The sequence below is a fragment of the Papaver somniferum genome, chromosome 7 (genome assembly GCF_003573695.1).
Source record: "Papaver somniferum cultivar HN1 chromosome 7, ASM357369v1, whole genome shotgun sequence".
Classification (NCBI taxonomy): Eukaryota; Viridiplantae; Streptophyta; class Magnoliopsida; order Ranunculales; family Papaveraceae; genus Papaver; species Papaver somniferum.
Genome location: NC_039364.1, coordinates 152,202,588 through 152,274,676, shown reverse-complemented (window position 1 = coordinate 152,274,676; position 72,089 = coordinate 152,202,588). Strand labels below are relative to the sequence as shown.

The 72,089-nt window shown below is 37.9% G+C and overlaps 1 protein-coding gene and 1 long non-coding RNA gene across 2 annotated transcripts; both read left to right on the top strand.

The window, feature by feature from the left end:
- Positions 1-46,669: 46,669 nt before the first annotated feature.
- Positions 46,670-49,895, top strand: LOC113293086. The gene is made up of 10 exons (XR_003332038.1): positions 46,670-46,732; positions 46,972-47,039; positions 47,169-47,272; positions 48,096-48,124; positions 48,214-48,265; positions 48,589-48,734; positions 48,830-48,853; positions 48,950-49,082; positions 49,176-49,229; positions 49,564-49,895. It is a non-coding gene; the product is annotated as an uncharacterized LOC113293086 (long non-coding RNA).
- Positions 49,896-53,669: 3,774 nt separating this feature from the next.
- On the top strand, positions 53,670-60,722 carry LOC113298779 (GABA transporter 1-like). Its single transcript, XM_026547605.1, has 7 exons — positions 53,670-54,111; positions 54,226-54,456; positions 58,843-58,940; positions 59,148-59,337; positions 59,521-59,651; positions 59,859-60,095; positions 60,204-60,722. Exons 1-7 carry the CDS (start codon positions 53,958-53,960, stop codon positions 60,582-60,584), a joined length of 1,422 nt encoding a protein of 473 aa, XP_026403390.1. The 5' UTR covers positions 53,670-53,957; the 3' UTR covers positions 60,585-60,722.
- The last annotated feature ends 11,367 nt before the right edge of the window (positions 60,723-72,089 follow it).

Below are 72,089 nucleotides of genomic sequence, written 5' to 3'. Positions count from 1 at the left end.
ATTTTGAGGAATTGAACGATCCCATAATCAATGGGTTTTTCAATAATGAGAAGGAATTCTCAGTAGATGCTATGAGAAAGCTCTACGATGTCTAGGAAACTTCTTATGAGAATTTATTCTTGTGTTTTAAGAAGGATAACTAGGGTTTGGAATAGTCATTATTGTGACTACACATAGCTATTTCCAACGATTTTCATCTTGCAATGTTTTTAGATTTATTTATTTAAAATCTAAAGTTTATTTGGAATATGATCTTGCAGTATTAATATTTCTAGTTTCATATATTACAACTTGTTATGGGATATGTGTGTTTGCGTCCGTGAACCTTGATAGTCCCATATATGTCAAAAGTTAAGTCTTTCATATGCCATTATGCAAATATTGATAAAAAGATTGAATGAACTTTTGACAAACAAAGTTAAGCCTATTATGTCATTATGCAAATATTGATGGAAGATAGGATGAACTTTTGTTTACAAAGATTAAGTTTATTATATGTCTCTATGCAAACAGTGATGAAAGATAAAATGAATCTTTGTTTATTCCGCAATTTTGGTCTTCCCTGATCCACATCTTTGTGTAAATACTATACGGCTCCGTAAGTTCTCCTATGTGAGCATTTTCGATTAAATTAATCATGGGTTCTCTTGCGGTTAAAGTACTTTGGATACAAATTCATGTTTCACGTGATTTTTTAATGTCCAAAGAAATTCTTATTTTCTTGTGAAAGTAAGGTCGCTCTTGTTGTTCTTTTGGGAATGACATTTTATGGAGGAGAGTTCTTATTTGAACTTGTGCTTAATTGCCATATCTTTGTGGGGAGTGCGTTGTGGAATATTATAGGGGTTATCTTGTATCTTTATAAACTCTTTGATGAATGAATTTAGCTTCGGCTATATGATTTCATCTAAACAAAGTTGATATGTGGTTCTCTTTTGGTCATGAAGTATCTCTATGGAAATTTCATTAGGATCCCACTAGTCTTCGTACCTTTGCCAATTTATATTGAAAAAAAGGGGGAGAAATGATGTTTAGTTCACACTACAAATACATATGGTTTACGGATCATTATGTAAGGGGGGGTGGTTTTCATGTGACATGAAGTATTGACTAAGGGGGAGTGATACATATAACCATAGTATTGTTATAAAAGTTGCGATACAATTGAACTTTGATGTTGTGTAATAATACTATGACATTGTATAACAATGATTGAGAGCAATTGTTTTCTCATTGTTATAGATATGTATCTTCAACAACTATGATGCTGAGTTGAACACATTTAGAATCATTGGAGTACTTGGAAGTGACGAAGACTTCGAGTAATGTTGAAGAACCAAGGAGATCAAGCATTTGGATGAGAAGTTACAAAGTTTATTTATTTTGTAATCCATATGTATTGATAGTTTTGTCGCTAAAATTGACAAAGGGGGAGATTGTTAGAGCACTGGTCGTACGAACTCGCAAGCGTTACTATCTCAAGCTTGTTTGTCAAGTTTAGTTGCCGAAACTATAAGTCTTGATTTCTAGTCTACTTATAGCTAAGTCTCGGATTAGGATAGTAAATGTAGTTGAGCTTTAGACTTCACGATGTTCATCGAATGAAGACGAAAAACTACTCAAGGGAACTTGTGGAACTTCGTCAACAAAAGGTATCTGGAGACTTGAACTCATCTATCACTCAAAAGTATATCTACTCTATGTCCTATTTGAGACAAAAATTCGTATTTCTATATAGACTTCGACTATACACATTCGATATTTCGAGCTGAGTTTAACTCGCTTACATATTTTTCGAAATATGTGTTGGTAAGATTTCGCTTTAACCAAGTTCATCTTTTATTCTTGACGATAATAAAAAGATGATCATGTGAAAATCTCCTTGTAACATCTTACATGATTTGTGTGAGACAGTCATTTGATGTAGACTCGGAATGTTTCGTATTGATCATTCGATCACTTGAAAATTGCTTTGAAGCTAATATTTTGTGTGAGACATCTATTGTCTTCTTCCAAGAATGTTTCAATGATTGAAATGAGGGCTTAGAACATGTAACCATGATTGGATATAAACATAGTGTGTAAAGTCCAAAACCGGGAACCATGGTATGCGTACTCGTACGCGTACTGGTTGGTTGTTGGAAGTCCAGAAACTAGGTATGCGTACTCGTATGCGTACTGGCATAACCAAACTCAGTCTGGCTACTTTGGTATGCATACCCGTTTGTTACTTAAGTATTATGTTCTAAAATCATTTTTTTCATGAACTAATACATTTGTATAATAAGGAATGCAATCTTTTGCAAATTGTGGCTATAATGTTCATGAAATGATTCGAGTGCATCAAAATCGATTTTGCTTCAATTGTGTCCTGTATACTTCTATGAGAATATAAACAATTGAACAACTCTCTAACTAGTTTCATTTGAGTCATTTGAACTAGTTATGATAAAGATGAATAAGGTTTATACGAAAGTGCTCATATGGATAACCATTGGTTAACTATTGTTGAACAAACTAAGTGTACACGTTTAGGTACAGTTACATGTTCTAAATGATGGTACATTTCATGTGTGTATAAAAAGCTAAGTTCGATCTAACGGTTGAAAGATATTAGCTTGAATCTAATCAGGTTCTCATCTAACAGTGAATATTGAATGTTTTGTTACCAAGGTAACATTGATTGCAAACCCTGATTTGAAGACTATATAAAGGAGAACTCTAGCAACTGGGAAACCTTATACCCACACCTCATGTGTGATACTAGTTGCGACTAGAGTCGATTCTCCTTTAACTTTAGGTTTTTCACGAAACTCTGTAGGTTAACGGCTTAAATACTTCATTGGGATTGTGAAGCCAGACCCAAATATTTTCTCTGTAGTTTCATGTTCCCATCTTGTTGTTTTTTATCGTGATTGAGTACTATCTTCTTTAATATTTGCTCGAGATTTTTTCTCCGATAGGCAAGATTGAAAAGTAGTCACAAACATCTTAGTCTCGTCGTTTGTGATTCCACAATATATTGTTTCGTTAATCGATTAAGATTATTGTGAGGTGATTGATAATACTAAGCTGTTCTTCGGGAATATAAGTACGGTTTATCAATTGGTTCCTGTTCACCTTGATTTATCCAAAAGACGGAACAAAAATCATAGGTGTATATGTGGGAGACAGATTTATCTATAGATTTTCTGTGTGATACATATTTTTTATCAAGTCTTCGACTTTGGGTCGTAGCAATTCTTATTGTGGGTGAGATCAGCTAAGGGAATCAAGTGCACAGAATCCTGCGTGGTTCAAGAGGCGTAAGGAACACAACTGTACCTTGATCAGTGTGAGATTGGTTAGGGATCAACTACATTCCAGACCAAAGTTAACTTGGAGTAGGCTAGTGTATGTAGCGGCTTAATACAGTGTGGTGTTCAAATCTGGACTAGGTACCGAGGTTTTTATGCATTTGCGGTTTCCTCGTTAACAAAATTTCTGGTGTCTGTGTTATTTCTTTTCCACATAGAAATATCACAGGTTGTGCATTAAGTTTAATCAGTTCATGAATCCATCCTTTGGGTTGTTGATTGAATTGATTGACACTTGGATATTGGTTTGTGGTATCGTCCAAGTTATTTCTCATATTCAATCGGGCTCGCAAATTCCTATTTGTTTGATTGTTGATTGAATTGAGAAATCAAGATACAAAATCTTGGATATATTTCCATTGATTGAGTCTGACTGTCTAGTTGATTCTCTTGGAATTATATTGGAGTTTGTTCATACATATTGCTAAGCGAAATATTGGGTGTGGTTGTTAGACCCCCGTTTTTTCACTTTGGCATTGGTCTTTGGTACCGTCCAAGTTATTTCTCATATCAATCAGGCTCGCAGATTACTATATGTTTGATTTGCTGATTGTGTTGATAAAGAGATAATAAACTCTTTGATATAATTCTTGATTGAGTCTCGCTTTTAAGTTGTGCTCTCTGAATTAAATTGGAGTTTAGTCCATACAGATTTCCGAACGAATTATTGCGTGTGGTTGTTATACTCCCGCTTTTTCAAGTGATATCTGATATTCGACTACATTCTCTAATCTTAGTCCTAGAATTGAATTTAATAGACTAGACATCAAGATATAGTTTTGTACATCGAACATTACAAGAAGCTTGGGATAACAAAACTTGCGAGTTCGACCGAGCGATGCTTTAACATACATGCATAGAAAGAGGAAGAATATTTGTGGAATACATTACCCAAAGCTCGGTAATGTGAAGAGGAATCGCGTGATGGACAAGAATGAGAAACAAAGTACGATGTGTCGCTAGATAGAAATGTGTGATACAAGGATAAAATTCATGTGGTTGTGTTGATTCTTGGGATATCATGGAAATTATGCAAAACTTGGGGACTTAAAAACATATAATAATGAGGACTCCAGGTAATATGACTGTTGGATAGCCTAACAAGTAACCGGGTGTGTGTGTGTGTGTGTGGGGGGGGGGGGGGGGGGGGGGGATAATGTAGATATCACAATATCATAATAAGGGAAAAATAGAAAATTTACCTTTGAAGTAAGCAAAGAACCAGGAAGATGATAATGAAAACAAAAAGAATAGAAAGTGAAGAAGTGTCATTTCGCGCGACCAATCCACGAGGGAAAGACGAAGGAAAGACGAAGAGGTGGATTATACACAAGGGGGATATGAAGGCCATACGAAGAGGTGTAACATGCACGAATAGGAGATGAAGGATAAACGAAGTGGTGGAACATAAACAAGGTGGAGATGGAGGGTAGACGAAATGGTGGGAAGTATTATCGCGCTTGACCAAGCATGAAGTGGGAAGAACAGGAAAAGAAGAAGGAGGTGGTGATGGAGCACAACACATGGAGATGAGTTATGCAGGGAGACGATGTACAACGAAAAAAAATACAAGGAGGAAGCATGAAAGGAATACACGCCAAAAAGGAGGGTCCCAGATAAGGCTACTCAATATCCGTTAAATGGGTGCTCAAAAGAATGATGTGTCATCAAGGACACATGTACGGATTTGACGAACGAGAATACGAGATCGAGAGAAAAATCAGGAAAGTTCACGTGAACGACATCTATAAGTTTATGAATGTTATCTTAGACAACTTAGACAAGATAAAAAGCAGCCAAGATTCATTTTTGGCAAAGCTAAATTCATGCCTCAGTTTGTTCGCATCATTAATGAATCATTAATTTCTTATAACAAATATTTTATTAATTTCTTATCATGAATGTCTTATAATTATCTTAATAAATATATTTTCATTAAATAAGTAATAAATTTGTTAATAAAGAATCATAATAACTTTTAAAATTCTTTTCAACCCATTACATTTTTTTAAATATATTTTTATTAAATATTCTTATAATTATCTTAATAAATATATTTAATTAGATAAATAATAATTTTTTAGTAAAGAATCATAATAACTTTTAAAATTCTTTTCAAACCATTACATTTTTCTAACTATAATTTTATTAAATACATAATAAATTTATTAATAATCACATACATAGAAATTAGGAATGACCCAGGTGGTGTTTAAGATTGGAGATGCATGGAGCCGGTGACGATAGTGATGGTGGTGGAAAAGGTAGTGGTAATTAGTGGTAGGTTTCCATTTGAAATAGCTGACATTTAGAAAATCAATGTCGTAGACTGTCTGAGAGTTTTCAAGAATTGGAGATATATCTTTTCTGGGTCGAATGGGTTTCCATCTGAAATGTCTCAACGTTTTATGATATAGTGGCTTAGATAAATGAATTAGTATTTATTTGTGTTATTCAAATATAAGAACATACGATGTAATATGTACCGTAGAGTCCATAGAGTTTTAATCTTTTTGGACCATTTTAGAATGGGACAAAATAAACAAGGATTTTGAGCTTATGGGACACAATTATTTATAGGAAGAATGAGTTTGAATGATGTAATTTTGTTTTATTCTACATAGTTCGATGTTTTGGTTTTCCGCGGTCACTAAAATAAGGGAGATGTAGAAGGCAAATACTATTTCAAATGGTCGATAATATGTTTTTGTCTTTGCAAACTATAAAACATAACAAATATCGTTGGTTTTGTTGTGAAAGAGTATAAGAATAAACATTATTTGGGAGAATGTCAAAATATCAAACATACCGGAAAGGAATCATATATGAGCACATGATAAAAGATTTGTGGACTGAAGAGTAAAATATATATTGATTTGTCTTCATTTTGTAATGATAAGGAGAGTAAACTCGATAATTAACAAATATTAAATTTAATATCCAGATAAAAATTATGCCTATGCCGTTTCAGCACGGGTTAAGCGCTAGATAAATCTACCCCGAACTAAAGGCTATGTAAGTAGTGGCCAAAATTTGTCTAGGAAGAAGATAAATCCACGTTCTTGGTTTGCTCAACCAAACTATTATAAGTGTTTTATTAAATAGTATCTCATTAGTTTCTCATAATAAATTATTGATTAATTTTTCATCATAAATGTCCCCTTAATTGATATAATAAATATACACTGGATCATTTAGATAAAACCCGATCAGACAAATCATGACTTTTAGTGTTAAATAAAATTGATTACAATATAAAAGAGAATTAAATAAAAACAAACCAATGGAATAAAAAGATAGTGGAATAAATTAATTGACGACTTAAGTTTGTTCAATATAAACTTTTCTCGTGACGTCTGTGATTAAAAATTAAAAAGCACGTCCAGTGGTTGGGGGTGGAAGCAACGGTGATGTGGAGGAAAGAAGTGGTATCAAGTAATTTTTTGGATGTGGTGGGTGTTGGTGAAAGTAATATATTTTGTTGATAAGGTTTCACCACAAATTGGTTAACCTTATAAAAAAATATAAAATATGGTTGATCGTCTTAATGATAACATAAACTCGGTAAAAATACATGACAATTAAAATAATAACTGCAAACGAACGGTACGAATCAAAATCAATACACAATAAATTAACTTGTTACTAAGTCGCACGGTTATGACACGAGTTATATCATAGCTAGGTGATATTTTTTTTCATGTTTCTTTGTTATGTATTGTAAAACAAAGTTTAACTAAGTTAGTTAACATAAAGAGAGATTTTGATTTTCCCTCCCTGTTGATAAATCCACGTTTGTGATCGATCCCGTGAAAACGCTTTAGTTGGGAAATAATGCATTACATATTCTCTTTTTCCCATCCCAAAAATCAAAAGCAAAGTGGAGAAATTTGACAGACTAAAAATAACAAACCTACATTCCCATAAAACTAAACAATTGATTCTCTCACTAACATCCAGAAGGAGGAGTGGACTTAAAAACTTTAGTTCCCCACTTTTGAGCAAACCTAAATCAGAAATAAATTTGAGAAATAGAGATAGACTAAAGAGACAAAAGAAATTAAATCCAAGAACATGATTTCGCTTAACCTTATTTCCTTGATGATTTGGTATCATCCTCGAAATCTTTAGTGCCTTAGTTTATCAATTGTTTTTAGTATCATCCTTAATACTTTTTTAGGGAGAAGATAAATCGATGGTTGTTTAAGTAAGTGTTTATAAGTGACGTCTATGATTGAAAGTTAGAAATTCATATCTAACGGTCTTAATATGTGCACATCATTATTATCTCATTAATTTCTCATAATAAATATTTTATTAATCTCTCATGATAACTGTCTTATTAATTATTTAAATGAATATATACTCACACTCTATAGATAACAACTATGTTAATAATTATATCAATAGATATTATGGGTAATCAGGGTGATAGTTGTGAGTGGCGGTGCATGGAGCCCGTGGCGGCAATGCTGGTGGTGAAAAAGGTAGTTGTAATGGGTGGTTCTCGTGGTCGTATCACAATTAGTCAATATAGTAGTGTGCAATGTTTATTCGGTATCATTATGACACAAATAACATTATATTTTACAAGTTGTGATTGATTTTTTAGGTGTTAAAATAAGATCGGTCAAATACAAAAGAAAAAATAATAATCAAAATGCATGAAGAACAATTGTCACTTTAAATAGTAACAACAAATGAATAACATCGGTCAAAATAATTATTTTTACTTATTTTCGTGGTCGTGCCGTAACAGTTCTAGTATCTGCATAAGATTGGGAATTTAGAGATTTTAGTAGAATTTTCTGTTTTCTACTTTCCGAAGCAAAGTATATACCACTTTCATATTAATAGTATTTTCAATCATCAAGATATAATAAACAAAATAAAAATGCGTTGAAGGTTCGCTAGAGTGAGAAGTTTTTGTTGGGTGCAATAATAAAAAAATAATGAAAAATTAAATAAGCAAAAGTTATTGATACTTAGCTCCTTTATACTGGAGGTGATCGATTTGACGAAAAGGACGAGCTTCCCATATTTCCACAACAACAACAAGGCAAAATTTTGAAAAAACAAAGTGAGTCACGTGTTCAACACGCTTTCCTTAAAACGCTAGCGCCCGACTACACTCAAGAGTGATGCTATCGCCCTCACAGGACGGATATCTCCAGGATAAAACACCCTAATACACCTACTACTAGCATATGTAGTAGATGCTCAACTTGAGCTTGGCAACTCCGAAAAACCCTTAAGGAAAATCGCGAACGGTAAAGAAAATAATATAAAATATCATCCCTTGGGTCTCTCTCTAAATTATAGAGAAACCCCTTTCCCGTAGATTTTACAAAAGTAGAGAATTTGTTTATATAATGAAATAATATAACTTAAAAAGAGGAACTCCCCGATGTAGGACTAAAAAGTTTCATTCACAAAAGAAAACAATAAGTTAATGTTTTTCTTAAAAATTTTAAAAATCAATTTTCTATTGATTTTTTTTCCAACAATCCCCCACATGAATGAAAACCTCAGTAAAACATGAAAAACACAGATAGATCTTGGTAAATCAACAACTCAACCTCACGACCCTGCCTGACCGAACAAACATACAGACCGTCTGTGTGTGGAAATCATACTAGTCATTTCTACGTCCTCTCCCTCACACAAAAGTGTGTTGACCCCAAGGTCATACTATGGATTGCATAAATCATAATAGTGTAGAGAGCTTTCATCTTTAGTTTCTCACAGGTGAGACTAAAGGTTTCTTTCACCAAAGTGAAAAAGCACGAACTAGTGAACTCTTAGCGACCCTTAGGTCCTAAGTTCCAGTAATACCAAAACCATCAAAATGAAAATCATATAAAAACGCAGGAAATACCATTTTAATTAGGCATAGGTGTCCATGAGGTCTTGAACCTTTGCTTAGTGAGATATTACCGGAACTACTTGCTAGAGACAATAAACGCGATATCTTGAACTGCTAGCGTTTGTTGTAATTCGCGATAACAACCACAGATGATATCTCCAAGGTTGCTTCCAAGCTCGTGCCGTTTTGTTCAATTTGGCCCTGGACATATTATGTTTCCCATAATTCTCTAGAGAATCAAAGCTCATATTCTCAAAGGAAGTGGCCCCACTTTCTTATTCAGATAGGTGAGTTTCCGTAAAGAGTGTTACTGCTACACCCCACTTCAATCTTAAATTGAAACTATACAACTTATTAAGAATTCTTAAAAGTCATCCTTCACATGCAGTCACTCTATCACGTCTACACCATAGGGAAGGGACAGAGAATGAAATTCTCTGATAGTGTTTACCTTTACCCATCACAAATTAGTTGTCTCATTCGAAACCTTGATCTTGGGATCTCCAGTCAGCAAGGTTGAGTATCCTTCATGTCAAGTTTAATTTATGAGCTTACACCCCATCCCCCTCGATGAATTTTTAATTATCTATTTGTACAAACCTTTCGTCAAAGCTTGTGCGATATTCTCCTTGGACTTTATCCAATCAATGGAAATAACGTCGATTGAGATTAGTTACTTTTACCTTTAGATATTATAGCTTGGATAACAAAATGTATAGATATAGCTGGCACATGCCTATGCCAGAGAGGGATGTCTTCTAAAAAGCATCTTAGGCACTCGGCCCCCTCTCGTGCTTTATCTAACGAAATACTCTCATATTCCATAATGAATTGAGCAATATATGTATGTTTGGAAATCTTCCAAAAATAAACCCTCCTGCTAGAGTGAAAACATATCCACTCGTAGACTTAGACTCCTCTGAGTCAACTATCCAGTTTGCATCACAAAGTCTCGCAAGGACAACAAGATACCTTTCATAAATCAAACAAAAGGTAATAGAGTATTTTAGATACCATAATACTCGACTAAGTGCATCCCAATGCTCTTGCTCTGGAATACAAGTATATCTACTTAACTTACTCACAATATAGGCAATGTCTGGACTCTTACAGTTCATTAAATTCATCAGACATCCTATGACTCTTGAGTATTCAAGTTAAGATACTCCATTACTCTTATTTTTTTCAAGTCTACAAGAAGAATCGTATGGAGTACACACAGGATTATAATCATGCTGATTGTATCTAATAAGCACAAATTCAACATAATGAGAATGACTAAGACTATAAATGTTTGATTATCTTCTAATCCTCATCCCTAAGATTACATCAAAAGGGCCTAAGTTTTCAAGTCAACGTTCTCATTCAGTGCATGTTTTTAGTGGAATTGATCACATATATATTTGTATTAAATATAAGCATATTATCAACATACAAGCATACAATCACACAGGCATCCTTAACAAGTTACTTGTAAATATACTTGTCAGATTCATTAACTTAAATCCACTACACATTATCACATGATCAAATTTTCCATGTCACTGTTTACGTGCTTATTTTAAAAACCATACAAATATTTGTTCAACTTACAAACTTTGCCTTCATAACCTTTAACTACAAAATCCTCAGTTTGGTCTATGCAAATTTCTTTATCTAATTCACGGTTTTAGAAAAGCTGTCTTAACATCCATCTGATGTATCTCCAATTTTTTATGGCAGCAATATCAATTAGCATCTTGACAGAAGTAATTCTCGTCACAAGTGAATACGAATCAAGGAAATCTACACCTTCTTTTAGTTTATAGCCTTTAGCTGCCAACTTAGCTTAATATTTTTCCACAGTTCCATCTACCTAACGTTTCCTCTTAAAAACTCATCTACATCCAATGGTCAAGTCTGGTTCCGACGAACTGAGTCCATTTCACTAAATGAAGCTTCTTACCAGAATGGGGTTTTTATAAGTCCGAGGCTCAGACTAAGCTAGGCATGTTATGAAGTCGGCTTCATAAGAAGCCTCAAGTCTAATTGTTTTACTTCTCTTAGGCTCAACCTCAACTTCATCTTCCTTTAAGATAAGTTATGACTATTTGAAAATAAATCTAGGGGATCAACATCACATCTCTAATGAGGTACATGATTAAGAATAAACATGTTCAAAGAACCCAGCATCCTTAGATTCCGTAATAATATTCACAGCAAAGTCTGAAAAATCAGAACACACAACCAAAAGTCTATATGTAGAAGTATACTTAGCATACCCTATATGAAGACACAATCAACATTTTTGGTTTCTATCTAGTTCTTTTAGGAAGAGTAATGACAATCTTAGTCAAACACCCCCACACTTTGACACATTCATAAGAAGGTCAACTACCTTTCCATAAATCATATGGAGTTTCATCTAATCCTTAAAAGGGTACTCTATTCAGGATATACTAGTTAAGAGGTCTGCCTCCCCCCACAAGGCCGCAGGTAATCCTGAACTAATCAACATGGAAATTATCATCTCCTTAAGGATACAATTGTTATGTTCAAGGCTTCTAATTGGTTTTCAACTTCAAGTTTATACATATTAAGGCTTCTAACGCATCATCCTTATCCCTAAGCAAATACACAAGATAGTACCTCGTACAATCATCTACAAAATTTATAAACCATCTTTTACCAGTTGAACTCATGTCAACTAGGCCAAACTTAATTAATTATAAGGTCTTAGAATTACTCTGAACATTTGTGCTAAAAGGTTATATAACATATTTTGATTCTTCACAGATTTCACTTTCGTGTTCAAAATCCAAACTAAATTTGGGTAAGCATCCTATGCTAGCCAGTTAAGCATTGACTTATAAGTTTACGATTCCAAGTCTACCACGCAAAAAATTCAATCACACAAAGAAAACACAAGAATCAACTCTGCTCACTTCATCAGTTTTTCCGTTAAGCTTATATAGACCCAAAGTCCTATAACTCTTACCTAAAAAATCACTGCCTAGTTGCAACAAGTTTTCTAGATTCAATTAAAATCTTAAATCTTTTTCCACCTATAACAGAACAAGATACAAGATTCTTGCATATGCTCGGAACATGAAAACTTATCAATGTGAGAATATTATAGGTATGAGCTGCTGCTTGACATTTTCCTTTTATGCAACCTCTGTCGCAAATGAGTTACTCATATAGAGTTTCTCGACATCCCCTATCCTCAGATAGGAGGTGAACATGTCTCTGTTTCAACAAACATTCTTGGTGGCTCCAGAGTCCACCTACTGGTCTCTCACATTGGTTACTAAAATAACTTCAAACATCATGCCACTAATCTCGTTCTAGTTTATTTCAACTAAATTAGTATTAACTTTCTACTTGTTAAGGTTTTTATGTTGTCTACAATTTACTGCCGTGTGGCCAGGAATTTTACAAACATAACAATCACCCTTAATTAAAGTAATGTTGGATTCAGTTTTATGAAACATACCTTTTTTATGAAGACTACGCTTAGAGTTGTGTTTGATGTTCTTCCTTTGTCATATTTGGAAGACTTGTGTTCATCCACATGCGCCTGGTAGCTATGCATGTCCCTTTTCAATTTCATGTCACAATCTTCGTTTATACTTTGACCACGGACACGGTTATTTCCCAATCACCTAATACACCACATCTCACAAACCTTAGTTCCGAATCGGAAAATAAAATATGAGTTTTGAAGATAACATCTAGATATACAAACTTCGTTTGAATCATCATTTCAAAAAAAAAAAAAAACTCTCATGGTTACCCCTTTAAAACTAATTTAGTCAACAACAAATTTCTGCTTGTTAGAATTTTTCAGGAACGTTTCTCTATTTTGTAAAATATCAAAAAGATACTTTTACAACTCCAAAAATTCTGAAATCTTGCGTGGGTAACTATCAATATGTCTACTACATTAGGTCAAAAGGGTTCATACAAATTCCTTCTAAGTTAAGAGAAAAATTCGAAACTCTACAGTTGACCAAAATTTTGTTTTTTGTTTTTCACTTCACAATTAACATTCATGATTATTACAAATTCTAAAGTCTTAAGATTGTTGGGTGTGTTAATACCTGAATTTTGGTTTCGGGTTCTACAAGTCCTAGCCATAGCACACCCAATTTCCCAAGAGATGAGAGAGAGAGAGAAAAGGATCCCTCTCTATTGTACCATATGCCTCTTTATATAGACTTTTCTAAAGCCCTTCTTTTTATGACATCATGCCACTCCTAAACCTCAATAATTACTGCCAATGTCATTCCTTCTATATTACAACCTCATCATTTCCTATTAATTCCTCCCTTGTCCTTTCCATCTTATGTATACTTTCTTAGTGGACTTGGGCTTTAGTCCCCAAGTCCCCATGTTTCATGTTGGGTTTACCTCCCTTTCGGGGCACACTATCCCGTCTAAGGGGTAATATTTTTCATGTATCAACATTAAGTCCCTGACTACTGGGTAAATTTTCAAATGACCCGGTAGTCACATCGTGCCTCATCTTAAGCTCTATTTTTCAACGGTAGTTGTTAATACCTGATGATGCCATCCTAAAGTCCCTACTATAGGATGCCCCATATCTAGTTGTCATCTTTATTTCTCTAAATTAGCGATCCACAACTTCTTGGATATACCTTGACCCTGGAAATTTTATCTGTGCTTATATCTCCATCCTACCTTCGGGGTGAACTAGTACGCTTATTAGTGTTGAAGGAGGAGGTGGTCATGTTGGGGTCTCTTAGGGTGATTCATTAAAGGCGCGTAAAACTTATGACGAGCATGAGGAGATTGTCTCACTTGTGTGGGGGTCACCGTCGTCTGATGAGATTATAGACATCGTTCGCAAGTTGGTAGACGAAGTTGATCGGGATTTGGATTTGGCGAGTGTTTTGTGAGTAGGCGCGTTTAAAGGTGGAGACTCAGGATGTAAATACTGCCCGTTGTCGTGCGTTGATAGCCGGCTAAACTTGTGCGGGTAGTCCCAGTGCTCTTGGATAGGCGAAGCGTGTCGTTTGGAAATATTAGAGCGAGCCTACTCCCTTCTTTTATTTTCAAGGGAACGGGGCGTTTGGTGTCTCACCTTTGTGGGGATGGGTGCGTCTTATTCATGATTATGTTTGGGTGGGAAGAACGCGCCTTCAGAGGTTAAACCCTTGTAATGGAGGTAGGTGCATATGGGTAAGCAGAACGCGCCTTCAGACCCCCCCTTTTTTTTTTGATCTTCGCTTTTTAATTTGAAAATACGGTTGTCTATTTGTATAGCAAGGGGTTACTGGGTTCTCCCCCCTTTGAGGATGGTGAGGTGGACGTTTTCTAAACGCACCTGTTTCCCCTCCTTTTTATGCAGAGATTCCTTTATTTCAAGGATACTGGGTGGGGCGGGCGTTGGTTAAACGCGCCTTTAGAGGTTAACCCCTTGTAATGGAGGTAAGTGCATATGGGTGAGCAGAACTCGCCTTCAGAGCCCCCCCCCCTTCTTTTTTGATCTTCGCTTTTTAATTTGAAACTATTGTTGTCCGTTTGTATAACAAGGGGTTACTGGGTGGAGTGGACGTTTGCTGAACGCGCTTACTCCTTCCCCCTCTCCCCCCTTTGAGGATGGTGAGGTGGACGTTTTCTGAACGCACCTGTTTCCCCTCCTTTTTATGCAGAGATTCCTTTATTTCAAGGATACTGGGTGGGGAGAGTGTTGGTTAAACGCGCCTATTCCCCTCTTTTTCTTGCCTCGAAATTTATCGGTTAACCAGACGCCTTTGGCTTCCCTGAGACTCTTTTGAAGAATTTGAGACTTTCGCGGGATTTGCCAGTCAATCAGACGCCTTTGGATGCCCTGAGACTCTTTTGAAGACTTACAGTCAATCGGGCGCTTTTGGCTGTCCCGCGGCTTTGTATAATGTGTTAGTCGATCAGGCGCCTTTGCCTGCCCTGAGACCCTTTTGAAGACTTACAGTCAATCGGGCACCTTTGGTTGTCCCGCGGCTTTGTATAATGTATTAGTCGATCAGGCGCCTTTGGTTGCCATGAGACCTTTTTGTAGAATGTCAGTCGATCAGGCGCCTTTGGCTGTCCTGAGACCTTTTGTAGAATTTTTCGGCCAATCAGGCGCCCTTGGCTGCCCTGAGACCTATCTTGGAGCCTTTTTGTGTGTCTGTGACCCGTCTTGGAGCCTTTTGTGTGTCTGTGACCCGTCTTGGAGCCTTTTTGTGTGTCTGTGACCCGTCTTGGAGCCTTTTTGTGTATCTGTGACCCATCTTGGAGCCTTTTTGTGTATCTGTGACCCCATCTTGGAGCCTTTTTGTATGTCTGTGGCCGACAGGATGTCTGTGCATCCCTATCCTTTTGTAAATTTGTCAGTCAATCAGGCGTCTTTGGCTAACCTGAGACCTTTTGTCAGTCAACCGAGCGCCATTAGCATCCCGGGACCTTTTGTAAAGTTTGTCAGTCAATCAGGCGCCTTTGGCTAACCTGAGATATTTTTTCAGTCAATCAAGCGCCTTTGGCTAACCTGGGACCTTTTGTCAGTCAACCGAGCGCCATTAGCGTCCCGGGACCTTTTGTAAAGTTTGTCAGTCAATCGTACGCTTTTGTCTTTCACGAGACCTTTCGCAAATTTGTCAGCTGATCGGGCGTCTTTGACGTGCCTGCAACCTTTTCCAAATTTGTATTTGTTCAAGCGGCTTCTATGGACCTTTTCTAGCATGGTGCTCGGAGCACGTTACAAGAATTTTCTCTTTGTTGTGTAGCCGATCATGAGATTCAAGATAAGATGCTTTGTGAGGTTAAAAAGTGACAACCTACACATGCTACTAGATTGACATGCACATTTCATGAAGTGCAAGTATTCGTACACGTGAAACAAAAACATTTGTGTGGGCATCATGAAAGCAAATCTCATGAAGGCGCGCGGTAGCATTTGTGAAGAAAAATCACCAAGGTAGATTTTGTAAAAACATGCTAGCAATTTGAGTACAACCTAATGTAATCACATAAATATTCATCAATGCTATCATGCTCGTCAAATTAATCGTTAAACACAATATAGTAAGCTCATAGAATATGCAGGTTGCGAGAAAAAGATATTAGTTCTTCACTTTAATAGGTTATGTCAAGAACAGAAATGCGTGTCCCTATAGAAACATCTGCTAGATATCGTTAATACTAAGTCGTACAGATGTATGCTCTTATTTTATTCAATTAAGTACACGAGTATATATGTATGAGTCTGCACAAATGTACTTTGTATAGGAACAGGTTCATGCGTGGATATATAATCGTGGTCTATAATCAAGTGGACCTGTGTTGTTGAGTTGGTTATGAAAGCAAATTGCATTATCATACACGGTAGCATATTAGGTACACATGCTAAATAGCTGGATGGGAGTCCATTAATGGTGTACTAATGATGTCATGTTCATGAAACATATTAAGTGCATGGGATGGACAGAACGAACAAACTTGTAATGCATCGGTCCTTCATAGTAATGGGACTAGGCTAGTAACAAAATCAGGTTAAGGCGTTCGCATCAATTATTCAAAAGAATTCTATGAGCTACATTCTGCAACATACACTAACTTATAGTATTCATGTATACAGGTATGCGGATACATTTATAAAAAGAGAAACAGGTAATAAAAATCACATTTTGGTGTCAATTCAAAAGGGGTTACATACTTGCCTTCATGTTACAACACATCATGTTCAACTACTTGAGTAAACCAAGGTGAACCTTCATGGTTACATGCTTACATGATTCGATGGGGTCTCAGGCATTTATCTACTAGTGCAAACTTGGGATTATATATATATATATAGAAATGATTCTAACGATGCTGTTTTAAAAATAATGGAAGAGGGTCTGATTGTATAATTGCAAGATAAATGCAAAGAAGAATTGAGTGAAGGTAATGTGTATACTTATCTTAGCGAATAGACAGGGGCGCTTTATCCTTTTTGGAGGAGGGGTATCTTACACTTTGATGTTGAATTTTCTCTCTCAAAGCCAGCCTGGTAATGGTGCAGATACGAGAGATTCGGGTGGTGTCATCGCCAATTGAGCTGGTAGCGGCTACTGATAAGGTGCTGATGTTCTGTTTAGAGGAGGGGAGGTAGCTCTGGTGTAGGCAAATGGTGGGGATTTAGTTAAGAGATGTGTTAGGATCGAAATCCACAGCCTTTGCAGTGAGTAACAGGACCCTAGTTGTAGTAATAGTCAACATAACTTCCCGAAGATATCATAGTTGCGGCCATACTGCGGGTACGTAGCAATCGTATGATCGTCCCCTGGTCTTCAATTTTACAATTCAGACTTCCAAGCCACCTTACAAACATAGCAGCACTCCAACCGCCGAGTGGTACACTTCGAGCTTGCAAGAGGATCGATGATGAGGGCGCTCGAGCCGTGCTGTTCCTGTAACGCGCGCGTTTGGTATGTTGGAGATTAACTGCCACGATACTTCCGGATATTGGTCTCAGCAAAGGTGTTCATCACGCCTTTAGAGATTTCTGACTACAACGTGTCGCACTAGTCTTCAGTATCCTTCTTTGACAAAGACTTTGAGACTGCATGAAATAATCATGAAGAAAAAAGAACTTTCTGCATCAGTTATCCAAAATCAGAGGTGGGATTCCCATTTCTTATGTATAACAAAAAATGAACAAATCATTGCAATCTTTTGAGAATAGATGGAAAATAAAATAAAAACGGGTCAAATTCTAAGCTTAATTGCTCCGAGATAACTAAAACAGAAATAATGGGTTTATTGCTCCGAGATAACACGCCGATTTTTAATCCTCAAATCAATTCAATGGTTCAGTAAAAGAAATAATGGGTTTATTGAAGAATAACGGATCTGAGAATTTTTGCCGAAACATTTTCCAAAACTTTTACAACGAAATCACTAGAATGGTTTAATGATTATAGATTGAGATCTTGATTTTAGGCCAACATGTAATTGAAGAGATTTAAGTTTTTGGAAACCCTAAACTGACTCTAATTGATTTAAAATTCGCTTTTGAATTCAATTCATCTGTGAACACATAAATCACGAAGCCATCCACGTGTTCACAAACAACATTCGCATACATCCTAATTCTAGAATTGTACGTCGTATGCGTAAAGGGGATGATTATATCGATTCATCGACTCGAAGCCTTCGGGCTTGTCATTGTCTAGTCGAATATTATCATAAATAATGTTCGTATAAAGGAATAAACCAAGAATCAAGTATAAATGTAAAGCATATGAAGTTTAACACTGAATGTAAGGTGCTGAAATGTAAATAAGACAGATTTACGTGGTTCGGCACTAAGGCCTACATCCACGGGGCTGGTGTTTCACTATGTATTGAATGGTTACAAAGATAGTCGAATGACTTTAGAGTATACATAGGTCTGCGATATTTACTCTTCCTATTTCTCTCTCTTATGTTCTCCTATAATTGCTCTAAATTGGTCGACCCCTTCTCTTTTAGTGGAGAGGGGTATTTATAAGGTTGGAACGTGGGTCCCATTTCTGAGGCGCCATTGTAATCTTATCTTCTTGTGCTTTGTGCCTATTACGCAGAGGTCTTCGGCATATGCTGCGGCCTGATCTTGAATACGAAGGATTATCCTCGCCTCTTCCACGAGCCGATTGACACATGTATATCTCTTTGGTATTTAATGCGGGTAGATGGGTGTCTGCTCGTGTCAGACAAGTGTCTCTTTGTCTGGTCACATCTGTGTCAGCCTAACTTCCTCTCGGCCGTTGATCTGGGATCTTCCTCGGGATTGGGTGTGATAACACCCAAGGGGTATTATCTGGTGCTCCTCTGAGCCATCATACCTCTGTGATCCTCTGTCCCTGACCGTCAGATCTGCTGACCGGCGGCATCTTCTGATGAGATGCTTGTTATCATGTTTTGATATCTTGTTTTGCATGCCTTCCACGTGTCTCTTTCTGTACACGTGGTGGATGATGAAAGGTGTACATACAATTTGCCCTTCTTCTTCTGACTTGGGCGTATTTTGAAATTTTGAAGAAGAAAAGTCGTCCTACACGTTTCCCACTTTGCATTGACTTTTCCCGTAACTGCTCCTTGGTACGAGGAGCAGTTATTGTCTTCTCTAGCTTCATAAATAGGAAAGAGAATGTGAAAAAAAAACTTTTATCCTCTTCTTGTTAGTGTTCATCCTCTTCTTGTTTTCTATTCTTGTTCTTTTGTCATTTATTATCATCATTCTTGTGAGGAAGATAACAACATTTAATTTTCTGTTTCTTTCGCTCTCGATTGTTGTTGCCCCTGTATCTTTTGATATCTTCGATCCTCCTTTCTTCGACTGTGGTTGGTGCTTGTCGTCCTCTTCTATACAAGTACGGGGTTTTTCATTAGCTGTTCATCTTTATCTATGTATCTACCCGTTTGTCTCCTGCTGCTGTATTCTTGGTTTTGTGATGAAGAACATACATGTCGAAGCATATATGCTTGCCCCTGTTCTTTGTTACAACGTATGTGAGTCTGTATCTAAGTATTATCCCTGGAGTTGGATGGAGTATTTTTTAGTTCTTAGGGTTTTTAATGTTTATCCGGATGAACCATCAATTATGGGTTTTTTGATCTTTAGTGATCTCCTCGTATTCTTCTCTAAACTGTTTTTGTGTTTCCTTGTAGATATGTCTGATCGTCCGCGGGCTCCTTACGAAACCCCGCCGTCTAGTCCGCCAAGATCCCCTCCGAGTCGAGATTCTGACAGATTTCCACTTGGGGAAGGGTCCTTACAAGTCTTCTCAATTGGATCCTCGGGGTCATAGGGTTTCATCTTCCTCCGGTGCGAAGGTTGTGCCTACTAAGAAAGGGGATGTGCCGAAGGTCCTTCTGGATATAGGTATGCTGTTAACCGCGCCCCTTCTCGTCCTCGTGAAGATTCTAGGAGTACGCAGGCTCCTCCTCGTGATGACTCTAGGAGTACGCGGGCTCCTCCTCCTCGTACTGAAATAGTGGATGTTCTGCCCCTTCGTTCAATGGCTCCTCCTTCAGTGCCTCCGCAGAAATCTTTGCCGCCTCCTCCCGCGGTTTCTTTCAAAGGGAAGTACTCCAAGGGTACTATGTCGAGAGATAATCCTTCTAAAAATATTCCTTCTAAAAGGAAAGCTTCGGAATTGAGTCCTACTTCTGATTCCGCAGACGAAGAAGAAACTGTCCCCGTGATACGCAGCATTTCAGTTGGTAAGAAGAAGGTAACTTTCAAGCATATTGATCTTGAGATGTTCAAGGAAAAACATGAACTTCAAGCTTTTGAGGTTCGCTTCTATGCCCCTGACGATGATATCACTTACGAGCTCCTTGCTAAGTATCAGTTTGACGAGTTTCATTTGTTGACTACGGTTGGAGCCTTCGAGGCGGGTCTCATGTTGCCCCTATATAAGTCGGGTGACTCCTTTTATTATGACGTGTTGGCTAGTCGCGAAGGCTCTTCCACGAACACTCATAATCGTTCCGTGTCACAACTATCTGGGAATTATCTTCGTTCACTGAAGGAATGTTACCTGCGAAGCAAGGGAGAGACTACGATGACCGGCTATGTTCCAAATCCTGCTGAGAGAGAGTGGTACACTACTCAGAATTTTAACAGTTCTTTTGGGGATTATGTCAACAACAAAAACCGTAAGCCGTGGAGTGTTAGTCTTCGTAATATTGCTGCTCCCCGTGGTGAAATTCGTCTTTTGAGTGAGGTGAGTGATGCCAAGATGAAGTATGTTCCTGGTACTGAGGGATCTGTTAAACGGAAACTCTTTCCTACTCGTGAAAGGATTAAGCGTGACCATGATTATGAATGGCAGGCTACTGTTATTGAGGTAGTTGGTCCTTGGGCTTATGGATGGATTCCGAGTCCACGCGGTTGGCGTCCTTCTGGAATAGCAAGCCTCCTGAAACTCCTCCTGCTCGTTATGGAGATTTCTGTCCTTGGCGTCCGAATTTCGCGGCCATGAATTTTCCTTATGCTCTTGATATCGTTGATGGATATGAGGAGGAGGGTTCTGGTGCTACCCATCCAACGAAGAGTGTTGCTGCTGCCAAGGTATAGTTTCTTCTTATATTCTCTATTCTATTTGCCCCTTTTTCCTTGCTTGAAATAATTTTCATTTTTGAAGTGAGGGAAAAAATGAGCCTTTGTGGGATGTATACTGGTTTGTAGGTGTCGAAGAAGAAGAAACTTGGACCCAAACAATCTTCTACTGCGGTTACTGGTGAGGCTGAGGTTTATGAGGAGGTTACGAGTCCCATAAACGAAGGGTATGGTGAGGATGAAGAAATGTCCGATGGAGAAGAGCGTACCGACACTTCTCACCCTGATGACGAAGGTGGTAATGGTGAAGAAGAAGTTTCCGCGGGTGGTGATGGTGAGTCTGAGGATAATATTTCCGTTGGTGGTACTGGCGGGGGTGGATCTGCCCCTGTTGGCGATGATATTGTTGGTGTGGGTACTCCGCCCGTTATTTCCCCTGAATTTTCTTTCTGTAGGATATATTCCGCGGGAGAATCCAATGATGTGAATGTTGCCATGGGTCTTTCCGAAGACTTCTCATTGCTTTCCCCAAATGATGATTGGGATGTGCTTGGGAATCTTGGCAAAGAAGGTACCACTGATCAGCAAGCTGAGAACGCAGGTGGTCATGCTGAGGGTGGTAATTTCGAGACTTGCGCGGGTGAGGAGATAACCGCCAAGGGGAAGTCTGCAGTTGAGTCTCCTTCAGAGGATTTCCCTTACTCGCTAATGCCTGAAGGTGAAGATGCCATTTTGGCTTGGCTTAAGAAGAATAACTTGATGTTCGTCCCTAAACCTGCCCCATTGGTCACTGGTGAGAAGAATTCCGACGCTTATACTCGTCGGATGATGCAATTGTCTTCTGAAGCCCGCGTTGCTGAGATGTGGGAGAAGAATCTGAGAGCTTCGGAAGCTAACCTAGTGGTTGACCCTCCCTCCTCTGTTGCTGATATGATGGCCATAGCTGATGGGTACCAATACGGTTTTCCCCAGCAGCGTGTCTTAGAGGTGAATCCTTGTACTTTTTTTTTCTTCATGATATCCGAACATTGTATTCTTCGTGATAGCTGATCCCTTTGGTATAATAATGTTTGTTGTTTGTGACACAGATGATGAGGAGCGAACATTGTAACCATGTTTTATACCAATTGGTCAAAGCAAAGTCTTTAAAGTTGGAGGCCAAGCTTCGTCATAGAGAAGAGGAACTGTCTGCGGCTGAAGTGGAAATAAATGAACTGAGGGGTCGTCTGAAGGAAAAAGAACAGCTAGGTAACGCTGAGGAGAGTCTTCGTTCAGAACTTGCTATAGTTCGCAACGAATTGGAGCAGACTCGTAGAAATGTCTCGTCCTTCACAGGTTCGTATTTTACGGATCTTTCACTCCTCGTGATTCCATATCTGTATTTTTGTGTTCTGTCTGAGTCTCCCCACCCTATCTTCAGTGGGTGGAGTCCCCGAGCTGATATGGATTCGGAAAGAAAGGGAACGACAGAAATCCCGTATTGCAGAGTTGGTGGGTAAGTTGAAAAGCGAAGCCGTAAAGTGGAATGCTCGTGATGATGAGCACAACGCCTTAACAACTGAGTGGCGTGAAAAGCGAACACTGATGGTTGATATGCAAAATAAGTACAATCATGACCGTTGTCTGTTTAATGGTACGTTGCTATGGACGCGTGACAACCTGCGTGATGCTCGAGAACATGCTTCGCACTTAGAGGCTAAAGTGCGCTTTTTGGAAGGAGAGTTACAACAGGCTCGTTCTTTCTTAGGCCCCGGGGTTAGGGATAGTATACTGCGTCTTTCCGAGGAAAGACATAATGCTAGGGCCGAGGTTGGTGCTCTTAGTAAATCCTTAGCAGCGTCTCGAGCTGATGTTGCTCGCCAAGTGGAGTCTGAAAGAAATTTTGAAGTGAATGTGTATCGACTCCATAAAAGGATGGGGGAGATGAATGACGAAGTCAACCATCTTCGTCACTTGGATTCAATGAAGCAGGTAGACTTAGACGCGAGTCAATTTTCCCTTACGAACCTTTAAACGGATTATAAGAAACTATCCAACGAATATGACTTTCTTGATGAGGCTCGGGACGCAGTTGTCAATGAGTATGAAGAGGCTTCGGCTAATGTCGAAGGTATAACCTCGTTTTATCGAGTGTGATTATGTTATTTCTTCGTTTTAACCCCTTGGTATTTCTTGTTTTCAGCACTCGAGGGACAGCTTCACGCAGCAAATGATGAGCTTAAAAAGATTCAATCTGCCTTAGTGCAGCAAGAAGGACAAGCCAACTATTTCAAAGGGTTGGCCACGTCTCGTGAGGAAGCAGCGGAGATTGCCTCCAAAGAGGCGGAACGCCTATCTGCATTGCTGTCTCAGGACAACCAGCGGACCACTGTTATCACTTATAAAGCTCGATGTCAGTTGGCTGAAGAGACCAACAAAGTCCTAGATAAGATTGAACTTGATCTTAAAGTCGAACATGGTCTTGTCAAGAATTATCCGCGTCGTCCCCTTCCCGCCCTTGCCTGGTTCTTCTGGGCCCTCTTCAGGTGGTAGCGTACCTTCATCTCGCAGAGACAACCCTGTTGATGGAGCTGTATCGTCCAAGTAGATTTCTTTTATTAGTCATAGAAAGTTGATCCTTGTTGATTATATAATTTCGGATCATTTTTGATGTGTTTCCTGCTTTATCTTATTTGCTGAATCTTGTAATCAACTCTTTATGAAATGGATCATCCTTTTGGCATACCTGCGTTATCAATTCATTTTTATTTTAAGTATTGTGAAGTGTTAAACTAGAAATAACTTGCTTTGTAAAAAGTTGAGAGTGTTTGGGTGCGACACCGAAGGTAAATACCTTCGTGATCGTCTTGAGACCTGTCACCCCGCTGGCGAATCCTGGGCCAGAGGATTCCCAAACGGTGGGGGCCGACGGCAGCGTTCTAGGATATGGAATGCTTATTTGAAAATATTTACATGCACCCATTCCGTCGACCCGCTGCCTTAAAATTGGTTGGGTATCTCTTTCTGCTGGGTGCCTTCCCCCTGGTCTTACACTCATAGACACTGATAGGGGAGCCCTGAGAGATTGTAGATTAACTACTTTCCCCAATATTGTTAATTTATTATGTAATGTACATGCGTTCATCCAGCGGGCCTTTTGACCATTTCGTTTGCTTGAAGATTTCCCAAAAAGTTTGTTTGATTGATAGGTTGAGGCCTGCTACTCCTCGTCCAGAGATAGAAACATGTAAAGCGGTTACGCTGCCTTCTTCTTCTGGTATTCTTCACGCAGATGCAAAGCTGCGCTGCTCCTATGGGTAGTACGGTTTGAGCCATTTAGCATTCCAAGGGTGCCGGAGGACCTCGCCTTTCAGATTGCGAAGATAGTAGGAACCGTTTCCCGCAATGTCGTGTATTATAAAAGGTCCTCCCCATGTAGGTGCTAACTTTCCCCATTTCTTCTCTCGTTGATACTGCGGGATTGTTCTTAGCACATACTGCCCTTCTACAAAATTTCGAAGCTTAACCTTTTTGTTGTACTCTCTCGCTAGTCTCCGTTGATAATTTTCCATCTTTTGCAATGCTGCTTCCCTCCTTCCTTCCAGGTCGTCCAGTCTCTCTAACATCATGTCTGTTGTGAGATTTTTCTCCCATGCTTCGGTCTTTGTGGTTGGCATGAGGATCTCGTTGGGATGACTGCTTCAGCTCCATAAGTGAGGAGAAATGGGGACTCCCCAGTGGCAGATCTTCGTGTTGTCCTGTATGCCCATAATACATTGTGTAGCTGTTCACACCATCGCCCCTTGTGTTCGTCTAATTGTTTTGAGGATAAGGGCGAGGGTCTTGTTAGTAGCTTCCGCTTGTCCGTTGCTTTGAGGGTATATGGGGGTGGACTTGTTTTTCCTTATTTTGAAAGTGTCGAAGAGCATGTCTATGTTTTTCCCCTGTAATTGTTTACCATTATCGGACACGATTTCCGCTGGTATGCCGAACCTGCAAATAATGTTTTGGAATATGAAAGTAAACACGTCCACGTCTCTGATCCTGGCTAAGGCTTTGGCTTCCACCCATTTACTGAAGTAGTCCGTGGCTACTATCAAAAATCGTCTTTTCCCTGATCCTTCGATGAAAGGCCCAACGATATCTATGCCCCATTTTGCAAATGGCCACGGACTATCCACAGAATTCAACGTTGTTGCTGGTGCGTGTCTTTTTGGCGAAACGCTGACATTCTTCACATCGTCGGGACATTCTTGCAGCATCTTGTATCATTGTGGGCCAGTAATATCCTTGCATTTTTGCTTTGTCGGCTAGTGATCTCATGCCGCTATGATTCCCTGCGTCACCATAATGGATGTCGTTTAGAATTCGATGCCCCTCTTTCCTGGATAAGCAACGTAGTAACGGTCCGAGGAAAGATTTCTTGTACAGGATCCCATCCCGAAGATCATATCTTCCTACTTTGGAGAGTATTTTCCTGGTTTGTTTGTGATCCGCGGGTAAGGTTCCATCCTTGAGAAACGCATGGATCATCATTCTCCAATCATCTTCGTTGTTGAAATCTTCGTCTTGATTTGCTCTTGACAGGATATCTTCTTCGTCAAAATCGTCACGGATGTCTTCTCCCACCTGATCTTCGATATTTTCTTCCACTGTATCTTGATTTGTAGCAAAGGAAAATTGTGATGCAATCGAAGGCTCGTATACCCTTGTTATTTTGATAGCTTCGATACTCTTGTCCTTCAGCATGGATGATATATATGCTAGGGCATCCGCGTGCCTGAGATCCCTTCTGCATAAGTGCCGGAACTTGATGTTCGGAATTTGTGATGCCAATGTTTGGACCAAGGCCATGTAAGCTGAGAGGGTGTCGTCGTACACATTGTATTCGAGCCCTATTTCGTATGACAAGCTGCGAATCACTTGTCAGTCTTACATCAGTTACCCCCATCTCTATTATTAAGCGGAGGGCATGTACGACTGCCTCGTATTCGACGATGTTGTTAGTATGCTCTTTGAATTCTAACCTGAGTGCCTGTACGATCCTTTCTCCAGTTGGGGTGGTGATGACAATGCCTATTCCTGCCCCTTCCTTATTTTTGGAACCATCAACGAAGACTTCCCATTGTCTTTGACTCGCGGGTTCGAGGACATCAACTGGATCCTTGCTTTCCTCGTCGGCTTCTGGTATTCCCCTAATCTCTTCATCGTTGTCCAGGGGGAGGTCTGCTAAGAAATCCGCCAAAACTTGGGATTTTTGGGAATGTTGAATTTCATGAATGATGTTGAATTGGTCCAGGTGGGTGTTCCACTTGGCTATTCTACCTACTTTTCCCGCGCTTTTGAGGACTGCTTCCAGTGGTGCTTTGCATGGGACGCGGATGAAGTGAGTTAGGAAATAGGTTCTCAGCTTTTGAGTAGCCCATACCAATGCCAGGATGAGTTGTTCGATCTTCGTGTAATTCCTTTCCGCAGAATTGAGGGTCTTACTGACATAATAGATAGGTGTTCTATCTTCGTATTGGTTTTGACCAACACTGCGCTAACTGCGTCTTCTGTCGCTGCTATGTACAATGCCAAAACCTCATCAGGATCAGGCTTCTGCAGGAGAATTGAAGCCAGGTGTTCCTTGATTCTTTGGAAGGCTTCTTCGCATTCTGCGGTCCATTCAAACTTACTCCCTTTTTTGAGAATATTGAAAAAATGTTTGCATTTGTCCGAGGATCGGGCAATAAATCTGCCCAAGGCTGCTAAGGACCCATTGAGCTTTTGCACTTCTTTTAAATTCTTCGGAGATGGCATTTCCACTATGGCCTGAATCTTCGCGGGGTCTACCTCAATACCCCTTTTTGTTACCAGATATCCGAGGAATTTCCCTGAGGTGACACCGAAAGTGCATTTTTCTGGATTTACTTTCATGTGATGTTTCCTCATTGCTTCGAAAATATCTCTCAGGTCCTGGTGGTGATCTTTGCGCAGCCTACTTTTGACGAGCATGTCATCAACGTAGACTTCTAGGGTACTACCAATCCATGGCCTGAAGATAGCATCGACCATTCTTTGGTACGTTGCCCCTGCGTTTCGAAGTCCAAAGGGCATTCTAGTGTAGCAATAAAGGCCATGCGGGGGTGTAGAATGTGTGTGTGTAGTTGATCTTCTTCTGCCAGGGCTACTTGGTTGTAACCAGAATATCCGTCCATGAATGACAGCTCTTCGTATCCTTCCACTGCTTCAACCAGTTGATCTATGCTGGCAGGGGATAGCTGTCCTTTGGACATGCCTTGTTGAGGTTAGTAAAGTCGATGCATATCCTAACCCCTCCATTTTTCTTAGGAACGACGACCATGTTGGAGATCCATGTAGGGTATTTGACTTCCTTGATGAAGCCTGCTTCTAGTAGTTTCCGAAGTTCTTTTTCTACTGCCTTATGATACTCTGGTGCAACTTTTCTTATTTTCTGCCTGAAAGGTGGCGTGCCTGGTTTGATGCGCAGCTCGTGTTGGATTATTTTCGGATCAATCCCCGGCATGTCTCCTAACTTCCAGCGAATACATCCGCGTATTCTTTAAGTAATTTGGTTAAGGAATCTTCTCTTTTTCGTCCATTATGGTCCCTACTTTGATCATCTTCGGGTTTTCTTCCGTTCCTATGTTGATTTCTTTACGGGCTCCACTGGTGTGAACACGGCTTCGGGTGATGAGTGCCAAATATTGTATATATTTATCCCTTTTTGTTGGCATTTAACTCATCTTTTATGCATTAATTCTACATTTTATCCCATATCTGTATTTTCATTGTTTTCAAGAAAAATATTTTATTAATTAATTTTGCATTTTTAGGTAATAAATAAAGTCTGGATGACTTGCGGAGCAAAAAGAGCAGAAAAGTAGTGAAAAGCCAAGAAGAAATCACGCAAGGAAGCCGCGAAGAATGGTGCGCACAACTCATTTTCTACACACAAAAACGCCTCCGTTCTCAGCCATCATTCAGTTCTCAGAAGAATCCGACGGTCGCTCCTTCATAGAGCATCAAAATCTGAAGTCTCTGCCGAGCACCCACAGCGCTGAAATTCCAAGCCTTCAGATTAGATGGTAGTTGAATCCAACGGTTGATCCCTTGCTGTTCATCAAAGTTTGATATCTCCGCCTTACACTACAGCACCTAACCTAATCTAGCACCGTTCGTTTCGTTGTATCCCTTCATCCGACGGTCGCTCCTCGCTTGCCTCCGCCATCACCGTCCGATCTACCTACCAGCTCCACATCTCACGGCTTAGTCTTGCTGTTCATCAAACTCTCTACACTTGCCTCACACCCAAGTGTCGACACCTAGAACCTCAAGCCAACAGACCCTATCCCTAAAAAAAATATCGATTCTCCTCCCTCTTCCCCATTCCTCTGCAGAAAACCCACGTCCGCCACCGTACACAACACCACCTTCTCCACTCTGTCACCCCTCCATATCCATCCGCTACCACCAACTCTCCACCTGCTCAACCACCGAAACCCCTATCACTCTAACATGCCTCTCACTTCTTTTCACTGTTTTCCCCTAGTCTAGGGTTTTGAAAATAGAGAAAAAGCATTGATAGACATGGTAGAGAATTAGGTGAAGCTAGAAAAGAAATCAAGGTATGGGAAAGGCACCAGGAGAGTCAGAGGAAGAATGGGTCGAGTTTAATTTGATGTTGCTACATCAAATTAGGTAAAAAAATCAAACCCTAGTCTACTGTTAATTTGGGAATTTTTTTTGGTAGAACCCTAATTGTGTCTGTGGGTATAAATAGCCTTGTGGGTGTTGTTGTAAAACTTTATGCTGGACTAGCCAGTGTCCAGAACTTAGTTCTGTTAATTTTAGTTCAATTTTATTCAATTTCAATTTCATTTCTGTTCATTTCTGTTCATGTTCATTTCTGTTCAATTTTAGTTTCTTTCCCTGTTTTACATTCCCTGTTTAGTAGTTTAAATGTTTGTTATGTTCCTGTTAATGTGCTTGTTTTCAATCCTGTTGATGATCCTGTTAATGTGCTTGTTTTGATGCATTGTGTTGATAAGTTCCTTTGATAATGTTCCTGTTATGTTCCTGTTAATGCTAGGCTAGAAGCCTTTGAAGCACTGAATTGATGAGTAATGGAAGAATCAGTGCTCATAGCAAGCTGATTATCTTGCCATTCCATTTTGTATGCTTAGGATGCATTGTGTTGATTGAGCATTGGGAGAAATTAGTGCTCATAGCAAGCTAATTCTCTTCCCATTCTATTTGTATGCCTGTATTCTTCCCTTGGCCTTGCATTGTCACCATGTTAGTTTCACCATCTTCCCTGCCTTAGGCTAATTGCCTTTGTGTCACTTTCACTTTGTTCCATTTTGTTTTGTTTTGTTCACTGTTTTGTTGCTGTTTAGTTTTTAGTCTGTTTAATCTTGCTGTTTTTGCCATTCTTTTGTTCTCTGGTTTGATTCCAATTTGGCCTAGAGCCACTGTTTACACTCCTCTTTTGCTACTAAGCCAGAAGCCCTGCTGCTGTTGCTTTTTCCCTGTTGTTGCCTCCCTTCCATTGCTTGTGCAGCTGTTTGTGCTGCTGTGCTGCTGTTTTCTTGGCCTTGTGCTGCTGTGCACTGCTTGTGCAGCTGCTGCTGCAACCCATCTGCCCTGCAACCCTGCTGTTGCTGCTTTCCTCTGCATTGCTGCATTGCCTCCCTTCCACTGCTGCTGCTGCTGCTGCTGCAACTGATCCCAAAGCTCACTTCAACACTGAGCCCAAGTTCAATTCAGTGAAGCCCAAAGGCCTAGCTAAACCAAGCCCAGTTTCTAAGACCAAAAGCCCATTGTAAATTGTTGAAAGACCACAGGCCCGCTCAAACCAAAGCCCAATTCAGTCAACTGTGGGCTTAATCAAAGCCTAATTCAGAGACCAAAAGCCTGAACTCAATCAAAGGCCCAAAGCCTAGTACATTTCAAAGACCAACTGAGCCCAAGCTCAGTTCATTTTATTGTTATCAAACCCATTAGTACTCAAAGCCCAATTTAAGCCAAAAGGCTTCATAGCCCAATAGCAGCTAGAACCTAAAATAGCTAGAAACAACAAAACACTCCCAATCTCTGTGGATCGACCCGTACTTGCACGAGCTACAACCGACGACCGTGCACTTGCGGTATTACTGTAGGCCCGCGTTTCATTGCGCTTAATTTTCATACATATCTCCGGGCCCACCAAGTTTTTGGTCGAGGATAATTTTTAGGACCTTTTCAAAGCCTATCAAGTTTTTGGCGCCGTTGCCGGGGATTGGTGCTGTGTTTTTCTTGTTGTTTTATTAGCTATTTTTGCATTTCACTGCATAGCATTTGCATCTGCATCTGCTTCACTTCATTTGCTGTTGGACCTGCTGTTCTAAACCTGTTTTCCTCTGCTGGGACGCCACCAAGGAAAAGAACCAAAACCCAACTGGGTTTTTGCAACAATATCAGAGCAGCTGGGCTGTGCTTAAAAGGTAACCCATTTAAGAGAACCCGAATTGTGGGCTTCAAATTTTTTAATTGTGGGCATGTAATATTAAAGCCAATTTTTGGGCTTCTCTTATTTTCTGTTGGGTTTGTAATAATTTTTTGTGGGCTTGTATTTAATTTTTGTGAGCTTGTTTAATTTGGCTTATATCTTTGTATTCTGGGTTTTTAAACCCAGCTGAGCTTGTAACTGACCACGCTAGTTGAACTCGTTAGTGGGCCGAGTACCCAAATTCTAGGCCGAGATTTTGGACTCAGTTCCACCAAAAGTTTTCAACCAAGCGGAGCCAAAGCAAACACAAAAGCCTTGCACAGTGGGCTTGCTCCCATTCAAAAACCAAATTTTATTTTCTTTTCAAAAAAAAAAAAAAAAAAAATTCTTTTGCTCCCAATTTTTAAAACCAAATTTCTACTTGCTCCCATTTTTAAACCAATTTCTTTTTTTTCGTTTTCCCATCAAAACCAAAATTTGTCTTTTTCCCAACAAAACCAAATTTTTTCCAAAAAGTCCAATCCCATTAAAAAAACCAAATTTCTTGTAGATAATGTGTTAGTAAAATTTCCTTTTGTATATATTTTCTGCTCCTCCAATATGATCTCGGCTGAAATATGTTGGATTTTTGCCTTGAATAACGGAGTTTTAATTCTGCTTTCGCCGAAATCGGGTATTCTCTCTCCTTTACTCTACTCACATGTCCCTTTCCATATGTTGCATTTTAATTCTTTCCATATTTGAAACTTGAGGACATGTTTAGTTTAGGTTTGGGGGGTATAGAGTAGATACCATGATAATTTGCCATAATTGAAAACGAAACTCCTTCTTCTTTTGAAAAAATTGAAAACCAAAAAATTCAAAAAAAAAAAAAATTAAAAAAAAAATTAAAAAAATTGAAAAAAAATCATAAAAAATGGAGCTCATTTACCTTGAATGTTGACTCTTGTGCAAATATGTATTTTTATTAGGAGTCTAGTCTAGATATTTAGGCACCCTGATTCTAGCACAATTCACATAGTGATAAGAAATTTGCACGCGCACGATCTACCAATACATGTATGGCCTCGATCTTCAAGGTGTTTGATAGGAAGTTACGATTGCCAATCACTTTAGAATACTGAACGAAACTTGACTAGCTTGTTCTTTGGTTGGTTGGGATAGAAGGTGGAGGTTACATTAAGAAAGACAACCATCGAATTTAACTGGGTGCATCAAAAAGGGCTACCTCTTGCAAAGTGTCATGTAATTTTTGTTTCCTTTTGTATATGTATCAAAAGTGTTTCTATCCAAGAAAAAAAAAAAAAAAAAAAATCAAGTATTTATCAATTCCATCATCTCTTGTTCCAAAAATAAAAAGAGAATAGTCAATGTAAATAAGAGTCATGTAAAGAGTCATCTTTTGTTGTTTTTTGTAATAAGCAAGGAGGGTGTATGCCATTGATGTACAACGCGAGTAATTGTGAAATACCTCCAACTCATTCACAATTCTCGTAAAGTCCGGACAGCTAGCTAGATTTCGACCTCAGTTCTTAGCCTGAGAAACTATCTCTTGGTGATTAGTAGTCATAACTTCAGATCTTTCTTTACACATGTGTAGATACACTTTACACTCTTATCACATGTCTTTTTTTGTTATCAGTGCTAGGATTGTGCCTTCGATAGCTAGATTGACATCTCCATTTTGTTGTGAGCTTAAACTGTTTTGCACATGTCACATTTGATGGAATATGAGCTTATATTTTGACCTAGAACTTTGTAGGTACGTTCTAAGCAAACCTTCACGAGACTTCAACTCGTCCACTAGGGACACTTAGTGGTTTAAAAGGCTTAGTGCATACGCTAAATGCATTCGAGAGACCAGCGACAGTGGTATAGTTAGGATTTCCTTAGTTTTGTTTTACTTGAGGACAAGTAAAATTCAGGTTTGGGGGTATTTGATGAGTGCCAAATATTGTATATATCTATCCCTTTTTGTTGGCATTTAACTCATCTTTTGTGCATTAATTCTACATTTTATCCCATATTCTGTATTTTCATTGTTTTCGAGAATAAATATTTTTCTTACTTAATTTTGCATTTTTAGGTAATAAATAAAGTTCGGATGACTTGCGGAGCAAAAAGAGCAGAAAAGTAGTGAAAAGCCGGAAGAAATCACGCAAGGAAGCCGCGAAGAATGGTGCGCACAACCTCATTTTCTACACACAAAAACGCCTCCGTTCTCAGCCATCAGATCAGTTCTCAGAAGCATCCGATGGTCGCTCCTTCATAGAGCATCAAAATCTGAAGTCTCTGCCAAGCACCACAGCGCTGAAATTCCAAGCCTTCAGATTAGATGGTAGTTGAATCCAACGGCTGCTCCCTTGCTGTTCATCAAAGTTTGATATCTCCGCCTTACACTACAGCACCTAACCTAATCTAGCACCGTTCGTTTCGTTGTATCCCTTCATCCGACGGTCGCTCCTCGCTTGCCTCCGCATCACCGTCCGATCTACCTACCAGCTCCACATCTCACGGCTTAGTCTTGCTGTTCATCAAACTCTCTACACTTGCCTCACACCCAAGTGTCGAACACCCTAGACCTCAAGCCAAACAGACCCTATCCCTAAAAATATCGATCTCTCCTCCCTCTTCTCCCCCATTCCTCTGCAGAAAACCCACGTCCGCCACCGTACACCACCACCTTCTCCACCTCTGTCACCTCCATATCCGCTACCACCTGCTCAACCACCGAAACCCCTATCACTCTAACATGCCTCTCACTTCTTTTCACTGTTTTCCCCTAGTCTAGGGTTTTGAAAATAGAGAAAAAGCATTGATAGACATGGTAGAGAATTAGGTGAAGCTAGAAAAGAAATCAAGGTATGGGAAAGGCACCAGGAGAGTCAGAGGAAGAATGGGTCGAGTTTAATTTGATGTTGCTACATCAAATTAGGTAAAAAAATCAAACCCAAGTCTACTGTTAATTTGGGAATTTTTTTTGGTAGAACCCTAATTGTGTCTGTGGGTATAAATAGCCTTGTGGGTGTTGTTGTAAAACTTTATGCTGGACTAGCCAGTGTCCAGAACTTAGTTCTGTTAATTTTAGTTCAATTTTATTTCAATTTCAATTTCATTTCTGTTCATTTCTGTTCATGTTCATTTCTGTTCAATTTTAGTTTCTTTCCCTGTTTTACATTCCCTGTTTAGTAGTTTAAATGTTTGTTATGTTCCTGTTAATGTGCTTGTTTTCATATCCTGTTGATGATCCTGTTAATGTGCTTGTTTTGATGCATTGTGTTGATAAGTTCCTTTGATAATGTTCCTGTTATGTTCCTGTTAATGCTAGGCTAGAAGCCTTTGAAGCACTGAATTGATTGAGTAATGGAAGAAATCAGTGCTCATAGCAAGCTGATTATCTTGCCATTCCATTTTTGTATGCTTAGGATGCATTGTGTTGATTGAGCATTGGGAGAAATTAGTGCTCATAGCAAGCTAATTCTCTTCCCATTCTATTTGTATGCCTGTATTCTTCCCTTGGCCTTGCATTGTCACCATGTTAGTTTCACCATCTTCCCTGCCTTAGGCTAATTGCCTTTGTGTCACTTTCACTTTGTTCCATTTTGTTTTGTTTTTGTTCACTGTTTTGTTGCTGTTTAGTTTTTAGTCTGTTTAATCTTTGTTGTTTTTGCCATTCTTTTGTTCTCTGGTTTGCTTCCAATTTGGCATAGAGCCACTGTTTACACTCCTCTTTTGCTACTAAGCCAGAAGCCCTGCTGCTGTTGCTTTTTCCCTGTTGTTGCCTCCCTTCCATTGCTTGTGCATCTGTTGTGCTGCTGTTGCTGCTGTTTTCTTGGCCTTGTGCTGCTGTGCACTGCTTGTGCAGCTGCTGCTGCAACCCATCTGCCCTGCAACCCTGCTGTTGCTGCTTTCCTCTGCATTGCTGCATTGCCTCCCTTCCACTGCTGCTGCTGCTGCTGCTGCAACTGAGCCCAAAGCTCACTTCAACACTGAGCCCAAGTTCAATTCAGTGAAGCCCAAAGGCCTAGCTAAACCAAGCCCAGTTTCTAAGACCAAAAGCCCATTGTAAATTGTTGAAAGACCACAGGCCCAGCTCAAACCAAAGCCCAATTCAGTCAACTGTGGGCTTAATCAAAAGCCTAATTCAGAGACCAAAAGCCTGAACTCAATCAAAGGCCCAAAGCCTAGTACATTTCAAAGACCAACTGAGCCCAAGCTCAGTTCATTTTATTGTTATCAAACCCATTAGTACTCAAAGCCCAATTTAAGCCAAAAGGCTTCATAGCCCAATAGCAGCTAGAACCTAAAATAGCTAGAAACAACAAAACACTCCCAATCTCTGTGGATCGACCCGTACTTGCACGAGTTACAACCGACGACCGTGCACTTGCGGTATTACTGTAGGCCCGCGTTTCATTGCGCTTAATTTTCATACATATCTCCGGGCCCACCAAGTTTTTGGCCGGGGATAATTTTTAGGACCTTTTAGAAGCCTACCATTCGGGTCCCCAAGGACTGGGACGTTCTTTAATTGCTATTTGGTATGTTTCTGTCCTTCGTTGGATGCTGAAGTACTTGCCTCTGTGTTAAGGACATTATCATCCTTTGTCAAGACCTTCCTTGTGGTTTCCTTGAGGAACAGGTCTATGGCCTTTTCTTTCGCAACTTCTTTATTTTTGATCCTTTGGGTTTTTCGCTGCTCTTCCTGTTCGTTGTTGATACGATCCTGAGTGGTCTGGCACTCTTTTGCAGAGACCCGATCTCCCTTGATTTCCATCACTCCCTCGAGTGTAGGGAACCTGAGATATTGGTAGTAAGTTGCTGCCACTCCCTTGAGTTTATGTACCCACTTTCGTCCAATAATGGCGTTATAGGGGGATGGGGCGTCAACCACGTTGAATCGTGTTTCTACTTTCATGGGCCCGGCGTTCACCTGCAACACGATGTCTCCCAATGGCTTTGTGGGCGCTCCGTTGAACCCGTAGATGGTGTAATAAGAGGTTATTAGCTGTTCATCATGGAGCTTCATCCGTTTGAAGGCGTCGTAGAATAGAACGTTCACTGATCTTCCCCCGTCGATGAGGATCTTTTTGAGGTTACATCCGGCCACTGGTAGTGTGAGGACCAAGGGATCGTTATGGTCTTCCATATCTTCTTCGATATCTTCAGTATAGAAGATGATAGGTGCGTCCATCCACTCTTCGTGCTCGTCCACCTCTACGCCATCAATCTTATATAATTCGCAGTGGTCTTCGAATTGCTTCCGTAGCCTCTTTCCTATCTGCGCTGTAAGTGAGGGACCTGCGGCTTCGGAACACGAGATGGTGTTGATTGTGCGGTTTCCCTCTGGAAGTTGTACTTGCTTGGTTTGTTTGGATCTGTCCTCGGTGACCTCCTTTCGTATGTATTGCTTGAGCTCGCCAGCATCAATCAATTTTTGGATCATTATTTTGAGGTTTTTGCATTTCTCGGTCTGGTGTCCATTGAAGCAATGATATTCACAGTAATCTTTAGACTTCTCGGTTCTTGGGGGCTGTTTTCCCTTAGACCACGGCCACTCCAAATTTTCCCTTCCTTTGATCTCTCGCAAGATCCGAGCGTATCTAGCATTGAGCTTCGTGTAAACCTGATTTTCGAATTTTCGATCGTCTTTTCGTCGTTCATCTCTTCGTTCCTTCCTATCTTCGTGAGGCCGTTCCACTGAGCTATTTCTTTTGGACCCGCTGGTTTGTTCTGCGGAATTGGTACGGTGAGACCTCTGCGTTTGTGCCCTCGGGTTCTCACGCTGGATTTCTTCAAGACGAGCGTACTTCTCAATAATTATTCGAAGATCTCCTTCTATCTTAGGTATGCTTCCGTGGATCTCAACAAATAGTGGACTCATTCGGTCTAATCCCCACTTGTAGCAGTTGATGCTTACTACGGGATCCACACTCCCTATGGCTTGGCAGATCTTGTGCCATCTGTTGGTGTATTCCCTCGTGTTCTCCTTGTAACCAATTGCCAGAGAAAAAAGTTTATCCATTCCGGTGTTGACAACTTTGTTGTACATGTAGGTTCTCAAGAATTTCTCTGCGAGTTGATCGTAGGAGTTGATGAAATCAGGTGGCAGGTTTTCAAACCAAGACAAAGCCGATCCCTTCAGACTTGATGGGAAATATCTACAGAGGACGGCGTCGTTTTGACTCCATCGGGATAACATACGATTATAATACCGGATATGTGCCGCGGGATCACTGGATCCGTCATAGCATTCAAAAGTTGGGACAGGGCACTTTAACGGAATGGGGGTATTTGCCAGGCGATGAGTTAGGGGCGTGGAGTTAGCTTCTTTCATCACCTCTTCAAGCCTTCCTCCGCCTTGTCTGGCTTTTAACTGCCTGATCTCAGCCATCATCTCATCACGCAGCTCCTCCATTGCGCGGTAATATCCCACGTTCTCATGCTCAGTTGAGCGTTTCTTTCTTCGAACTTTACTGTCATAATAGTCTAAGTCTTCGGCGGCATATTCCGGATCGGATGCACTGCTTCCCCTGGCGGCGTTTTCTAGGATGATTCTTCGGTCTCGATTAGGCTCTGGTGCCTTAGAATTTGCTTCGTTCATTTTTTAGCTAGTCTTCGTGCTTTGGGCAATCCTATCTTTCAAGTCTTGGTTCTCCCTGGCCAGAAGAGCTACGACATCTGCGTAGACCTGCTGGCTCTTTTTCAACTCTTCGAGCTCTACCATCATTCGGTGGGACTGGTTTGATCCCTGATTGGGAGTTCCGGCTTGTACCCCTACGACCATAGTTCCCCCTTTGTCTACTGTGTGTATTAAGGGTGGCCGAGGATCAGCTTCAATTGTTGGTATCTCCAAGTTTGGTCCCCTCGGTTGAGCTTCCACCCGCGGTACTAAAACCACTTGTATGGTTTGATTCTGACCGTTGGTTGACGGCATTCCGAAAACTGGTGGATGTGCGGGCTGATGTGTCATAGATTCTGCCACCCCTTCTTTTTGTTGATGGATTTGGTTTGAAACCAAATTCTTGTTAGCTTCTGTAGCCTGGAGGGCCGCAACAGTTGCGTTGTTTTTTGTGGCTGCTGCTTTGAGAGCCGCGGCTGCAATGGAGTTAGTGTTCATAGGTGAGGTGATTTCCGTAGCATCCTGCCTCTGAGTAGATGTTTTAGCTTTGTCTCCTTTCTGCTTGCTTCGGGTCATGTCCGGGGTAATCCTCGGTGTCTCCTTTGATGAGGCTTTGGTTTTTCCTGCCTCTAGTATCTTTTCCATTTTTAATCTTTTTCTGCATAGGGGAATAAATAAAGAGAACCAAAGATATCCACGAGGATCGGTTTAGTGTCATTCGTATCCGCAAGATTATTGGAATAGAAGGAAATGAGCTTCCCAAGGGCCTTAATAAAAGAAAAATGTAAAGACTCCATCGGTCTAGTTTTTGCAATACAAATCCTCTAATAAACAATCATGAACCTTGTTTTCAGACTACTTTTGAAAAAGAAAACTCTTGAAAAGGCAGATCCGTCGCGAGAACTCATGAATCTGGATTATTAAGTCTTAGTTTTAAAAGAAAAACGCCTTACGTGCAAATCTGTGATCAATAGACGTGGATTTGTCTTCTTTGAAATGGTGTTTCTGAAAATGAAGACCATGAACCCAGAATAAAAAAGGTTTTGAAAGCACGCTGAACCCAGAATAAAAAAGGTTTTGAAAGCACGTTGAACCCAGAATAAAAAAGGTTTTGAAAGCACGCTGAACCCAGAATAGGGCACAACCATAATGCGCGTTTAAGGTGAAATCACAGGATAAGATAAATATTTTACCGGGACAAAGTCCCTGTTTCTAGCGCCATATTGTGAACACATAAATCACGAAGCCATCCACGTGTTCACAAACAATATTCGCATACATCCTAATTCTAGAATTGTACGTCGTATGCGTAAAGGGGATGATTATATCGATTCATCGACTCGAAGCCTTCGGGCTTGTCATTGTCTAGTCGAATATTATCATAAATAATGTTCGTATAAAGGAATAAACCAAGAATCAAGTATAAATGTAAAGCATATGAAGTTTAACACTGAATGTAAGGTGCTGAAATGTAAATAAGACAGATTTACGTGGTTCGGCACTAAGGCCTACATCCACGGGGCTGGTGTTTCACTATGTATTGAATGGTTACAAAGATAGTCGAATGACTTTAGAGTATACATAGGTCTGCGGAAGTAGGGGGATTACTTACTCTTCCTATTTCTCTCTCCTATATTCTCCTATAATTGCTCTAAATTGGTCGACCCCTTCTCTCTTAGTGGAGAGGGGTATTTATAGGGTTGGAACGTGGGTCCCATTTCTGAGGCGCCGTTGTAATCTTATCTTCTTGTGCTTTGTGCCTATTACGCAGAGGTCTTCGGCATATGCTGCGGCCTGAGCTTGAATACGAAGGATTATCCTCGCCTCTTCCACGAGCCGATTGACACGTGTATATCTCTTTGGTATTTAATGCGGGTAGATGGGTGTCTGCTCGTGTCAGACAAGTGTCTCTTTGTCTGGTCACATCTGTGTCAGCCAAACTTCCTCTCGGCCGTTGATCTGGGATCTTACTCGGGATTGGGTGTGATAACACCCAAGGGGTATTATCTGGTGCTCCTCTGAGCCATCATACCTCTGTGATCCTCTGTCCCTGACCGTCAGATCTGCTGACCGGTGGCATCTTCTGATGAGATGCTTGCTATCATGTTTTGATATGTTGTTTTGCATGCCTTCCACGTGTCTCTTTCTGTACACGTGGTGGATGATGAAAGGTGTACATACATCATCAACACTTTCAATCGAGTTAAGAGATTAAGAAGGGGGGAGAACTTATCTTGTAAATTGTTGCCGATACTCAAAGTTCTTCAACGATGATTGTGTTGTCAAAACAGGGATCAGGGTTGTTTTTCACGGTGTGGATCCTTACTTAGACAAACGCGCGTTTCCTCTTCTTTGATCGGAGAAGAATCACTGATTGGTTGAGGAGGCGTCGACAAAAACTATGCTGGTGTGGTCTTGTACAGTCGGAGAAGAAGGAAGAGGAAGTCGCCTTGTTCTGGGCAGCAGACGACGCAGATGTAGGTAATAGCGCTGATGTGGTGAAGCGGTGGTGGTTGGCGCGTCGGTAGGTTTGAGAAAAAGGTAAACAGAAGTTCTTAAGCGGGCTGTATAGGATAAATGTTGGGAGAAGAGGCGAGGAGTGATCTGAGACGGGAAGAAGAAAAGAGAGGTCAGCGGCTACCCCTTTTTTAAGGTGGGAGGTGAGAAAGCCGCGGACTAAAAAGAAATGTTGCGGGATCTGGGCGGCTTGGCTAGAGACGAGCCTTCGGGTGTGGTCGCCAAATGTTAGTATCTGAATTTTAGTTGGGGGTTCTACAAGACCTAGCCATAGCACACCCAATTTCCCAAAAGACGAGAGAGAGAAAATGATCCCCCTCTATTGTACCATATACCTCTTTATATAGACTTTTCAAAAGTCTTTTTTTATGACATCATGCCATATGTCCTAAACCTCAATAATTACTGCCAATGTCATTCCTTCTCTATTACAACCTCCTCATTTCCTATTAATTCATCCCTTGAACTTTCCATCTCATGTATACTTTCTTAGTGGACTTGGGATTTTGTCCCCAAGTCCCCATGTTTCATGTTGGGTTTACCTCCCTTTCAGGGCACACTATCCCGTCTAAAGAGTAATATTTTTTATGTATCAACAGGGTGCAATAATCAAAAAACAAAAAAAAAATCGAATAAGCAAAAGTTATTGATACTTAGATCCTTTATAATGGAAGTGATCGATTTGACGAAAGGGACGAGCTTCCCATATCTCCACAACAAAAACAAGGCAAAACTTTGGAAAAACAGAATGAGTCACGTGTTCAACACGCTGTCCTTAAGACATTAGCGTCTGGCTTCACTCGAGAGTGATGCTATAGCCCTCACGTGACGGATATCTCCAGGATAAAACACCTTAATACACCTACTACTAACATATGTAGTAGATGCTCCACTTGAGCTTGGAAAACTTCGAAAAACCATTAAAGAAAATCGGGAAAGGTAAAGAAAACAATATAAAATATCTTCCCATAGGTCTCTCTCTAAATTCTAGAGAAACCCCTTTCCCATAGATTTTACAAAAGTAGAGAATTTGTTTATATAATGGAATAATAACTTAAAAAGAGAAACTCCCCGATGTGGGACTAAAAGGTTTCATTCATAAAAGAAAACAATAAGTTATTATTTTTCTTAAAAACTTTAAAAATCAATTTTCTATTAATTGTTTTCCGACAATTTTGTAATTTAGTTGCGAATTAATGGGGTCAAGAGACGTCAAGTCAACAAAAGCCAAAAATCGTTGGTGATTTTAGATATGGAATCGATAGTTCTAGACACACCTGGGATAATCTCGTGGATTATCCGAGAGCCAACGTGTCTAGACAGCTAGTATACCCTTGTCAGACTGTATGAAAAACGCCGAAAATTCTTCCCATCCCCCAAAATTAATCCCCAAAATCATCCCCCAGTGCAAGTCATAAGGGTAATGGTTATTCGCATTCAGTCCCGGACTCTCCACGGACCTCTAAGGGTTCAAAAATCCTAGACGAAGGGTTTAGATCGAAGCCACGTCATGGGCACAACAGTGGGGGAGGGAGAGGGGGGGGCATTTCTTTCTTCTTATACTCTCAGTCTCTCTTTCTTTTAGGTTTTCACTTTTTTTTTCTCGAGAAGTTGTGTCAAAAAAATCCGATGTTTTATCACTTCCAATCTATGTCGCACATATACGGATACGCGACACAGTACGACACGACGCGATTATGAGGACATGTTAAATCTCAAAAAATAGGTTTACGGGGACACGTTATATATATATTTCTCACACCATTAAAACGAGATTTTACAACAATCTACTCAACAAAATTATTATTCATATTTTTACAATACTTGATCACTAATTAAATAAAATTATTAATAATGAAATAATGATAAAGTCTTTCATGAATAATGTTTGGATTTGACTAAAATGAGAACAAACCAGCATCACATTTGGTCTATTTTGATTTTCCAATTCAAAATGAATCATTTATGTTGTGTATCAAGTGTCCAATTAGTGTCCGCAAAGTTTCCAATATCGATTCTACACGACACGTGACGTGGCATTCCATCATGGATTGGCCAAGTGTCATGACCGTGTCGTGTCCGTTCATGTGTCCGAAAAGTTCACAACTTCTTTCGTGAAGTGTCCATGCAACGTAGCTTCCGACCAAATGAAAAAATCATAAACCATTCTACAATTAAAATAAAAAACCTTAACATTTAATCAGAACCAATTCGTTGCATATGGTTGATTTTGGTTTTGGTTTTTGTATGACTTGAAACTAATTTGGGGTTTGACAAATAACAATAAACCCTAACTATTTTGAGCTTTAATTTTTTATAAGATGCTAATTTTTATATTTATGGTATATGGCAGATGGGTTTGTGTCTGTTTGCAAAAAGAATTGTTTTTATAATCATCTTGAAACTATCATGATTGTTTTTTTTTTAATTAGGCCTAATGATGGATGGTGTTGCAGTTAGAAGGATATTTTTTTCTTTATGGATAGAAGAAGAACTCATCCTCTTAAATCTCAATGCGTCGTAATTGGTTTTCAATCAGTCATAGTACTTTTGTTTTCTGACTCATGTTCCTGATATCACTCATTGAATCCAAATTTTCACTCGTTACAATATGTTTTAGCAGGAAAATCAAACATAGCTATCAGGTTTTCCTCAACTACAAGGCAGTCGTTTTGTGGTTCAGCACAACTCTGCGAGGTTGTTCGTATCATCTGAAGGTGGTTGCTGCTTGGTGATAAGTGCATAATCAATGTAGTTAATATCGGATACCGGTTTGTCTCGGCGGAGGACCGGTACACTGGTACGACATCGTATCGGGGAGATTTCGGTTTCAAATATCGGTGCAATATAGATTCTAAATTTTATGCCTAATAATATATATATATCCCAAATATTTGCCTGATTTGCAACTTTAAAAGAAAAGTTAGGGGATAAACAATAAGTTTAGGTTAAATCCAAAGCCTTGTAACTTCCATCCACGTGTGCAATTAACAAAAGAAAAAAAACTTCATATTGTTCCTTCTCATCAACAATCATCAAATCTCCTGCATCTCTCTTCCAGTTCTCCCTAGCTCTCTCTTTTGGAACAAAGTTTCAGAAAAAATTTAACAAAGATTCATATTCCATTAAACCAAATGAATAGAAACATCAAATAATCACCAACTTAATCAACCAGAAGCAACTTTTGATTATTTCAATTTTCACCGTCAACTTACCAAACACCTCTCGAACGAAATTCTGTGCTAGTTTTTAGAGAAATCATAAGATGGGTTTGTGTAGAATCACTTAATGGTGGTATTTTCATCTCATCAGAGATTACTTTGATGATATTTATTCTTCTCCAGGTTTGATTTTCTATCTCGCCAAAACGAAATTTCGGACGACTTTTGACCGAGTTATACCGTAAACGACCGATATGTTGTGGCAGAATCTTGTCTCGGCGATATTTAGATCTCTTCTCGCTCCATTAGCGATACCGGAATAATCGGCGATATCTCGGCCGAGATGGCCGAGATTGACTACACTGTGCATAATTCATATGATTTTAGTGTCCATTCCATACTTGTTTAAGCTATTATTCTTGCATATTTTCGTATTATTACTCTTGTTTTATCTTATTTTCCTTTATTAAGTGAATCATCCAAAAAGGAGCTACAAAGTACTAAAAAGATCGATGAAGAGAAGTATTCCAAGTATCCAAGTTCCCAAATCCAAGAGAAGTGGAAGAAGTGCGTCGAAAAGGAGCAAAACGCTCAAAATCAAGAGAAGGGACAAAGACCATGTTTATCTCATTCAAATTAAGGATTTCTTATCACCATATTGAACAAAATTGAAAGAGGAAAACAATGCAAAAATAATGAGGTCATTCCGAGTTCGGACGAAGAAGTTGGGGGCAAGACAAACTTTTTATCGAATACCGAAGACAAGCAAGTATGCGAACGGGTATGCAAACGGATTTTCAGTATGCAAACGGTTATGCATACTTATTTCCTCTTGATTTAACTGAAATTTAAGTATGCAAATGGGTATGCATACTGGTGAAGCCCAAAGTTCACGTTTGCGGTCTTTATTTCATATTTTCCGGTCGGGTTCTTGAACCGAACTAGATACTTGAAGGACAAGAAATGTAAACCTATATAAAAAGGTATTATTTCATGAATGATATCATCAAGGGATTACGAAAATTTGAAGTCTTTGAGAGGAGAAAAACACACGGATCGAAAGATGGGGTTTCAGAGCGGTTCTTCAATCGTAACTATATCTCTAAACTTTTCTTATATGTATAACATGGATGTTTCTACATCCACGAGTGTCTAAACAACTATTGATTCAGGATGAATTCTAAGTCATAAATAAGATTTAAGTTATTATATTAATCTACTTTGAAGTTCTTCATATGATTACTGTTTGTTTATACTATGATGAATATTTATGATTGATTGATAGATTGTTTAGGTGGCTAACTAAATTGATTTGTTGATTTAATCTATTGATAGTATTGAGTTAGGAGATAAGCAATCGTCGAATAACTTGTACACAAGTAGAGAACACAATATCTTACAGGGGGATTCTGTGGAATGATTGTGGGTATAAACAACACTAGAAAGTGGACCTTGATCTAAGAGTCTAACTACTAAGATCAACCTATAAATTCACAAAAGATAAAGTGTTCGACCAAATTACACCTTGAGTGAGCTACTACTAGGTGGTTTAGACGAATAGAATCCACTACACCATATTCAAGGATTAGTAACTAGAATCCGCAACAGCTTAGCAGTTGTTGCGAATTTTCAGTTGCGAATTTCTGTTGCAAAAATATTCGCAACAGCTTTAAACTATTACTAAACTCGCAACTGTTTGTTTCAGTTGCGATTCGCAACAGTTTGGTTTTCCACGTGTGCCACTTGTGACTGTGGATGGGCACAGTTTAAACGGACTCATTATTCAGCTTATTCAGCTAAAAAACTGACTCGGTATCTCTTATCTTATCGAGCAGACCGGAGACCTCTCATTATCTTCTCTCTTTCTCTCTCTTTATCTCGGTTTCAAATGAATTGTTCAAATAAAAACCTAAGTTCTTCATCACTGTCCTGCATATTTTCGATTGAATCGATTGAAAACCATTATCTTACCCCTAATCCTAGATTTACTTCAAACATTTTTAAGGTTTCTGCTGCAGAAAATGAAAGTTAGGGTTTGAGGTGATGTTCTGAGATGAATCGAGGTTTTGCAGCAGGAATTGAGATTTAATGGGTTTACAGAGAATTGTGTTGTTGATTGGATTTGTGGAGTTAGAAAGTTAGGGTTGGATTTGAGATTTGAAAGTTAGGGTTTGAGATTTGTGGAGTTCGAAAGTTATGGTTGGATTTGAGATTGAAAGTTAGGGTTTAAGATTGAAAGTTGCGTGGAAAAGATAGAAATTGATAGTTACGGTTGGATTTGAGATTCTGAGATTGAATAGATTTGCAGAGATTGAATGGGTTTGCAGAGAATGATGTCGGTGGTTGGATTTATGGAGTTTGAAGATTCTTTAACTGGATTGTGCAGATGAAGTCAAGATCATGAAGTGGTGCTGCCATTTGAGAAGTTGATGCTGAGGAATTGAAGATGGCAGTGTTGCTTGGTGTTGGTGCTGCTACTAAGTGGTGGTTGTGCAATGGCTAGGGCCTAATTTAGGAAACAAGGAGTGGGAAGATTTATAAATGCAGGTGGTGGTGGTGTTATGCAGGTGGTGTTGATGGAATTTGCAATGGTCGCAGTGGAGTTGGGACGGGGTAACCGCCCCAATTCAGTTAACAAATATGTATTTAATTATGTAGGTGAGGTATTCATCTACCGGTAGCACATATATAACAGCTTCTAAAGATGGTGTTGTGAAGATCTAGGATAGGGTAACCGCCCAACGTGTGCGTTCTATGGGTCAGCTGAAGCCACCGGTGCAAGTTTCACCAAGGACCAAAGGTAAGAATCTCTTTAGTATACTGTAATGTTAAAAGCTGATTAGTTGATTCCTCAAGCACGCAGTTGTTAGGAGCGACTAGTCTATTATGCCTCCATATAACTGATCATGTGTCATATCCTACTATATTTAATGACTAGTTCAATATGTGCTGAAGCGTTTTTGGCTGTATCCTTTATACAAAGCACTGTATTTTGCACGCTCTGCGTTTCTTTAAGTGGTTGGAAAATTGGGTGTTTCTGACAGGCTTAAAAATTGTGCAATGGATGCTAATGAAAGGGTACTTTTCTTAAACGGAGGAAGGGCCAGTTGTTTTTAATCCGTGATTCATTTATCATTGTTTGATAAATAGGAATTGCCATGCGTTTAATTCGTCAGTTTTCTCTTGTGTGTCATTCTTTTATCTTTATTGCTAAGAACTGTTTTCCTTGGTATAGCTCAATTAATGTATGTGGGTTGTCTTTTCTTCAATCAAAGTTGACGAGGTTATTTCCATTTTATTTACAACTACAGGCCAAGCTTGCTGCTGTAGCAGAAAGACTTGGAAGGGAAGTTCGTGTGTTTGAGACAATGACTACTACTTCTATGTCAGAGAAAGCATATGTGGATGATATGAATAAGTGAAATTTTTAATCTTGTTTAGCTACTACCATTCCTGTATATTTAATATTTATGATTCGATGTAGATAGATATTGTTGTTTGCAGGATATCCTGCTTAGTTTTAGCTGCTAGTCATCTTTGTATCTACGAATTCACCCTACGTTTTTATGTGTATGCACAATGTGTTTGACATGTTTATTTGTTGGTCTTGGCAGAGGTGTCAGGCGATGACTTCTACGAGTTCACTGCAAAAGACTACTACCGAACTTTGTCTTCCAAGAAGGATGGTATATTCACTACTCTTTTACGGAACATGCCGATCGAACTTTTGTAGAACCATAATTTCACCAACGTCATGACCATGTTTTTACAGATATCTCCCCTATGATTATCCTTCTTGTACTATTGGATCGAACATACTTATTGTCTAAGTAATTCTTATGCTTTTGATAAGTTACCGTAAAGCAGCTTTCCTGCTGAGATGGCTGTTAACATTTTTTTATTATTTGCTTGGGAATCTAAACAGATAAAACCATGAAACCTAGGAAACTCCGAGAAGCTGAGCAGGCTGCCCGCAGAGCAAGAATAACCAAGGTGTTGTAGGCTCCTTGAACTCCTCGTTTATGTGAAAAAAGTTATTCCATGGGTGTGCAACTGACTGACTTGTTTCACTTGTATTTATTTTTTAGTCTAACCATTCACCGCACATCTTTTTTTCACTAGATTTTTTCTCTCCTGTGGGAAGGAATCTGTGGTGAAGCTTTGGGAGGTTGCACAGCGAGATTAGCCAAACAATACGTTGGAGCTACACACAAATAATTGCGCAGGTACTTGATTTGCGTAGCCATCTTTGTTTCACGAGTTTAGGATTCATTGTGGTATCTTCATTCTTGCCATTGGATATGTTGTTGTTAGAGGTGAATTTATGATACAATAATGAGTGTGAATTGCATTCATATTTGCATAGGTTCTCTGATGTTATTATCAGTCAGGATTCAAGCATTAAATTCGTTTTATATATCGGGATTAGGATCATAAGTTTGTCCTGATCTGTGAAGCCTTTTTATATACCGTGTAACCCAAAAGTAGCTATATTTGACAATTGATTTTCACATTATTTTGGCTATTCTTTTATGATAGTTGCTTTTTGATTTGTTGTTTGTAAACGTGTATGCCCATTTATTAATGATATGTGTCCGCTTCTGGAAAGTATCTGCATATTCTGGTAGTGGTAAATTTCTCTTTTGCCATTACGTTCATTAATCCATTTAAAACGCACTATTTGCATGATGAAGGTGACTTGTATATTTCCAAAATCAAGCAAATGATGTTGCCAGATGCAATAAATGGTCCGGTGTGACCTGTAATAAGGACATTTTATGATCGTTACAATTAAGTCTTTGTGTCTTAGAATTTTATGGAAAATCCAATGGAATCGGATTGTGATAAAATTCAAATTACGTTTTTGCATAAAACTGACTGAACAAGGTTGTGTGGCATATGCATCAAGATGCTTTTCATCGCCTTATAATATGATTTATGTATTTATGTATGCTTCAATTAGGTCATACCAATTCTTAGGATCTGATATTTATTTATATTGCTTAAGCTTTTCCGGTTTTCAGTATCTATTGTTCTTATGTTGCTCAGATATCGGGGGCCAAAGATCACACTATAAAGTAAGATTTAGCATCTTGGGAGCTCGGAAATAAACATTTCCTTCAGAAATTTCTTAGCTTATAATTTATTTTCGTCTGCTTTAATTCAGGTTCTTCGATTTCTCAAAAACGGTGGCGAAGAGAGTTTATCGAGTTATTCAGGTTCATACCTCAGTATTTCTTCTTTATTTTAAGTGCTCAACACTCCTAGTGGGGCTTATTACTGAGTTCTTATGTAGATATTTGGTTTTCGGTGCAAGATACTCACAATGTGAGATCTTTATCTTTTCATCTATCAGGAGAATTTCTTTTAGCAGGTATTTGTATCCATCAGGGGAATTTCTTTGATTGCCTACTTTTTTCTCCTGTCATTTCTTTTTTTTTTCATCTTTGCGTGATGGAGAGTGTTTTTATTGTTGAAGATAAAGTATTCTTTTGGGTGATGAAAGGCTTAAACATAACAGAGTTTATCTACCCTTGTGCAGCTATTGTATTATGCAACTCATTGTGGTGCCTGAGAATCGGTTGCATCTGTACTTCAAGAAGAGGAAAGTGGGAGATGATGACAAAGCTGAAGACGGCCTTTCAACTTGACCCTGATGATTATGAAGCAAGATGTAGAATATATGTGGTAAGTTCAGTTTATATGCATATTGGATTTAGATTCATAAGTTTGTTTTTTTAGTTTGATTTCCACTTGCTTATAATTTGTGTTACACTTTGCAGGGAGTCTTGTTTGCTGGGTTGTTGGTCTGTTGAGACATATGGCTACTTGTCATTTTTGAACTACTTGTCCCTGACCTCAGTCATATCCTAACTTTATCCTTATCATCTTTGTTGGTGCAGGTTCAGGTTGGAGGATCACCAATTTGTAAAGTTGATAGGCTACTTGTTTGCTGGGTTGTTAATCAAATGTGGAATGCTTAACCTTGTTGATCTTGCTGGGTTTGAGAACATTTCACGTTCTGGTGTAGGAGAGGTATTGATTATTGCTTATGCCTATGCATTTGATGTTACGATTTGTTAACATGTCTAGTACTTTAGGGAGTTAACCATTTTAACTACTCTTCAGGCCATGACGGAGAAAATATAGCGTATGGAGCTTAATTCAGAATCCAAGGACAAGGTACTACTACAATTGCCAGTAATTGAAACAGGATGTAATATGTGCTAACATGATGCAAGAACATATAACATCCTTAAGTAGAGTTTAACTACCAGTAACTGACGTATATTTTTTCTCACCAATTATTGATACATATTGAACAACAATTGGAAGGGTTCCAGGACCTTTATAATGCTCAATTATTGTTGATAGGAGAGTTGAGTGAAAAACTCGAAAAGACTCGGGTACTTTACTATTGGAGTGGTTATGCTCAAAACCTTTTTTTTCTTTGTTTGTTTACTTTTTCTCTGCAGTGCAGAAACTTATTGTATTTTCTGTTACTATTCTCCTGCAGAATAAACTCGAGAATGCTGATCATGCAGTTTTCGATCTAGCAGAGAAGTATAGAAAAGTAAATGCAACCATCAAAGAAAAATAATTTTTGATCTCTAATCTCCTTCGAGTAGGTGAGCGATAATCTATATGTATTTCTTCAGTTAGCTTATTGATGCGTATGAGTAGCGGAGATTCCTATTTCTTCAGTACCCAAGAAAACATTGGTGTTGGATACTTAATCTGGATTGCCTCTTCATATTCCCACCCCACAACCTTCGTTTTTTGCATGCTTGATGTCTTTTGGCCTAGTAGTCTCAGTATCCTTGGTTTATGCTTATTGTTATTGTTACATTCTTGGTTGAAACCTGGTGTTTGACCTGGTTGAATTGACAAGTTTTCTTTGTAATTGTATTCATTGTCATTTGGTTTGGTTATTTAGAATTGAGTATCCTTTTAAATATTTTTCCAAGAATTGGAGAAGGAACACACTGTGGAAGGTGTACAAGCAGCTGAAAGCTTTGTTTTTTTTTCTTTCGAGTTTGTTGTCAAGTTCATTAATTAGATAGTTATGGCTCTAAAACAGGGGTAACTTGATTTTGTTGGATTAATTTGATTATAAATGAACAGGGTTAACTTCATTTTAATACGGGGAATTCTAGTTTTGAACCTGGTTTTGACCAGTCAAAACCACTATTTTTTTGATGTTGCAAACAGTTCGCAACATCTAAAGGCTGTTACGAAATTCCAGTTTCACAACTGTTATAAACTGTGCGACCATCTAATTTCACAACTGTTTCAAACTGTTGCGACATATTTACGTTGCAACAGTTAAAAACTGTTGCGACCGAAAATTCGCAACTGCTTATGAGCCGTTGCGAAACTTTGCAACATCGACTTTCGTAACAGAGCTAAACTGTTGTGACCCCACTTTGCAACTGCCATCTACCGTTGCTAATTACTAAATTTGGTGTAGTGATCTGGTATTGGAGAGCTTCCGTACTCAGTGATAGAAGGAATTTAGGGATTAACACTGAGCTAGCTGTTATTCCACAATTGGTGATAATCTATGATTAACGACAAGTAGAAAAGTATAATAACTCATTGGCGGTATTAACAAAGAAGATTCCTCGTTCATATCTCTCTCTATTGATTACAATTCAACTTTATTTGTTTTGCTTATTTATTTTGTTTAAAATCTAAAACAAACCCCCCCCCCCCCCCCTTTTGTGACACTTTGACAACTAAAACTCACTGCTCTTCGTGGGAACGATCCTTACTTTCATTATATTAACAATAATTGTGTAGAAATAAGATTATTAATTTGGTTGCACTTACGACAGCCATCACTTGGCAGTTCATCCCATCCATTCAGAGATGATTGTAGGTAATTTTAACAAAATACCACACTTTGGTTTTCCGGTTTAATAAAGTGTCACCACATTTTTCTTTTAGAATTTATAAAAATGTCACTACAACGATCAATTCCGTCAAGACCCACATGATTAGTCATTTATCATTGAAATGGTCAATTTTTGATGATGCAATTGTTTCTCATCATCTCTTTAGTTTTTTTTTATAGGGTTCAGAAAAGGGGTGGGTGGGTGGGTGGGTGGGGGATACGAAATCCCAAAGTTCAATCGAGTGAAATTGAGATTGATTTTTCGTTTTTAACTTTATTTGATGATAAAACTAAATGAGAAGAAGAAAGAGAAGGTTATCTTCAGGTATGATATATAAAACCCTAGCTTTATTTTATTTGATAAAGTGAAATCAGAAGCTTTCTTCATTACCATGAGACTAGTTGTTGTTGGAGCGAAGGTATTTCAAATAGTTGATTGGTGTTTTCTTTGTTTGATTTGTACAATATCAGTTGATTTGTATATTTGTAGTTGTTTTGATCTCAATCAGTATTAATTATGTATGACTATAGGAGTTTGATTAGTTTTCTAACTACACCAGCAGTAAGTGAACGAATTTTAGATTTGATTTTGTTTCTTGAATGTTTTCATGGGGTTTATAATCAACTCAGTATTGAGGAGGTTTATGTTGATGATATTCTTAGCAATGGTTATGACTTGATGTACAGTAGAACTATATTCTGATTCCATTTTGTTTCATGTGAAGGAATTCTTAATCTATTTTATTAAGATGTATCAAGCTGGTGATGGTGCTAAAGATATAAGAATGGGATCATTGAGTTGCAGTGATTCTTAGTGGTTTGAAAATTGTCCCATGATCTCAATCTCTACCTATTAATTGCTTAGATTTTTTAAGTTATTTGTGAAGAAGATCAACAATCTTTAATTAGGTTGTTTGCGAAGAAGATCAACAATCTTTAATTGTACAACCCATAAGACAAGAAATAGTTAATATTGTTGGAGGTAATTCATATTATCTGCCTCTCCTTGCGAGTTAATCAATGGTCATTATTACGCAAGGTACGTAACTCATATGACATGAGAATGATTGTTGCGACACATGGTGGAAGTTCATACCATCGAGCTAGAAATTATCATTATTTCTTTCTAGAGTAGTTCATATCCGTTTAACTGACGGTCTCTTCGGAAATGAGCTGAGGCTAATAAATGTCGGGTCCCTACGGTGATGAGCTATAACTAACAGGTCCCTACGATGATGAGCTATAACTGACAGATCCCTGCGGGGATGAGCTTAGGCTACTAACTATCGGGTCCCTATGGGGATGAGCTACTGTCGGTTTCTTATGGGATGAGCTAGTAACTGTGGGGTTCCCATGGGGATGAGCCATGGCTAACAACTGATAGGTCCAAACTGGATGAGGATATGATACTTACTTAAATCGATAAACAATTGTTTGATAAAAATCGAGTTGGTCGATGAAACTTAAAATTTCAAAAGAGTGGCGTATTGGGAAGTCCCCCCCTTCAACTCCAAAATTCCTCAGTCGAAAACTCAAAATCAAAAAGATAAATTGAAGTTTGGGATTTGGATGATTTGATTCATTTCATCTTTCAAACTTCCACTCTTCTTCCCATTGTGGCTATTCATATCATCTGTATTACTTCTTCCAAAATTCTTTGTAAAATTAATACAATTGTAACTCAGCTATTAGTATCCACTGAAATCTTGAGATAACTGTTGCCATTTACTGTATTAGAATACATGTCCAAATTGGGGTACACCCAGATTAATTGGGGTATATCAATTTTAAACCCATCCAAGATAGTGTGGTAAGGGATGTTTAAAAAATGTTGAAAGACCAAATTTCCCTTACTATTAATTCATGAATTCAACCTTACATGATGAAATAAAAATAAAAAAAAATCAAAACGATACGATACGAAACGAAAAAAAAAATGTGGGTTTTGAGATTGGGTACGAAATCATACACAATCTCAAATCCCTTATGGTTCCACATTTTTGTCAAAAATCGGCAGGGTATCTTTTTGTCGACCTTGGCGACTAGTATTAGTCGGCAGGGTATTTTTTCGTCGACCTTGTAGACTAGTATTAGTCGTTATCTTTCTAGGTTGAATATCATGACGACTTTTCTCTATGAAATTAGCATTTACAGGGTCGTCACGGTATTCATCCTTATACCTTGACGACTATAGTTTAGTCAGCATGTTATGAAATTAATACCTTGTCGATTAACCATGCATTTGTAACACCTTTCTCTGTATCAAAAATCATATAGTCAGAAGGGTAGTTTTTTGCAGACCTTGCCGACTTTTCATACTTTCATAATTGAAAGTGTCGATTCCTTCTGTAATTTTGAGTATGAAATCACTCAGCAGCTTTGCAATCCCCTTTGTAAAAGTGTTTGGCTAGTGTGGTTTCATTTTCGTTACCAAAAAATATTCCTCAAAAATCATAACACATAATCCATGAGTTCAATCCAAACAACACCTAATTTGAGAACTTTAATTCAACTAATTAACTAACTAAATTAATTAACCTAAATATATTATTAGTGTTAATTGAACAAGGATAGTTAGGTATTTTAAAATAATTGGTTAAGAGGTATTGTGTTTTACTTCATAATGATCCGGATTTTATCCTATTAGATATACCCCAATTTGGCCACGCTAGAATATGCAGAAGGAGAAAAAAAAAAAAAAAAAAGAAGAAGAAAGAAAAACCAATGAGAGAACAAGCCGATTTTACTTTATAGGTAAGGTCTCATTTAACCCTATAATTCATTCACATTGGTCCCTGGATAATCCAAGGGATTGTCTTCGGTTGGTCTAGAATTATTGATGGATGTTCTGGCTAAGAGATTTTTTCTTATTTTACAAGTTCATTGAATGATATAATATTTCATTGTTATGGATCTAGTGTACTACGCTTTTATTATATATGTTCACCGTGTATCATGCGTAGTTTACATACATTGACAATAAACTGAGAAAAATCAGGAGATCGTAGATAGAGATGAATACTGCAGTGACGGCATCATCAAATTCTACAGCAGTCCATGCAAGTGATACTCCCACAACCGGTAGTAAACAACATGTTCCTGCTGATCATGATCAAATTAACGAAAAGGAACTAGATGCTGGTGCTCTATTCGTTCTCAAATCCAAAGGTAGTACAAGTATTAATCATCATTTAATATACACACACATACTCAAAGTTACATAATTCTCTGCTTTATGTTTGGGATCAAATTGGTAACTATTCTGTTATAATGGTGGTGCAGGGTCATGGATACACTGTGGGTATCATCTTACAACGTCGATAGTGGCACCACCACTGCTCAGCCTTCCTTTCGCCTTCGCTTCGCTTGGTTGGGTTGCTGGAATAACATGTCTAACTATGGGAGCTATCATCACATTCTATTCATACAATCTCATCTCACTGGTTCTCGAACATCATGCTCAACTAGGAAATCGACTTCTACGATTCAGAGACATGGCTCACGACATTCTAGGTATTACTCTTCCTACAGCTCAAACTGATATTGTCATCAATCAGCTAGATATGAGATGTATTCCCACATTTTAAACTTCCAATCTGTCTTAATTTTGTGTCTGGATATCCTTAGTACCCACAATACAAATGGGCTGAGAGCTGCCGGAGGTAGAAATCGTTCCTCCCAGTAGTTTAGAGAGGATTCAAAACAGTGACGACCTTAGTAGTCAACTCTGTGTTCGCATCCCCTTACCAACTCCTCGATATTATTCGATCGCGTTTTTTATGCTCTTGTCGTTAACCGCACTTTCCCCGCGCTACGTGGCTTAACGGGTGCCTCGATATATTATTCAAAAGGCTTTGCAGTTGACCCAATAATTCAGTCGCAAATTATGCGCAGCTCTGGCATAATCGATGCCTTTGCTGTACCACGATACAGCACATACATTGACCATCGTGATATGTCATTAGAATCTCTCTCTAATCCCCACCTCATCTTAGCTCTACATTTTGTAATCTTGTGCAGGCTAATTCCGAGTTGGATTTTTTTTTATTTTCTCAGTGACAAGCACGACTAAATGTACAGATGTCTGTTTAGCTTAATATGTACTATATATAACTAGATCACCGTTGTCACGGTGGCGAAGGTCGACCGGAAAAAATAAAACACCGTCATGCGTAATGGTATTATAAGATTAAAGTTGATATGCATCTAATTTATGGTAGTTTATATAAATTTTTCCCATTTTTTATATATTTTTTGTGGTGGTTTACATCAATTTACCTTATTTGTTATGCATCATTTGTGTTGGTTTGCATCAGTTCCCCCATGTATTATGCATCTTTTGAGATGCTACGTGTAATGGCTATGCATTAAATTTTAAAAATATAAACACGATCGAATTTTGCATAAAAACTCTAAATTTTATATTGTTGTTTGTACTCATTGTGTTCATTTTTGTAAAACCTTTCCAATAACTTGAAATTTATAAAATTCTAAGGCACGGATTTTTAAATATGTTATATTAAAGTTTGGTTACCAATTATACCTCTGAATATAGGAAACATAAGGAGTTATAATAATTAGACTAAAAGGGAGGGACATTTTGGGACTTTCATGTCCCAAAGACTACCACCAAATTCAATTCCAATCTTTTTTTATCAAATCGAACATTTGTGTTAATCTACATTTTACAAAAAAGTGGTCATAAAAGGGACTCCCTCCATACGGGTCCTTAACGCCCTCCGGTCGGTCGGCCCAATTATTGAGCGTGATACTCATGGCTAAAATTAAGTTTTCTACTCGACGGAAATTAAAACAAATGGGATGACTGTGACAGGACAAGGTTCATAGGTTGCGACCACTTTTTTCATTTTTCTTCTTTTTTTTTACTTGATGACATAATTTCCTCGGTAGTTTGAGGTCGAGGAATTTTATTTGAGGCATGTTACTATGAGGAAAGAATCAATTTCAGAAAAACCTCTTAGCCAACTATTTTTATTGCCCATTTTACTCCTGATTAATTACTATTAATTAATTATTTTAAATGTTAATTAACTAGTATAAGATATGAGATAAACTAATGTAAATCGATCTTCAAAACATCAAATAACTAAAAGATTTTGATTTTTTTCTCCGAAAATACTAACCGTAAACCGGTTCTGGATTGGTGTTCTGGTATTCATGAAGGGCATCAAGAATCGGTTAAAGTACTCACAATTAAAATCCGATACTTTTAATCAATTTTTTTGGCGTCATATATGAACCGATTGTTTCATTTCCGTAAGACATTTTTTTCCAGTCATACTTCTATTTATTACGATGTACTTAGCACATGCATCAAGTCTTTGAACTTCTAGGCGACCCTAGTGGACGAGTTATAGCCTCGTAAGGATTTACATAGAGATCTACCCATAAAATCTACACAAATACTTCTAAGACTATCAACCTTCGTCGAGGAATCCGAGTGTGATTCATCTACCATAAAGTCAGCGCATATTCCGAAATTTTGGATACCATGAAGTGATAGCTTTCATCAAATGTGAATGCTTCCCCCTTTTCCTCCAAGTACTGTGCTTTCACGAATTCATGCTACAAATTCACAAACTTACTTTATTAGTTACAAATTGATAATAGTAGAATACGTAGAATAAACCATAAAAATCCGTAAAAATTGTTGAAGGGGCAAGCTAAAGTGGTTAGCCTTCAGAATCCGTTGTTGGATAGCTATAAAAGCAACTATCGGATTTTGGATGACTTTGTGCCTATCATGGATTTCTTGAAGACTTCTTCTCTACGGGTTCCCATAATCTTGCTTATATTTGTTATATATCTTCTCCCAAAAGGTTTCGGATTCTTCCCTTAGGAGGGAGTGATATACACCTCGAATTTCCGTCTCATTATATAGAGAAAGACCCCAACGACTAATTTTTTCAAAAAAAAAAAAGTAAAAATAATTTAGCACAACCGGTCTTCTCGAATCAGTTTTTATGTTTGGCAACATAAACCGACTTTGCCAAAAAATCAACAATTTTTTTTTTTGAAATTTCCACCGGTAGTAATTGGTTTATAATCAACAAAATAAAAATAAAAATTGAACTTTCCACCGGCAGTAATCGGTTTATATATTTGCAAATGTAATTCTATTTTGACTAGAAAGAGATATGGAAACCTGACATTTCCATAACATGGGGAATCGGATTATACCGATACACACATAAGCCGATTCCCTGATCAAGCCTCATGATCGGTTTATAGGTGCAATCATATAGCCCGATTGTTTGCCTGTATCTGCAAAACAAAGTTTGAGGCATGCATAAACTTGTTATACCATAAACCCATTATACACATAGTTATAATTAAAACTGTAAGTGCATGAAGTTCATAAACCCAATTTACCATAGTTAAATTCAAACCATAATCATCCAAAAAAGTGTTACCATTAAACTTAAAACTTAAAATTATAATATCTAAAAGAGATCATCAATATCATGGAGCTGCAGCATCTGGAGTACCAGCATCAGGAGCAACAACATTACCAACAGCAGCAGCAGCTTCTGCTGCAGCTTCATCCATTTATTCAAACAGACTATTCAAATGTCTGTCGTGTGCCCCCGAGCTGTAATTTCATCCCTCCTTCTCCTAGCAAACCTGATGAGCTCAATCAACTCTTCATATGCAAGCTTGTCAGCCAATGCTAGTGCCTGCTCCAAATGGGTTTCCTTGCCATAAGAGAACTTGTACGGGATTCTAGGTACAATAGCCTCTGGTTTCCAGTCAACATCCTCCTAATGGAACTCTCGAGAATAAAAGGCTAAGTGACTGAGGTCCATATCTATAAAAAACAAATATATCTAGTTCAACAATCGGACCGTAAGACAACATATGTAATCCGATTCTAACCACAAAAACACACAAGGAAAAGAAATACCATGAATAGGTTTATATATGACATATATATATAAAACCGATTGTGATATTGAATGTAAACAGACAATTTTTATAATCGTTACATTAACTACGTACATAAAAACCGATTTTAGGGGAGCAGAGTTAAAAAAAGAATAGTACTTAGAATCGGTTTATGTTCATGCACTTATAACCGATTTTGGTGATGTCTTTACATATTCTAATTTCTACCCAAAATCGGATGATGCTAATCATCCTATAAACCGATTTCTCTTCATGTTCTTCATAGAACGAAGAACCAAACCCAAAATCGGTTGATATGATAAATCTACACAAACCATATTTTGGATAAATCAGAGATATTGATTTTCAAAATTGTGGTTTTAAACATGTAAATCAATGAATAAATACTAATAATAAAATGGGTTGATGGGGATTTACCTTTTCTTTGTTCGATCGGAGATCGTCGGACGTGAAGATAAAGAAAAATTGATTAGGGTTTATGGAATTTGGAAAGATTACATGTGAATGTAAAGTTTTTTTTTTGGCTTTTAAGTTTTTGGTTTTTTACTAAAAACGGTAATGAATTTATATTTATATGGATTAGTATTAGGATTAATTTGAGGCTAGATTGGTTTTTTATCAAATTTGACAACCCACAGCCATTTACAAAAGTTGGGAGAGAAAATTCATAGGCCTCAAATAAAACCGTTAGGCCTCAAACTAAGGAGGCATAAATTCGTATCAAACTTGTTGGGAACATATCTGATTGGATTCGAAAAACTATTATAACTCTCATGTTCAATAATTCTCATCTCAAATGTTACGTCTTATGTGTTAAGTTAGTTATAGATGATCTAGACAAATCAATCAAGTTACGAAATAACAGACATCTTGCCGATTAATGTCTAACACCTTTGCCTTTGCCAACGCCTAATATTGATTTTTTTCTTCCAAACTTCCGAATGATCCCAATTGATTTGAACTTGTGTGCAGGTCCAAGATGGGGTCGATACTATGTAGGTCCGATTCAGTTAATTGTTTGTTATGCTGTTGTTCTTTCTTGTGCTCTTCTTGGGGGACAATGTATGAAGGTTAGTGTAACACTAATTTCTTTTCTATAAGCTTTGTTCCTGCCTCGACTCATCAAAGTAACCAATAACATGTGAACAAAGATTGAGCCTATCTCCATTTAATGCGAAGACAAGACTTAAATCAGCAAAAATTAAAGAACAAAAAATCACACACACATTAATTATTTCATTAGTTGTCTAATATTATTGTTTCAACTTGTATTGCAGACAATTTACTTGTTATCAAATCCAGAAAAGGAGAACATGAAGTTATACCACTTTCTGATAATATTTGGAGGCCTACTTTTAGTTATGGCTCAAATCCCATCTTTCCATTCTTTGAGGCACATCAACCTCATTTCTCTAGTACTTTGTCTTGCTTACAGCACTTGTGCCACAGCTGGTTCCATCTATGTTGGTAAGTGGAAAAACCACCCTTAACTTGTAGTCTGTGTTTCTGTTATTAATCAAACCTTAATTTGATCGGTCAGTAAAACTATGATGTTATGTCCTACGGGTTTCGAGGTACGAACAAATATATTGATCACTCGAACCATTATTGTATAAATAATCTGAATAAAGAACTTTTGCGTGACGATAGGAATGTCTTCAAATGCACCACCAAAGGATTATACCGTAAAGGGTAGCACTATCAACATGGTCTTTGGTGTTTTCAATGCTGTTGCCATTATCGCTACCACATTCGGAAACGGAATTATTCCTGAAATTCAGGTTTGGATTGCTGGTTAGTCTTGCTTGCTCTTGTTAAACATTCTGATTAGATTTGTGAACGTGTTGTTAGAATACGGGCATCCAAATCAAAACTAATTGGCAATGAGTGGAGAGACCCTAAAGGATTATAAACCGCATGACCTTAGATTGCCCAACAATGTGGGACTAATAATCTCAACACGTGTTCTAAACCGATTGAATTTTCAGGCAACATTAGCTCCCCCGGTCAAGGGTAAAATGTTCAAGGGATTATCAGTCTGTTATGCAATGGTGACTGTTACGTTCTTTAGCGTCGCCATTTCTGGTTATTGGGCTTTTGGGAATAAAGCAGGTGGAATTATCATTGGTAACTTCATGGATGAGAATGGCAGGTCTTTAGTTCCAAAATGGTTCTTGTTGTTGACCAATGTCCTTATACTTCTACAATTATCAGCAGTTAGTGTGGTAAGTATTCAAATTTCAATAATTTTGAGGTTATTTAGAATTACCGATTATACAAACGTGTACAATGTTTATGATGATTATCTAATTGACAAATCTTACTAATTGCAGGTTTACTTACAACCCACAAACGAGTTGTTAGAAAAAGGATTTTCAGACCCTAAGAATGCTGAATTCTCAGCTCGAAATGTGATCCCAAGACTTATTTCTCGATCATTATCTGTCGTATTAGCTGTGGTAATTGCAGCAATGCTCCCATTCTTTGGAGATATTATTGCATTGATCGGAGCACTAGGTTTTATGCCGCTCGACTTTACATTGCCAGTCATTTTTTTCAATCTAACCTTTAAACCATCAAAAGGGGGACCGATATTCTGGATTAACACTACAATTGGAGCTTTCTTTTCAGTATTTGCACTTATAGCAGCTGTTGCGGCAGTTCGACAGATTATTCTTGACGCCACCACTTATCGATTGTTTGCAAATGTGTAAGTAACTAAGCCCAAAAAAATTGTATTGTCTAATTTACTTAAGTTTCGAAAGGGACCAGCTTTTTCTTTTGGGACCCTTATGTTATATGTCCACATATCCTATTGTTTTAAGTGAATGACTAAGTTATTTTTTTATTTATATCTAATCCTAATAACCAAACCAAAATCAAAACCCTCTCTTAGCTGAATGGTTTCAAAAACAAAATTCTCCTCTTCCTCCCTCTTCGATAAATGTTTCTCATTGCCGATCTAAGAAATTCATCGTCTGTTATTGTAATCGAGATAAAAATTCCAAATCCACGGATACCAGCACTAGCAATCCAATTAAGTCTACACCAAATTGATACGTATAGCTGTAACGAAATTGGGTCTTCAAATATAGTTGCAGTTGAAAGTTCGGTTTGGAGAAGTTGAAAAAAACTCATTACCAGGTCACCGAACTTATCACTATATAGAAACTCCCAAGAACAGTTCGGTTGAGAATAAATAGGACCCTAACCGAACTTCCAGGTTGCAAGATCACATAAGATTGTTCGGTTGTCTCGAAATATTATCGTTCGTAACCAAACTTTTGATGTCAACCAAACTGCTTTGATTTGTAAGCACGTTTTCTGTGCCCACGTGATGGTAAAGTATTTTGGATCCACACAAACTTAAACACTTAACAGATGGACTTCTCATTTTAGTGCCATCTATAAGCACACGTGGTGGTTATTTATTCTTCCATCAGATGAGCCTAGTGGACCTAGTGATTATGCTAGTGCCACTTGCTGTTTATTTTTCTAACAGATTTGGTTGTTTTTATTTTTGTATCACCCACTTACTGCCATTAATGCACAGCTGCTCTAACAATAACCATATAAAGTGATTGAGATATAACAACGAACTTTTTGTTTGTCAATCAATCATTTAAAAGTGAAAGTTCGGTTGGAAAATGTTATGCTCGAACTAGCCGAACATTTCACTGTAAAACCAAAATTTCAAGTTCGGCTAGGAGTTTTTCAGAACTGGTAACCCAAAACACCAGCCGAACTTCGATTATATGTTCTTTAATTTTATAGCCGAACTTCCAAAAAATCAATTTCAAAATTTTTTCATTTTCGTTAAATTTTAGCCAATTTAAACATTAAAATGAGCTTAATATGTATACTTGAGTTTCTAGACAGTCCGAAACTATCACCCGACTGACTCATTTTGATTTAAGAATCTCCAAAAATAATTTTCGAAAATCTTCTTCCCCCTTCTTCTCTCTTGATGATTCTAATTCTAAAATTAACAGTTTAACACTAATTCACATCACTTATCTAACTCACTCAATAAGATCTTCTCAATAATCTAATCTAATCAAATTAATTAAAGTAAACTTAGATAATTAATAGAGGGTATTTTGGCCATTAATAAACATATCTAGATAAGGGAACTAAAAATTACTTCATAATAACCTTGGTCAAAATTGGGGAATGGTCCCCTCAAAAAAGGGCTGGTCCCCAAAATATAGTTCTAAGTTTCAAAGTACAAGATTTGATATACATTTATCTCATTTGTTCTTCCCTCTTTTTTTTTAGATTGTTAAAAATGAATTTTATTTTATTTTGATTTTATTATATTATATATTTTTATTCATAAGATGAAACATACTGATCAAAATAAGGATACATGAAATTGGGATTACCAATAAAAGAAAAGAAAAGAAAATTATAACCAAATCACCAGTAAACTAGTGATGAGTGATAATATTCAAGGACGTAATAGAGATATAAAAATGATGCTCAGTAAAATAAAACCACGACTATACCTTAACCTTCAATGCAGTTTCAGCTTAACCTCCACAACAATTACTTTCACAGCAGCAGTGTCAAATATGTATCGGTCCTCAAAGTAACATTAACTAGTGCTTGTTGCAATTCTTCCCGTATGCCCTTTCATGGTATAAAATATGTATTTGGAGCATGTTCTTGTGCTTGCTTGATATTGTTTTCAAATAAATGTTAAGCTCTTAATGGAACGCCCACTAGTTTTATCCCGGTTACAATAATTTTATAAAAGGATATCCTGGAGAATACCAATATCAATGTTGAAAAAGCGGGGGTCTAACAACCTCGCCTAATATTTCGCTTAGCAATCTGTATGGACTAACTCCAATATACTTACAAGAGAATCAACTAGACAGTTAGATTCAATCTTATAAAAAGTATATCAAAGAGTTATATCTCAATCTCTCAATTCAATCCGCAGTCAAACAAATAATAATCTGCGAGCCTGATTGAATATAAGAGAGATAACTTGAACGGTACCAAAGACCAATGTTCAAGGATCAATCAATTTCAATCAACAACCAAAGGTTGGATTTACCAATTGATCGATTTAACGCACAACCTGTGATATTTCAATTATATAACAAAATATAATGCGGAAAACCACAGACACCAGAAGTTTTGTCAATTAACGAGGAAACCACAAATGCAGGAAAACCCCGGGACCTAGTCCATATTGAAGACCACACTGTATTAAGACGCTACAGACACTAGCCTACTACAAACTAACTTCGGCCTGGACTGTAGTTGAACCCCAATCAATCTCACACTGATTTAAGGTACAGTTGCACTCCTTACGTCTCTGATCCCATCAAGATACTACGCACTTGACTCCCTTAGCTAATCTCACCCACAACTAAGAGTTGCTACGACCCAAAGTCAAAAAATTTAATAAACAAATCTGTCTGACACAGAAAAGTCTATAGGAATAAATAAATCTGTCTCCCACAGAAATACCTACGAGTTTTGTTCCGTCTTTTGATAAACCAAGGTGAACAGGAACCAACTGATATACCAGACTTATATTCCCGAAGAACTGCCTAGAAATATCAATCACCTCACAATAATCTTAATCGACTAGAAAAAAAAGATATTGTGGAATTACAAACGATGAGACGAAGGTGTTTGTGACTACTTTTCTATCTTGCCTATCGGAGATATAAATCTCAAGCCAATCTTACTATTTTACTCAATCACGAAATAGACACCAAGATCAGATCACGCAACTACAGAGAAAATAGTTTGGTCTGGCTTCATAATCCCAATGAAGTCTTTAAGTCGTTAACCTACAGGATCTCGAGAGAAACCTAATGTTAAAGGAGAATCGACTCTAGCTTATACAACTAGTATCACACATGAGGAGTGGGGATTAGGTTTCCCAGTTGCTAGAGTTTTCCTTTATATAGTCTCCAAATCAGGGTTTGCAATCTTAGTTACCTTGGTAACAAAGCATTCAATATTCACTATTAGATGAAAACCTAAGTAGATTCAAGCTAATATCTTTCAACTGTTAGATCGAACTTAGCTTGTTATACACACATGAAATGTAACTTTATTTAGGTTTGGGTAACCGTACCTAAACGTGTACACTTAGTTGGTTCAACAGCAGTTAGCCAATGGTTAGCCATATGAGCACTTTCATATTAACCTTATTCATCTCCACCATAACATGTTCAAATGACTCAAATGAACTAGTTAGAGAGTTTTTCAATTGCTTAGATCTCATAGAAGTATACAAGACACAATCGAAGCAAAATCGGTTTTGATTCACTTGAATTGATTCATGAACATTATAGCCACGATTTGCAAAGATTGCATTCCTTAATATATAAATGTTTTAGTTCATGAACAAACCGACTTTAGAAAGTAACCTACCTAAGTATGCGAACAGGTACGCATACTTAAGTAACCGAATTGAGTTTGCTTTAACTTTCAAACTCCTGCAGAAATTCACGGACGTGAACTTTCCGCTAGTACGCGTACGGGTGCGCATACTCTCCCCGGTTTCCAACAATCGCCAGTACGCGTAAGGGTATGCATACTTTGGGTTCCTGGTTTTGGACTTTTACACAAATGTGAAAACACACCATGTTTATATCCAAAGATGGTTACATGTTCCTAAACTCTTATTTCAATCATTGAAACTTTCTTAGAGGATGTTATATAGTTGTTATTCACAAACTATTTCTCATCAAAGCGATTTTCAAGTTATTGAAATAATCAACATGACTTTCGTCATGAGTAAAGATGAACTTGGCCAAAGCGAAAGCTTACAAACACATATTTCGAGAAATAGATAAGCGAGATAAACTCAGCTCGAAATGGCAAATGTGTATAATCGAAGTCTACATAGTAATACGACTTTTGTCTCAAGATAGGAGATAGAATAGATAGACTTTTGAGTGATAGATAAGTTCAAGTCTCCACATACCTTTTTGTCGATGAAGTTCCACCATTTCCTTGAGTAGTTCTTCGTCTTTGCATGATGAACTCCATGGAGTCTAGATCTTAATTACACTTACTATCCTAGTCCGACACTTAGTTATAAGTATATTAGAAATCAAGACTTTTAGTTTTGGCAACTAAACTTGACAAACAAGCTTGAGATAGAAACACTTGCGAGTTCGACTGAGCAATGCTCTAACAAATGTGACTTATGCAAATATAGGCGTATATGCCAAAGACTAGATGTCATACACCATGAACAGGAGCCAGTGGCCAAGAGGAATCTGGCATTGCCTCCGTCGAGCATCATTCAATACGCCAGAGGCCTCACCTTCCCAACTCTTGGACGCCCTTATTGCTAATGAAATAATCACTAGCACTGTGAGTCTTTATCGTTGGTGCACCATTCCAACGATGCACTCTCTCATTGCTAGTGCATATTGCATCGACATTACACTCTCCAATGCCAGTGGTGGCCTCTCCTCTATATCGTTGTTACATACTGTATCAACAAACCCTCCTAATGCTAGAAATATAGTGTTGGGTACTTTCCAAAAGCATACGAATGCCCTTACTTCTTATTGTGTTGGTGCTTGTTGCACCAGCCTATGCTCTCTAGAGTTGCTACTCTTTCGATGACACACAAGTGCCCTTAACTTTTTCGACACCACCTTTTCCCGATAGATAATGCGTGTCTCTAAGTGTTTGGACCTCTTCTATTGATTCCGTAAGCCATTGGTACTCTAATTCGATCCCCCGGTTTACAAGCATCCAATGACTACGTATTAAATTAACCATATATGTCAATATTTGACGTCATTACTTATTACTCCATCATGTCCATGCTTTAGTGAAATGAAGTGTTAAACCACCAAGTACCTGTATCATACTCAGCTTCCCACAATTAGCATCACTATAGCTCTCCACTCATATCTGATTGTCCACGATACACTACTTACAAATTATCTCTTAGAGTTCATCACTCACATAATATTTATTAGGTTCAACGATTTCTCGCGTCTTATTGATTGTAGCCCATTTTTCATCAGTATTAGTAGTATACTCTACTCTACTTGCTAGAGATCATTGAATTTCTACGAGATCTATCAGCATATTAACTCTGCTTGTTGATTTTTAAGAGACATCAAACATGTCAAGGTTTTGGTCTGGCAGTCTATGGTCTATACGGTGTGCAAGCTCACATTTCTGCCAAATGAACACATATATAAAATAGTGGGAACGCTTGTTTTTTTTAATTATTTCTTTAATCTAGTTGTCTTTATCCCTTTCCTTATGACAGAAAGGAATTAGTTGCGATAAACATGGAGGAGAAAATAGGAAAAGTAAACAGTTTATAATCAGTCTTCCTAACAATGCCGAAAGGATTTTATCACGTCTTCTGTATCTTCTCGAGTTTTCTTGAATCTTATCAATTCTTTTATTATGGGAGACCGATGTGGTACTACTATTAGTATAAATAGGTAACTCAAATTATTCACAAATCATCTTAAAAACATCTCTAAAATACCAAGTAATCTCTCAGCAAGATCAAAGAATTTTCATAGTTATAGTTTTACAACAAATTCTAAAAAGGTGACATTCACAGTTCAAAGACATAACCTACAATCACATCAGCATTGTGATCTCGCACTCTGTCTATGTTTCCGTCCCTAATATCTAACTTATCGCCTCTCTTTATGACCGAAACGGTACTCGAACTGTCATTTCTTGGTTTAGGCAAATTCAAAAGGTCATGAGTCAGATTGCCTTTTATATGTCTTAAATTTCTTGTAGCATCTATATTTTTGTGGAACTCATGTTGAATATGGTCGAAACACAACAACGAAATCTCAGGTCTGCTTCATGTTAAATAGTGAAGATCACCGCAAGTGATTTATACTGAGTTGGATTTTCAAGCAAGTCACTATCAATTTTTATTTTTTTTTTAGTTTGGTATAGGTAGCAATAGGATTCTGACAAGTTTTGGCACCCACATGTGATGGTTCTTTAACAACCCATTGCATAGTTTATTTGTGGGAGAAATATAGTATCATTATCTCTCTTTACCTCTAAACCTAAAAAGTAGTCAAGATCTCCTAAATCTTTGATAGGAAACCGAACTTGTTGTTGAGTGATGAAATGTTACAAAATCTTAGAGAGGTGCCGGTTAAAAAAATACATTTCATCAGTATATACCAATGTTATTGCCATGTTAGAACCATGTTTCTGGAACATAAAGAAGTATCAGTTGTAGAGGATATAAATGACAGTGAGAGCAAAGCATGACTAAGCTTTTCATACCATTTTCTTGGTGTCTGATATAATCCATAAATAAATTTATGAAGCAAACACACATGATTACACAATTTCTTTCGAGTCACCATGCAGAAAAACATTGTTAACATCAAGTTGATGTATTTTCATATTGAACTAAACTGCTAAAGATAAAATAATCCTAATTGTACATAAAACTAAATGTTTAATCAAAGTCTAGATTGGGTTGTTGATGAAACCCTTAGCAACCGATTTAGATTTATGTTTAAATTTGAACGGATCCATCAACATTATATTTAATTTTGAGCAACTATTTATAACCCACCAAATTTTGAGCGTCAGAAGGAACAATTAAAGACCAAGTGCCATCCTTAGAAGAGCTTTTTATTTCGTTTCTCGTTGCACACCTACGATTAGAGTCCTTATTTTCAGAACCAAAACATGTAGGAATATAGCATACAAAATTTTATACAAAGCAAGAGGTAACTGTTGTTTTGCTGCAAAATAGAATTTGGCACAAGAATACCATTATTATCCATAGTAGTCATATTATGATTGTTATGTAGAAGGATTGAGGAGGAATCTTAGGTTGCACAAAATAGCAACAATATTAGTAGGAGTAGGGGGATTATGAATAGTAGGAACAACAGTAGGAAAAATGTCGTTAGAATTATGATTATCAGAGAAAATTACAAAGTGAAAGCAGTAATGTAGGATATGAAAATTATTTTTCATTAAAAATGAAAACCGAGATATATAGACTCTGACAGCCACAAGATCAAGGCATTTATAGCCATTGTAAAAAGAGATATAGCCAGTGAAAATGCAGTAACTGGGCTCGAGCTTATTAGCAGTGCAACGTTTTGACTATGGAAAACACAAACACCCCAAAATCTCTAGAGACTTATTGTTAGACTTTTTGTGAAATATAAATTCAAATATAGAAATAAGGCCAATGGACCTGGTGAATAGTCTGTTAATAAGAAAATTGGAAGTTAAATAAGCTTCAACACCCAAAATTTTGCTGATAGTAGTATGTGCTTTTGCTTGACCATTTTTTTATGGTGTGTGAGGATAAGATAATCCATGAGTAATGCCTTTAAAGCATAAAATTAAAACTCTTTTAAGATAAAATTTGCAAACTCACCACCACTATCAGTTCCGAAAATGTTTAGAATTTGATTATCAGTATCTTCTCGTTGTATACATATTAAAACATGGAAAAGATCCATTAACATACTTCATAACTTGAAAGTTGCAAAACAAAGACAAAATTAAGGTTTTTCAAGTCAAGCAGCCATCATCCTTTATTTTTAGAATGATATTAGCAATGGTATTAATAGGAAGATTCAAAAATCGAGCAGGTTCCATTGAAAAATTAGAAAAACGATTAACAAATCAAGAAATGAGATGAAAATTAATATTTGAAACGGAGAAAATATGATGAATATATCGAGAAGAACAAAATTTATAAGAAGAAACAAAAAAACAATCGAAATTAGTAGCGAAAATAGATCAAATCAGAACAAAATACGGTAAAAAGAATCACCAACACACTCCAAAAAATACCTATAGAAGAAGGAGATAACTTCATTTATACACTCTATGTAGTATGAAATCTCTTCAAAGAAGGATCGATAGTTGTAAACATTTTTTTAGTCTGATACCATGATAGCATTCATGTAGGTACCGGAGATACAAAAATGATGAAAGGAAAAAACTTATTTCATTAATTGCAATGAAGGCTATTACAAAACTATTTATACTAATCATTAATTCATTATTATTTAACAAACAGATAATGAAACAAGTATGCAAAGTACGTTGTTTGCGGTAAAACAATTTAGTGGTTTTTTGGGTAAAAGTGATGGAGTAGGCAAGTGCTCGATAAAGCAAATGATCGATGAATTAAATCATTTAAACCTTTATATAAATGTACTGCATGGGAGTACTTTGAGTTCGAAAGACTAATCTGTAGGACTTTGGCCTAAAAGAAGACAACGGTCGTTCTAGATTCAATTCGGTCACAAGGAAGGAAAAGGGTCGGTTTGTAGGGAGGGAAGCTGAGAATGTATTGAGATCAATAGAGAATGATCGATTGTAAGCGATGTGTTGAAGATGAATTCACTGTATGAGACGAGAGAAAGTTTTTGTAAGTCCTTGATAATTGACTATTTGTTGTCTTAAGTCGAGTTAAGTTCTCTATCAAGTAATAGGTTGAGAAACCTATTTATTTCATAAATAGTCAACATATTGATCTCATGAAAGTCGTGACAGTTGATTAACTGTCCACTACTCCATTACTCCTTCAGCTTCCAGCAAGACTTACTCACATTTCTCCTCACAGATGTATTGCACATCACACTTAATGTAGGCCGCACTAGTACAGAAATGGCCTTTAGCCATGCCAGATATAAATTTCACTGTCACGCCTTTTTGGTTTTGGCGTGTCTATAGGGTATACTTCTACCTTATAGACACGCCATGTTCAATGGGCGTGTTAATATAAGTACTTTCAGCCACGCTAGGGCTAGTAGCGTGTCAAAATATAAACCGTTTAGTCATCTTAACTTTAAATTTTTGATTGGGCGTGTCCAAAAGGTTAGTCACGCCATTTAAGGTGTGGTTTTGAAGTTGGTTCATTATACACGCCAGTATATGCGTGTCCATAGTGTACAATTGATTGACACGCCAGTATATGCGTGTCCATAGTGTACGATTTATTGACACGCCAACATATGAGTATCCATAGTGTACGATTTATAGACACGCCAGTATATGCGTGTCCATAGTGTACGAGGATTTATAGACACGCCAGTATATGCGTGTCCATAGTGTACGATTTATAGACACGCTAAATTCAAAGTGTGGCCAAAAAGTTCTTCTTTAGACACGCTAGTATATGTGTGTCCATAGTGTGCGTTCTATAGACACGCCGGTTTTATAGCGTGGCTAAAAAGTTCATTTTGAAAAAATTAATAAAAAGCTTTTGCCCATATTCGAACGCATGACCTCGAAGGAGTTAGGTAACGTATCAATCCACCAAGCTGCCCATCTTTAGATGTTTAAAATTAGTGTTTTGAAAAAACTAAACTGGTTTAACTACTCAACATTTTAATAAGCACGCCAAATTCAAATTGTGGCCAAAAAGTTCATTATTTGGACACGCTATTATATCTGTGTCCATAGTGTGCGTTCTATAGACACGCCGGTTTTATAGCGTGGCTAAAAAGTTCGTTTTGAAAAAATTAATAAAAAGATTTTGCCCATATTCGAACGCATGACTTCGAAGGAGTTAGGTAACGTATCAATCCACCAAGCTTCCCATCTTTATATGTTTAAAATTAGTGTTTTGAAAAAACTAAATTGCAAAATCATTGCAATTTAGACACGAAATCTTAATTCTTCTCTTCTCTTTGGTTCGATGGCTCATTTAAATCACCAAAATCATTGCAATTGAAACTGTATTCACCTCACTAATCATACATAGTTCACTCTCATTGAAAGAGTCACAAGCAGCTCTGGCATCACTATCAGCATCACTAGCATTACAAGAATCACAAGAGTGACAAGCATCACTAGCATCACTTACAGCACAGGAAACGAAAATTACACCCAAATCACTACTTACTCTAATTTGGAAGCTGGTCACTCCCCTTCCATGGAAATCTCTCACCAAAATTTCAGTATCAAAGTTCAATATACTGAAGTTGTCTTATTTGATCTTAGAAACAGAATTTCTTTCAATTGTAAAGAACCAAAGAATTTTTTCCCCCTGCAATTCAAGATCTAGAAAATCAAAACCCAATCTAATTATGATTATGCCTATTCTCTACGCACCAATGTTGATCTTCTGAAGATACCCCGTCTAGACCGATGCTCTAACTTTGATCCTAAGGCTGGTTGTGGATTAAAGGCTGACTATAACTACTCTCTACAACAAATCCTTTCATTCTCTCTGAGACTTTCCAGGCATCTGATCAAATGGGAGAAATACTTGGAAAATTCCACTCTAATCTCTGGTATGAATCTCTCCATAACCATGTTTCAGCTCTTTGAAGGTAAGTCACTTCTCAACTCTAGTACTATATTGCATCCCCTAAATCATATTATAAGAATTCCCCCCTTCAGGAGAAGATCTATGTTACACGAACACGCCAAGTAAGGTGTCGTAACCGTGTCAGACACACCTAACGGACACGACACGGTTAAGACACTTTCCGACACGCGATGGACACGCCACATCACGTGTCGCATAAAAAGCGATGTTAGACACTTTGCGGACACTAAAAATACACTTCCATACATGCCATAAATGATTTATTTTGGCTTGGAAATCAAAATAAACTAAATATGACATTAGTTTATTCGTTTTTAAGTCGAATCATTATTAAATTTTATTTAACTAGCAATCAAGTATTTTACGAATAAGAACAATTATTTTGTTGAGCCAATTGTGTTAAAATCTCATTTTAATGATGGGGCTAATACATATAACGTGTCCCCGTACCCACTTTTTGATATTTGACGTGTCCACGTAACCGTGTCGTGTCGTAACTGTGTCCCGTGTCCGTGTCCGTGCAACATAGGAGAAGATATTATACTTATGTTACCTATCTCATTCATGCTAAGTTTAACATTTCTAACTATCGGTCTTATTTCAAATCCTTTCTAATCTACTATGGAAAGTAGTGCACAATTTCATCTATTAACCTTAACAGCATGTTCAATTGCTTCAAGAAAAAAACCGGAAAACCAACTTTAACTTCACATACCACAATATTGTCTCATAATTTAGGTAATTACCATAATTAGTTTAACACCTGCATTTCTATAATTTTTGATTTAAGTTTTCATTATAATCCTCACTTCACTCAGAGGCATGCCTTAAAACCTACCGGGCTAGATATCTTTAGCATCTCCAGATGCATTTCCAAATGCACTTGCAGCTTTCTCTACAGGTCTGGTTGCAG

Excerpts from the sequence above, each read along its gene's own strand:
- LOC113298779 (XM_026547605.1), top strand. The coding sequence starts at position 53,958 with ATGAATACTGCAGTGACGGCATCATCAAATTCTACAGCAGTCCATGCA. Across the intron at positions 54,457-58,842 it reads CATGGCTCACGACATTCTAG|GTCCAAGATGGGGTCGATAC; the intron begins GTATTACTCTTC and ends ACTTGTGTGCAG. Across the intron at positions 59,338-59,520 it reads AGCTGGTTCCATCTATGTTG|GAATGTCTTCAAATGCACCA; the intron begins GTAAGTGGAAAA and ends GCGTGACGATAG.